The following is a 69,047-nucleotide window of genomic DNA, read 5'->3' as shown; positions in this document are numbered from 1 at the left end:
ATGGACTCAGGGAAGAGCAGGGGCGCAGCATCCGGGGCCTGTGGAGGGTCAGCACACAGATAGGCTGCCAGTGGTGACGGGCTGCACTTCCCCGCCCGCTGCTTAGCCCTCAGGAGTGACACCTGCGGACTCCCGGGGCAGGCGGATTGCCTGGGATTGTTGAGTTGTGTGGCAGTCAAGTGTGCTGGGGCTTCTGGACGGTCATCAAAGCACTGGTGATAATGGGAAACAGGCCCAGGAGGAGACTCTGCATCTCAGCCTGTGTGTGTGTGAGTGTGAGTGTGCATGTGAGAGTGTGTGTGCAGGTGCATATGTGAGATGTGTGTGAGTGAATGTATGTATGAGTGTGAGTGTGCATGTGTGAGGGTATATGTATGTGAGAGTGCATGTATGTGTGTGAGCATGAGTGCCTGTGAGCATACGTGCATACGTGACAGTGTGTGTACATATATGTGTGTATAGACGGTGAGTGTTGTGTGAGTGTATATGTGAGTGTGAGGGTGAGTGTGAGTGTGAGAGTGTTATGTGTGTGTCTGTGTATGTGTGTGGGTGTCATATGTGTATGTACATAAGAGTGTGTGAGGGTGTCATGTGTGAGTGTATGTGAGTGTATCCATGTATGTGTGTGTGAGGGTGTATTGTGTGTATGAGGGTTGGGATGTACGTGTGTGGGTGTCTATGTGTGAGTGTGTGAAGGGGAGTATGCACGTGTGTGTCTATGTACGTGTGTGTGAGGGTGAGTGTTGTGTGTGTGTGTGTGAGGGGAGTCTCCATGCACGTGTGTGTCTATGTACATGTGTGTGAGGTTGAGTGGTTGTGTGTGTGTGTGTGAGTGCGTGAGGGGAGTCTCCATGCATGTGTGTGTCTACGTACGTGTGTGAGGGCGAGTGTGTGTGTGTGTGTGTGAGTGCGTGAGGGGAGTCTCCATGTACATGTGTGTCTATGTACGTGTGTGTGAGGGTGAGTGTTGTGTGTGTGTGTGAGGGTGAGTGTTGTGTGTGTGTGAGGGTGAGTGTTGTGTGTGTGTGAGGGTGAGTGTGTGTGTGTGTGTGTGAGTGCGTGAGGGGAGTCTCCATGTACATGTGTGTCTATGTACGAGTGTGAGGGCGAGTGTGTGTGTGTGTGTGTGTGAGTGCGTGAGGGGAGTCTCCATGCACGTGTGTGTCTATGTACGTGTGTGAGGGTGAGTGTTGTGTGTGTGTGTGTGTGAGTGTGTGAGGGGAGTCTCCATGTACATGTGTGTCTATGTACGTGTGTGTGAGGGTGAGTGTTGTGTGTGTGTGTGAGGGTGAGTGTTGTGTGTGTGTGTGAGGGTGAGTGTTGTGTGTGTGTGAGGGTGAGTGTTGTGTGTGTGTGTGAGTGTGTGAGGGGAGTCTCCATGCACGTGTGTGTCTACGTACGTGTGAGGGTGGGTGTTGTGTGTGTGTGTGTGTGAGTGTGAGGGGAGTCTCCATGCACGTGTGTGTCTACGTACATGTGAGCGTGTGTGGGGGCGTGCGTGTGTCCGCGCGGTGTGAGGGAGTGTCGTGGGCGTGTCGTGGGCGTGTCCTGGGGGCGGGGACTGGAAGCCCGCGGTTCGCTCCGACCGGGCCGCGTTAGGGGAACGGGGTTTCCGGGACGGCGAGCGGGGCGGGGCTGCGTCCAGAACGCCGGGCGCAGGGCTAGGTCCGGCCGGCAGCCCCGGACGCGCCCCCCTCGCCCCCGGGCAGCGAGCGGCCATGCCGGGCACGAGTCGACGGCGCCCGCGGCCCGCGTCGACGCGCTTGGGGCAGAGTCCGAGTCCGGGCTCCCGCGGCCGCGCGGCGCCTGCCCCGCCTCCCTGGGGCGCTCCGCCGCCGCCTCCGGGCAGCCCTCCGCCCTCCACCCCTCCCGCTGCGTCTTCGCCGGGCAGGACCGCAACCTGCTGGCTCATCCTCTCATCCCTGGAATGTGCCCAAGGCCAGGACACACCCCCTTCCTTCATGGAGACGGCCAGGAAACTCGCCCTGTCTTCTGGTCCCCCAGGGTGGACCGCGATGACGCGATCACAGCTCACTGCAGCCTGGAGCTCCTGGGCTCGAGCGACCCTCCTGCCTCAGCCTCCCGAGTAGCTGGGACTGCAGGTGCGCGCCACGCCCGGCTAATTTTTAAACAAATTTTGTGTAGAGCCGAGATCTCGCCACGTTGCCCAGACTTTTCTCCACCTCCTGGGCTCCCGGTACCCTCCAGCCCCGCCTCCCTGAGTGCCGGGATTATGGGCGCGAGCCGCCGCACCCGGCCTATGCTCTTCACTGCTGTGACTGCAGCCAGCTTTGGCGGATTCCTGGAGCCCGAGAGCAGGGGGCTCTTCCTCTATGAAGGATCCCACCTGTCAGGGCCTGTTTCCAAAGTCTGCTCATTTCCATTTGTGGGCAGTAGAGCAGATTATTAATTCAAGGTATTCTCATCTCTGGAGACTAAAGCAGAAAATTCTCCCCTTGAAAACTGCTGTAGTAGTGAATAAAACGTTAAGATAAAGATCTGTTTAAATGCATTGCTGAGCGGGTGGGGGAAGTACGGACTCCTTAGAGGCCAAAAATGAAAAAGAAAAAGCAGGTATTCCAAGGATGTGTGCACTCAAGACAGCCTTTGCTCTGGAGGTGTCTACAAACCTTGGTGAACTTGAGCAAGGGACAGTCTAGAGCTTCATAAAGTTGGCAGTTGTGGAGGACACATGGCTCAGATTGCCCTTCAGGAATAAAGGTCTTATTGTCCCAGCTGCTGAGTTAGCCCCAAGCTGGCAGTCGCCTTCAGAGATCTTCCTCCCTGAGGCACCTGCATTCAAGGACTGATCCACGCAGAGATAAAGCCCGTCCTCTCACCGCACTAGGGGAGAGCTCTGAAGAGCCATTGAACCTGTCTTAGGTATCTATTGCTGCATAGTAAATTTCCACAAAACTTAGAAGCTTAAAACAGCAAACATTTATTATCTTACAGTTTCTGTGGGCCAGGGAGCTGCGCACGGCTCAGCCAGGTGCCTCTGGCTCAAGGTCTCTCATGAGATTGCTGTCCGGCTGTTGGCTGAGCTACTGCAGTCTCATCTGAGGATTCAGCTGGGACGGTGAGGGGAGATCTCTTTCCCAAAACCACTCCTGTGGTTGTTGCCAGGCAGGGCTCAGTCCCTCACCACATAGGCCTTTACACAGGATTGCTCTACAGCGTGGGGTCAGCTTCCCCTGGGGTGGGCAATCCTGAGAGGCAGAGAGGGTACCCAACATGGGAGCCACAACACCCCATCGCTTCTGCAGAATTCTGGTCAGCAGGTGGTAGGGATTGCTGAGGCCATCTTACAGGATGCCTCCACCTGGTCTTCAGCACTCCCTGGAGAGTCGACTAAGGCTTCCACCGATTCTCCACCACGGCTGGACGGCTTCCTCACCCCATCCTGCTTCTTTCCCTCCCTCCCACAGGTGTGGCCCCACAGCACTCACTAACAACTCTCCTGCTAGCTAAGTGACATCTCAGAGGATGCCTTGCTGTGACAGAAGTCTATCTAGGGATCAGCAGACCGTGGCCCACCCCATGGACCAAATCCATTCATCTCCTGTTATCGTGCAGTTTTATTGAAAATGCAGCCAGGCCCATTTTTAAATGTAACATCTATGGCTGATTTCAAGCTATTAAATACAATGGTAGAGTTATGGCAGAGACCATATGGTCCAAAGGCCTAAGACATTTGTCATCTGGCCCTTTACAGAAAAAGTTTGCTCACCCCTGATCTAATAGAAGACAATCCCATAAAGCTGCTACCCCAAAGGCTACATAAATGTGAATATATTATTTCCCTGATCGAAGCCCTTCCATTGATCCTACTTTCCGTGCTCATATAACTTTTTATCAAAGAATTTTAAGGACAAAGGAAGTGGAAACAAGCATTCTGGGGAACAGGCACAGGAGTAGCCATTACAAATAAGTGTAATTTCATGGCTTATGATCCAACCTGCTAGACTCATGCCCACTGCAGAAACTCACACACCAACTCTGAACCCCCGGCCTTTTCTCATGCTGTTCCCCATGCCTAGAATACCCTTCCCAGTCTTCTCTGCCTTGTGTGATCATGTGCATCCTTCAAGAACCCATGTCAAGAAACATCTGTCCTGAAAAGCCTTCCAGATGTCTGCACCCCCTGCACAGTTCACACCCTCCTCACCCTTCATGTTTCCAAACAACGCAACATATACAGTTTCGAAGGCTAAAAACCTTAAAGTCATTGGTGGGTCTTTTTTCTCACATTCTATTTCCAGTAACAAATTGTACTTAAATTGCACTTACTGATCCAGCAATCCCACTACTGGGTATCTACCCAAAGGAAAATAAGTCATTTTATCAAAAAAGACATCTACACTCAAATGTTTATTGCAACACAATTCACAATTGCAATGATGTGGAATCAACCCAAGTGCCCATCAGTTCATGAGTGGATTTACAAAATGTGGGGTGTGTGTGGAGTACTACTAAGCCATAAAAAGGAATGAATTAGTGTCTTTTGCAGCAATCTGGATGGAACTGGAAACCATTATCCTAAGTGAAGTATCTCAAGTATGGAAAAATAAATACCACATGTACTCTCTAATAATTTGGAACTAATTGATGGGCACAGAAAGAAGTAAAAATCGTTAGAAATTGGCCAGGCTGGTAGCTCAGACCTGTAATCATAGCACTCTGGGAGGCCGAGGTAGGAGGATCCCTTGAGCTCAGGAGTTAGAGATTAGCTTGAGCAAGAGTGAGACCCCCATTTCTACTAAAAACAGAAAAAATTAGCTGGGTGGAGGCTGAGGCAGGAGGATGGCTTGAGCCCAGGAGTTTGAAGTTGCAGTGAGCTATGATGACAACACTGCACTCTACCTGGGGCGACAGAGTGAGACTCTCTCAAAAAAAAAAAAAAAAAAAAAAAAAAAAAACCGCTGGAAATCAAGAATGGGGTCAGGGAGGGGTAAGAATCTACATAACAGGTACAGTGAACAATATTCAGGTGATGGGCGAACTTATAGCCCTGACTAAAGCATTATAGAGCTATCCATGTAACAAAAACATTTTACTCCCTTAATATTTTGAAATAAAAAAATTAAAACCAAAGATAAATACACTGCAGTGTATCAGGCACTGTTGTAAGAGCTTCACATAGTATCAACCCATTTAATTCTCATCATATCCCTATGAAGTAGGTACTCTAAGCATACATATTTTATAGATGGGATCAAGTGAGGTGAAGAGACTTGCTAAAGATTACACAGTCAGTAGTGGATCTCAGATTCAGTCGCAGCCTGGGCCACAGCAACCTCACCTCCCCCAGCATCCTGCATCTTCTGTGCCTACCAGCACTGTGCATTTTATTACCCACAGAATATGTCACCATATGACATATTTGTACATGTTTTCTGAAAGTTCTCCCCTTTACTATTTTATTTCAGAGCAACACCTGGCATGTAGAACACCCTCGATAGAGTTAGTGCTACCTGCATGTGTGACACTGGGCACGCTTCCAATTATTTTCTCTCTTCGCCTCTAGGTCTGGTGCCTGTATTCCCCCTCCAGGGCTGGGGCACACTGTGCAGCCAATGCTCGTGATGGCATGTGCTAACAGCCTGAACCATGCCCACATATTCCTCAGCCTAACCTCTTTCAGTACCTGGGGATCCCCTGTCCTTCCCAATTTCAGCCACAGTTTACCACATTTGATGACAATGACAATGAGGCAGAAACTACAATCCTGAGAAACATGCTTTATTGTCTTTTTCCCGGCAAAGTTTAAGGGCTTTGGTTTATCCGGATAAACATATGTAATACATGGGTTTTTAGGTCTTACAATTATCAAGCAACAATTACAGATGATGTTTTAACCTCGGGTCTCTGTCAGGTCTGCCATTACAGTGAGTGTAACCAGGTACCCCGTGGCCTGGGAAGAAGGCCACAGCAGCCAGCTCCACGATTCCTTCCCCAGGCATCCAGGCCCTTTGCGGACTTCTCTCCTCTTATGCCCAGAAGGGTCCGAAAGAGATTGTCATGATGCTGAGCCCTAAATCAAACCACAAACAAGATATACGAAGTCAACCATATTTAGGTTTCAAGTCAAATTAGACCCAGTTAGGCTGTCCAAACTCACCTGGGAAATTACACAATGTGCATCAAATAATACTTAGTTTCAGTGGAAAAATCTCATTTGTTCTCACCGAAAAATGAAAGTTCCAAACTGCATACAAAACCATATTCCAGCCCCGTTTCCCAGGGGCATCTTTCAATGGAACAGGTGGAGCTCCTTCAACGAACTACTCTTTGAAGACTGACACAGTGTCTTGCTTGTCCCAAAGTTTCCAGCAGTGTTTAGGTTCCACATGACACAGCAAAATGCACAGAAGCAGCAAAATGTAAAAACACTGAGAAATCCCAGGAATTTAAAGTATGACCATCTTGTCAATTTATAATCTAGACTCCAATTTCCTTCAGAGTCTTTCACAAACAAAAATTCTTTCCAGAACTGGATATAATGGCAATCCATATCCACACAAAAGGGACTTTTTTTTTTTTTTTTGAGACAGAGTCTCACTCGGTTGCCTGGGCTAGAGTGCCCTGGCATCAGCCTAGCTCATGGCAACCTCAAACTCCTGGGCTCAAGCAATCCTCCTGCCTCAGCCTCCCAAGTAGCTGGGACTACAGGCATGCACCACCATGCCCAGCTAATTTTTTGTTTCTATTTTTAGTTGCTCAGCTAATTTTTTCTATTTTTAGTAGAGATGGGGTACTCGCTGTTGCTCAGGCTGGTCTGGATCTCCTGACCTCAAGCAATCCTCTCGCCTCGGCCCCCCAGAGTGCTAGGATTACAGGCATGAGCCACTGTGCCTGGCTCATTAGGGACTTAGTGTTATGCATGGAAAGACATGTACAGAAAAATAGAAAGGTGAAAACAAAAGATTTTCAGTTTTCACCTTTTCCAGGATGTCAGTTGGTGGAAGTCTGCTGGTGAACGTCATGGACAGCTGGAAGGAATTTATAATCAAGAGGTTGCTTGTGAGAACCACAATGAATGCTCAGCATATAGGACTTGGTCCCAACTCTGGCATGGCTTCTAGCGGCTTGAGGCTGCCTTCCCAGGAAAACCCCAGCCCCACTTGAAGTGCCTGCCTAGGAAAGCTCAGCCTTCCAGGAAAATCTACTGCTTGTTCCAGCTAAAATGAACCTGATGATAGGGAGATAGGCCCCTGGGCCCTCTTTAAGAGCAGTTACTTTAGAAAACTTGCAATTACAAGTCCTTTCTCTGCCCTTTGACATGTACATCTCCCATAGTGCCTCCTTACAGATCTGAGAGCTGGCTCCTTGAAACACAAACATGCAAAGAGATAACTGTCATTCTTGCTCCCAGTTCCTGTGGGAGAGTAAGGGCCTACTTGCTCCAACTTGCACCACTTCTGTAATAAAGATAGGAGAGGTTTATTTCTCCTCTGGATAAGCACTAACTAGCAAGTCCAGATGGCCTAGACAGGTGGATCAAACCCCACTTTTCCCCTTCAGCACCTTTCCCCAGCATACCCCAACCTTGAAAAAGTCTCCTGCCTTTTGCTTTGACACAGCTGAGTTCAGTTCACACTGGGTTCTCTTCCCTATTGCGGTAGTCATTACTGAATTAAATCTATTGTGAACTAGTGTCCAGTTTTCTTTATCTTTGACACCTGCAAATCAGAAGCCACCATCCTGGGGTGAAAACCACAATTCCACAAGCAGAATGTCACCTCTAACAGAAAGGTTCAAGTGAAATGCTCCAAACTCCTAGTAAAATTTAGAAATATTCAGCCAACCTGGGTAACACAGCACAATCCGCTCTCTAAAAAAAAAAAAAAAAAAAAATTAGAAATACTCAATAACTCTGTTTCACATTTAAATTTTACTCCTTTCCTGGTATTTGGCTTTACGGCCTACAGTTTTCTTTGGTTTAACCCCCTTAATGACATGGAACTCTACACCCTTTACTGTTATACTACTAATGGCTTCTAATTTTTTTTTTAAGAAATAAAAGTTTTCTCTAATTACCAATGTAAAAAGGGCAAAATTAAGTGACAACCCCAAATAAGTGACTGGGGCAAAGATCTCAGTTAATGGAGGTTTATTAAGCCCAAATTTGAGGATATGCCCCGGGAAAAACTCAAGCCACAGAGGCATCTGTGACTTTTTTCCAAAGAGGAATTTGGGAACTCAGTGTTTAAAAGGGAAAGAGCATAAGAAAAAGGAGGGTGGGCAGTGAGGCAAATGGTTACATCTTGCAAGGCCCAGGAGATCGACATTTTACATAACGTCAATGTTTGAAGAGAAAAAGGGAGTAAAAGAGGAATCAATTTGAAACTGCCCTTACAAGTTAATAAAGGGGTGCAAGGCAAGAACTGTGGTGAGAGCCTGGCTAAAAATAAGGCACACGCCCAGCTAAAAGTAATAACTATCCACTGTCCCCATCTGCTACTCTGGAGCCACACAGCTGGTGGTCATAAAGATTCTTAGCTTTCTCCATAGATAACATCTCCCTTTCCAAACCTAGGGGTAGTTTCTGAGATATCTTGCAGGTCCCACATTCCAGTGGATTGGCTGACTCAGACCTGTGGCCCATACCAAGGAAATCACTCAACTGGTCTTGTGACCCCTCACCAAGAACCTGGTTCTGCATGCCACTGGATTGGTTGACCAACCCAGGCACCCAAGGGACTGATGGTTCCGCCTGAACCCATCCAGTTAGCAAACCTAATGCCTAATCATTTGCCTGCCAAACCATCCTTAAAAATCCTGTCTTCCAAATTCTCTGGGAGGCGGATTTGAAAAATTCCTCCCATCTCCCCGCTTAACGCTATGGGGAATTAAACTTTTTCTACTGTAAACCCTGCTGTTTCAGCGTATTGGCTTCCTCCTGGGGAGCAGGCAAATGAACCTGGTTGGGCAGCAACAAATTATGCCCCTATACGTGGAGGGGTGGAGGAATGACAGATCTCACTTGTCCCTATTCTGTACCTGGGAAGATAAGCTTGCAATCAACATTATCAGTGTGGAACTGAACAGATGTTAGCTTTAGGAGCTAAACTTAGACTGCGGACCTAAAACTATGATTGGCATGTCCTTGCTTATTGGAGGCGGGCAAAGAATTTAAGTATCAATGATCAGTGGAGACAGTCCTTGCAGATTCCCGAGGCCTTTTACTTTTCCACGTGGGTCTGGCAAATGCGTGTTAGTAACAGCTTTTCTTCAGAAGGGGGTGCTGCATGACAGCCTCTTGGCATAGCATAAGGAGTTGGGGTGGTCCCAGATTTTCATAAGCCAGCCATGGTGGCGTGCACCTGTAATCTCAGCTGCTCAGGAGGCTGAGGACTCTCCAGAAGTTGGAGACCAGCCTGGGCAACATAGCGAGACTCCGTCTCAAAAAAGAAAAATAAAAAAGACAAAAAAAGGAGCATTACTGACTGCTCTCGGCCATCCAGCCCCGGGGAGGCCCGCCGGCTCCCGCCGCTCAGTAACACTCGCAGCCGTCGATCTGCCGGTGCAGCTCCACGATCCTCCTGCCCACGCGCGCCGCCTCCATGGCTTTCTTCTCCGCCTCGGCGCACAGCTTCACCACTCTCTCCTCCGCCCGCGCAGCGCGCGCGGCATCCACGGCGCTCTCCTCCGAGGCCGCCACCTCGCTCCCGATCTCGTCCAGCAGGCTCTCGATCTCCATCAGCTTCCTGCGGGCCCTGCCGCGCGCCCGCACGTGCTCGCGCTCGAGGGCGGCGAGGTCCTCGCGGCCCAAGCGGAGCGCGGGGCTCCGGAGACCGCCCAGGTCCTCCTCGGGCTCCCGCGCCTCGCCCGCGTCCAGGGGCTGCATCGCGCCGCCTCTCCCGCCCTGGATGCCCGCGTCGGGGCGGCGACCAGCAGCGCGTGCCTGGGCGGGGCTGAGCTCGGCGGGGCCCGGGCTGCCACTAGCGATAGGTTCCTGAGGCTTGGTTTTTTTGTCTTAATAAAACTTTACGCTCTAAAACTTCTCTCCCTGAAACCGAGAAGGCCACACCCAAAATGGCCGCCCAGCCGTCAACCAGCGCTCGGCTTCTTTGCAGCCCCTTTCGCGACAGACCCGGACCCCTTTTCGGCCTCGCCCCTCTACGGCCACGCGCGCGCCCCGGGCAGGGTCTCAGGAGAGCTCCCGGACCGCGCAGGCGCAGTCGCAGGCGCAGTCGCAGGCGCGCGCTCCTGCCCATTTGCCTGGCGCCTTGGTCGCCTGGGCTCTGAGGCCGGGTCTTCAGGCGGGGCGGACGCACGGAGGGGTGTCCGGAGCCTGGGTTTTAACATCGAGTTGCAAGTGATTTTTCCACAGCAGAAGCGGACGGTGCCACCGAAGGCTGGCTGCCCCTCACCCCCTCTCCGCCTCGCCGGGGACCCTCGGGCTGCGTCGGCCGGCCCGGCGCTGGGCGGACGGGCAGCTGTGCGGAGGCACCGCCGCTACCAGACGGCGGCCTTCCGGGGACAGCTGTTGGGGGGTCGGGCCTGTGTCCCCACATCCCGCGGGCCGGCCCCCCAGCAGGGGCTCGGTGCGGTCGGGGCGGGGACAGCGGACACGTTCACGTTCCTCGCGAGGGCCCGCAGACTCGCCCGCGGCAAAGCTCGGGGGACCCTGCCCGCGAAGGGCCGCAGGTTTAAGACTCAGTTTTCCAGCGGTCGAAGGGAGCTGGCGGTCCGGTTCTGAAGACCTGTCACTGTCATCGAGAGGATTCGGTACTTGCTAAAGCCCCGGGCAGGTGTGAGCGGTACTGCCACAACTATCAGTAGACTGTCCTGTGCGGCCGGGGACGGCAAAGTGTCGGAGCATTTGAACATTAGCTGCCCAGGCTGCTGGCGCGGAGACTTTGGACAGATCAGATAACAGCCCGAGATGGCTCTCTCAGCCTCGGCGTCACCGCCTGTGCTTAGTGGTGTCGGGTGCCCTTACCTCTTGGGAGGTGTGGTGGGCAGAATGGCCCCCACAGGTGTCTGCGTCCTAATCTCTGGGACCTAGGATTATGTCATAAATGACATAGCACGTTTTGTAATAAGGAATGCGTCACATTATGTGGCAAAAGGGACTTTTGCTGAGGTAATTAAAGTTAAGGGTCTTAGAGTACGGAGATTAGCCTGGATTATCCAGGTGGGCTCAGTCTAATCACTGAACCCTTAAAAGTGAAGAACGAAATACCAGAACCAGCAGGTGGCTGCGTGCAAGAACAGAGAGAGGCCTCTGGGAGCCAAAGGTGGCTCCCAGCCGACCGCCAGCAAGGGAACAGCGCTTCAGTCCTGCAGCCACAAGGCCCTGGGTTCTGCCAGGCTAAGACCAGACAGTTAACCCCTTGATTTTGGCCTTGTGAGACCCAGAGCAGAGAAACCTGCTAAGCCAGCCTGGACTTCGGACCTTCAGAATTGTAATTTGTTGTTTTGAGGCGCTAAGTTTATGGTAACTTGTTACAGCAGCGGTAGAAAACTTGGAGCTTAGTCTGCAGAACATTTACATAGTGTTAAGGGAAAGTCGGTGGTGAGCCCCCGGGGTGGGTGAAAGTGGATCAAGACCCTCAAAGCTTTCCCCTGCCTTGTTCTCCTCAGGGCTTTCTTTTTATACATTTTGGATTCTCTCTCTCTTTTTTTTTTTCCCCCTCCAGGGTGTTTGTTGCAAATATCTTCTCCCAATTGAGGCTTGACTGTTTTCTAAAAAATGGACTTTATTTTTTAGAACAATTTTAGGTTTATAGAAAAATTGAGAGGGTAGTACATTGTGTGGTTCAACTTTTCATTTTGATTATGGTTCCTTTGATAAACAATATTTTAGCTTAAAAATTTATTGTGGTAAAATATGCATAAAATCAACTTACCATTTTAGCCATTTAAATGTCCAGTTCAGTGCACAGTCACATTGTTGTGCAGCCATCACCACCCTCCAACTCCAGAATTTTTCCATCTTCCCAGACTGAAGCTCTGTCCCCATTAAACACTAACTCCCTACCCCGCCCCCCACCCCGGGCAATTACTATTCCACTTTCTATCTTTATGAATTTGACTGTTCTAGCTTTTATAAAAATGAGGTAAAATTCATGTAACATACAATTAACCACTTTAAAGTATACAATTAAGTGATATTTAGTGTATTCGCAATGTTGTGCAACCACTAGCTCTCTCTAGTTTCAAAACATTTTTGTCATCCCATAAAAAAGTCCATATGTCGGGGGAGAAAGAATTCTCAGACAGTGATTAGGATATGCAGAAGTAAAAGTTTATTCATTTTCCAGAGAGAGATGGGGGGGCACGACACACAGAGTGAGGAAAGAAATGTTGGGTGGAGAGGAAAGTTGCTTGGTACTTTTAAAGGGCGAAAATGGCTTTTTACCCCTCTGCTTCAGCAGACTGATAACAAAAGCAGCTGTGAGATGTCAGGGAGTTCTTTATTTATTTTTCTTTTTCTATGAGGCTGGGTTATCTGAGTTCTTGAAATCTGTGTTTTTTTCGGCCAGAACTGAGGCAGAGGGCTGGAGCAGGGAGGTTGCGCCCCTACTGTCTGCTCAGGAACTTTTTCAAGGCTTTTCAAACAATACTCAAAAACACCTTTTTACAGGCAGTGAATTTTTGATGACTATATTAAATAGTCCACCCTTTCCTGCCCTCTCCCAGAAACTTTTTCCCTTTTGGAGTGTGAATTGAGCAGCTCTGGCAAATATTAATGAGGATTTATACTTTCTTTAGTTTTGCTCAGCTTCTTTTAATTGCTAAGTAAACATCTCTGTAGGAGAGATATTCATGTTACTAACCTTAGAGGCAGGGTTTATACTACTCTAAGTGGCTACCAGTTAGAAATTTATTTTCTTGTTAGCCCATCAGCAAGACTGTTCTTTCAGTACTCATTTAGTAATCACTGCGTATCTCACCTTTTCTTAGCCCTCGGCAACTGCTAATCTACTTTCTGTCTGTATGCATTTACCTATCTGGGTATATCATATGTGCTAGTCCGGTAGGCTGCCATAACAGGATACCACAGACTGGATGTTTTAACAACAAAAATTTATTTTCTTACAGTTATGGAGCCTAGAAGTCCAAGATGAAGGTGCAGAGTTGGTTTCTCTTGAGGTCTCTTCCCTTGGCTTGAAGATGGCCTTTTCTCTATGCATGTACATCCCTGGTGTCTCTTCCTCTTCTTATAAGAACACCAGTCATATTGGATTGGGACCCCACCCCTATGACCTCACTTAACCTCAATTACCTCTTTAAAGGCCCTGTCTACAAATACAGTCACATTGGGGGTTAGGGCTTCAACATATGAATTTTGGGATGTATACATTTCTGTCTGTAACATAATAATAAAAGAATCCTACAGTATGTTTTCATTGGCATTATATTTTGGGGGTTCATCCAAGTTGTAGCATATATCAGCACCTCATTCTTTTCAATGGTTGAATAATATTTTATTGTATATATATTCCATAATTTGTTATCCATTCATCCATTGATAGCCATTATTTGGGTTGTTTCCACCTTCTCGATATCATGAATAGAGCTGCTATAAACATTCACGTTAAGATTTTAGTTTTGATGAAAACAAAATATCAAGTTTTATTTTATGTTTTGTTTCTTTTTTATCTTGTTTTAAGAAATCCTTTCCTACCCTGAAGTTACAAATATTTTCGTTTATAGTCTCTAAAATATTTAGTGTTTAGTTTTTCATATTTGTGGGTTAATTCATCTGGAAATGATCTTTGTGATGTTTGAGGCAAGTATCTAACTGCAGTTTTTCCCTTATATATAGCCAGTTGTCCTAGCCCTACATACTGAGTATTTTATCTATTCCTTCAGGTCTGCAATGTAACATCTGTCATGTGTTGAGTCTGTATTTGCTCGTGTCTGGATCTGGGCTGTCTACTTTGTTCCATTGGTCTCTGTGTATCTCTGGGCCATGACTATATTGAACTGATTACTACTGGCTTTATAATAAGAATAGATATTTGGTAAAGAATGGCAAGTCTCCCCACCTGGTCCTTCAGGAATGTCCCAGCTCTTCTGCTTGTCTATCTAAATTTTGAATTAGTTTCTTTTTTAACTTCAACCAAAACAATCAAAACAGACCCACCTGATAAGATTTTTATTGGGATTGCATTGACTCACTCGACCACTTTGGAGAAGTAAAATACTAATTCTGTCAATCTATTTAGTTGTACTTTAATGAATTTCAATCTAGTTTTATAATTTTATGCATAAAGGTTTTACATATATTAAAATTTTGAACATATGTTAAAATTTTCCAAGTCACCATTTGTACTGGATTGACTAGCATCCCTCCAAAATTCATGTCCACCCAGAAGGTCACAGTGTGACCTGATTGAAAATAGGGTCTTTGCAGATGTAATTAGTTAAGATGAAGTTACACTGGGTTAGAGCAGGCCCTAAATGCAATGACTGGTGTCCTCATGGGAAGGCCATGTGAAGACATGGACGAGGAAGAAAGCCACGTGACAATGGAGGCAGATTGGACTGATGCAGCCACAAGCCAAGGAATGCCACGGATTGCCAGCAATCATCAGGATCTAGGAAGAGGCCAGGAAATATTCTTCCCTAGATCTCTCAGAGAGTGTGTGGCCCTGCTGACACCTTGACTTCACACTTCTGGACTCCAGAACTGGACTTCAGAGTAAATTTCTGTTGTTTTAAGTCACTTAGTTTGTAGCAGTTTGTTACAGCATCCCTAGGAAACAAATACCCATTAAATTTTTATTTTTACTATAAATGGTACCTTTTAGAAAATATATTTCCTCTTTGTTCCTGGTAAAGAGAAACACTACTGACTTTTATGAATTGATTCTTTGTCTAGAAACCTTGAAACTCTAGAAGCTCTATTTTTAAAATTATTTTTATTTTTGTACTTTTTTAAATCTCTAGAATTCAGATGTTAGGATAGAAACTCTATTATTAATGCTAGCAATTTAGGTTCCTTTGAATCTGTGATGTCTCAAAAACATCATATTGCTGGAATGTAATGACAATAGTTGTGGTTTTTCAAAAAAATATGTCCACAAATTCTTTGCTACTCCTCTCTTCCATAGATGGAGCTTAATTCTCCCTTCCTGGAGTGAGGGCTAGATTTGCTCCTAACAAATAGAATACAGCAGAAGTGAGGGTGTTATAAAAAGACTGTGGCTTTCACGTGGGCATTCCCTCTCTGGATCATGCCCTCTGTAGGAAGCAGTTGCCATGTTGTGAGCTTCCCTAAGGAGAAGTCCAAACAGGAAGGAGTTCATGTTGGACAACTGTATCAAACTTCCATTCAGGCCGGGCGCTGTGGCTCAGGCCTGTAATCTCAGAGCTTTGGGAGGCCAAGGCGGAAGGATTGCTTAAGGCCAGGAGTTTGAGACTAGCCTGGGCAACATAAGGAGACTCTGTCTCTACAAAAACTTAAAAAAATTAGCTGGGTGTGGTAACATGCACCTGTAGTCCCAGCTACTTGGGAGGCTGAGGCAGGAGGATCGTTTGAGCCCAGGAGTTGAAGGCTGCGGTGAGCTGATGATGCCACTGCCCCCCAGCCTGAGCAACAGAGTGAGACCCTTTCTCTACAAAACTAAAAAACCCAACACAACTTGCATTTGGAAAAGGGAAGAATGGGAAACACTTGATATCTCTAGGCTATGGGTGTTATCAAAAGCTACCAGGCAGACCAGCCTGGGCAATATAGCAATACCCCATCTCTATAAAAAATTAAAAAAAAAAAAAACCAGCCAGGTGTGGTGGCTCCTGCCTACATTTCTAGCTACTCAGGAACCTGAGGTGGGACGGTTGCTTGAGCCCAGGATTTCAAGGCTACAGTGAGCTGTAATCATGCCACCTGACTCCAGCCTGGGTGACAGAGTGAGACCCTGTCTCAAAAAAAAAGGCCACCAAGCAGAAAGTGCAAACACTCTCAGGTGAGCACATTTAGCATCTGGTTTTCTTTCTAGAAGGAACTACTTTGCTCCTTTCCTCTGGGTCCCTAGCTTTTGACTCAGGGAGGCTCTTCCTTACCATCTTCCCAGGCCACATATGAAACATACCTTGGAAAGTGCCCCCTGCTGGGGGCTGTGCAGCGCCTGAAGCCTGCTTCCTGCTGGGGCAGGTGACCCAGCTCAGGACTCCCTCAGGGGCTGAACAACCCCGGGTTTTAGCAGACACTGCTTGGAATCTCTTTGGCAATATAATTTCTTGAAAACCTGAGGATGCTACCTGTTTACTTTTAGTCAGTCCCAAAGTGCAGGTGATCACAGCCCAAAATCTTGTGAAGTCTCTAGTTTTTTATTTACTGGACTCTGGGCTCCGTCCTTCCCCTACTCATCCATGTGGAACAGGTGGCTTTCAAGGAAGGTGACAGTTGTAATCTGGTCTTTGCCCACTTGGATAGTGCCCACTATCTGGAAGAAAACTTTTAATGGAAATGCTTGAGAAAGGCTCGGGCCTCAATCCTGGCTCCCTCTCGGATGGCTTTTTCTGGAGTCATCTCTTTTAACTGTTTCAGTGTGGGACGCAGAACCCTTGCTGTTGTCAACCCTGTGAGGCCCCAAATGACCAGTAATGGTGGCTTCTCAGATTGCTTTCAAAAAAGCCACTGCAGGAAGCATAGTGGAATGACAACCTCCAGCAGCCACATCTTTGGCTCTTCATGGTGGTCATGCCAAAGCCATGCCCATCCCGCCTCATACTAAATTCAGGACTAAATTTACCAAGCCTGTCACTGCTGTTTCTCCCATTGATGAACCAAGTCAAGCTCAGCCTAGGGTGCTGTTCTTACTAGTTTCCAACAATGCTGTCCAGGCCTCTGCACCCCCACACCCATTCCTGGCCGGGCCTGTAGGATCTGGTGAGCCATTGCCTGAATGTACCTGACTTCTTGGAGAAGCCCCATCCTACCTGACCTTGTCCCTTGATGGTTCCCAGAGAATAGTGCCATTTTGTCCTCAGGCCTGTGAAGGGAAAGCCACTTAAGTGTCAGGAGTTGGGTCAGTGTTCTCCCCTGGCCATGCCCACATCATTCCTTGCCTTCCCTCTAACCCAAAGTGGCATTCCTTTGGAGCACTCAGTGGCCATCTGCCTGTTCCCCCTCTTCACCTTTGTCATCCTCCAGGGGACTCTCCTATTGGGGTCCCCCATTGTTCACTGCAGACGTTGGCACCTGGCTCCTGGCCTTGCCCTGGACCCCACGTCCTGCCATCATCCTGGGCAAGTTCCATGCTTACACAGCCACCAGTCCCACTCCTGGGCTTCCCCGTGTCCAAGGAGCTCCTCCACATCCCTGGCCACTCATCCCAGGGTGACTTGGGGCTTGTTGTCACCTCAAAACTGCCCTACCTCTACAATACTGGAAAGCCCTCCTATTTTCTGCCACATCCCCATCCTTGCAGGTGACACTTCCAGTACAGCTGCTAACACAGTTTTTTTAACTTCACTGGGGCCTCAATTCACTTTACCAGCTACTTTCTCCTGTTGCTATCCTGCTCACCACTCATCTGTTCAAAGTACACAGTCCATTGTTGCAATAATGTCTTTGTCAAAACCCTAACCCACCTTTTTTTCCTTGGGAAAAATGCAGCCCTAATGAACCCAGTTGTCCCCTTCATCTATGTCTGCAGCAGTTTAGTGCTATGAGGGACCATCACCAACAAGACTGCAGAAAAGTTCAGGCTTGGGGGAAGTCTAGTCGCAGCTGTTAACAGTTAGCAAAGAGTAATATGAATTATTAGGTCACTAAATATGAAATTTCCGATTTCAAATCAAAAGTTTAGTTCATTATATCTCAAACAAGAACCAGTACAATTAATCAAAGTATGCACATAAATCATCAACACAGTTTTGCCATCTTAACAGTAGCTTGTTCATGCCTGCAGCGAAGAAGCCTGGAGAGCAAGTGGCAATAAAATCGTGAAAGGCATTTTCCCTAGCCTGTTGAGAATTGAATATTTTTCCTTGCAAGAAGTGGTCCAAAGCCTGGAAGAAGGGGTAGTCAGTTGGTGCAATGTCTAGTGAATATGGTGGATGACAGAGAGTTTCCAGGTCCAGCCTCTGTAGTTTCAGCAGAGTTGTTTTTTTGCAACATGTGGTTTTGCAAGAGGATTGGCCTGTCCCTATTGACCAATCTTGGCTGCTTAATCATAAGCACCCTCATCATTTCATGAGTTGCAGTAGACATCCACTGTAATCAATTGACCAGGTTTCATGATGCTGTGGTGGATAATACCAGCACTGGACCACCAAACAGACACCATTAGCTTTTTTTTTTTTTTGATGAATATTCGCTTTTGGACTGTGTTTCAGCACTTCATCTTTATCCAACCATTGTGCTGAACACTTGCAATTGTCAAAAAGAATCCATTTTTCATCACACATCACACATCACAATACAGTGAGGAAATGGCTTGCCTTTATGTTGTGACAGCAAAGAAAAGCAAGATTAGAGACAATTTCTCTGCTGACACTTGTTTAATTCATGCAGTACCCATCTGTCCAGCTTCTTTACCTTGCCGATTTGTTTCAAATCGTCCAATATTGTTGGAATAGTAACGTCAAACCTTGCTGCTAATTCACGTGTAGGTTGAGATGGATTCGCTTCCACTACAGCTTTCAGCTCATCATTATCCACTTCGGTCTCCCACATGGCTCATTTTCAAAATTAAAATCACCGGAATTGAACTTCTGGAACCATTGACGTATTGTGCATTCATTAGCCACATCCTTCCCAAACACTTCACCGATATTTCGAGCTGTCTGTGAAGCATGGGTTCCATGATGGAACTCATATTAAAAAATGACATGAATTTTTTTTCAGCTTATTGTGAGGGTACAAAAGTTCAGGTTATATATATTGCCCATCCCCCCATCCCTCCCCCCCCAGTCAGAACATTCAAGCGTGTCCATTCCCCAGATAGTGCGCATCGCACTCATCATGTAGGTATACACCCATCCTCTCCTCCCACCCGCCACCTCTGTCCAATACCCAATTGATGTTATTCCCAAATGATGACACAAATTTTTGACTTACCCATGGTTTCACAAAAGTTGCTCTAAAAAAAATTTGAAAGATAATCCCAAGTCAATAACCGAGCATTTGAAATAATGAGGATGTACCTTCAGAATAAAAATAAAATAAGAAGTGTCAAAGTGAAAGTATCAGACTTAGCACTTAAGGAATCGGACATTTTATACTTAATGAACTAATAGTTTGGGAATGATAGAATGGAGGATTTTGTGAACCATGGAGTAGAGAGTTTGAAGGCAGGAGGAAGGGATGGGGATTTAAATCAGGAAATAGGTACCATAGAGCATCATGGGGAGCAGAGGAGGAGAAGAAAATGTAGTTGACGAGGGTAGCGTCTAACATATTTTGGGCAGTGACTGAAGCAAGCCCTGGATGGGTTTAGATTTATCTGGCCACAAACCCCCATTTATCTCTGGAAATGGTGAAAACTCAACCCACTGCATGTTTATCTGCTGCCTGGAAGGGGAGGGGGGCCAGGGCCAGGGATCTGAAGGTGGGCTTTCTTTCACCTTGAAGTCATCAGAGGGCAGAGGAAAGTGAAGAGCTACAGGTGAAAAAGTGAGACAGGAGATCATCTGCTGGACAATGCCCCTGGGCATCGGGAGGGATGTGATCACAAATGAGGATACAGGCCTTAGACAGAGGGATAACCCTTTCATCAAAACCCCAGGAAAGGAAGAAAGAATGAAAGTCACTGTATCAGTCTTCTTAGTCTGGGCTATGTCATAACAAACAATCCTCAAATTTCAGTGGCTTAAAACAAACCAAGGTTCTTTGTTTGTGCTACATGCTCATTGTGGATTGGCAGGGGAACCACGTCATCAAAGCAACACAGGGGATGATCAACCACTGTCTTGAATGTTGCTGGTCTCTGTGCCACAGGGAAGAGAGCTCAGAGGGTATCACTTTGGAGGTTCTGGCATGGATGTGACAGGTATTGCTCTTCTTCGAAACTCATTGGCCAGAATTAGTCTCATGGCCCACCCAATCACAAGGGGCCAGGAAGGCAAAACTACCACGTGCCTAGAAGGCAGAGAATTGGAATTTACTTGGTGAACAGCATGAATGACCCTCACAGCATTTCATCCTGAAAAGCTTTATTGCCAGAAGTCATACAGAATTCCAGGGCTGGAAAGAACCTTGGAGACAGCCAGTGTAGGCCCAGGTCACTGAGAACAGCAGCAAGATGACTGGACACTGTCTCCGGGCCCCCTGCCCCTGAGCTCCATGGCAGCCTGGCAGTGCTCTGAGGTTTGTCTTCCCCAGGATTAGGAATTCTGGAGTGTCCTCCCTCCCCCAGGGTCAGACATTTGTTAATGCTTTTTGCACCCCCCCGAGTGTTGATTCTGTCCTCAGCTGTTGCCAGTTCTACCATGATGTCCATCAGACTTTAAATTTGCTTTCTTCCATGGGGTCATCTCAGCTGATGAAACACCCAGATGCAGAAGCCTCTGTAGTACTTTGTGGTCTCTTCAGCCCAGTTCTGACCCAGTGTGGGCCCAGCAGCTTTTGAACATTCTCCATTCTTCACCTGCACCTCTCATGGGCACTTCTGTTACGTACCTTGTCTATCTCCTCCTGGATACCTTTCCTCACCTCCCAGGTTAGGTTAAATGACACCTCAGTGCTCCCACAATCGCCTTGCTTCCTTGTGTAATAGCACTTTGGTGAGGACACTTGTCATACCTGAAATACCATAATACTGAACAAAGATAGGTCCCAGCTTGAGGTGGCCTCTGCAGTGTCAGGAACCCATCTGAGAACCCCACCAGGGCTTTCTGCACAGTGTTCTGTGACCTCTGGAGGACACCCAGGAAAGGGACAGAGTGCCTGAGGCTTGTGAGAGAGATATGGAACATTAATAAAAAATTATGGAGACTCCAGCCAATTAATGAGTGTGTAGCCATGTAAGACTCTCAGAATGGATCCTTATCACATTCTTCGCTTAGAAGATGCAAGATTCCATTGCTCCTCCAATTGCTGGCAAGCCAGGAAGAACTTCAGGAGCTGGGGCAGTTGGGAATTGGTGGCTGCACTGCAAGTGATGAAAATCACAAGAAAGAGGAACTAAGGAATTAATGGAAAGAATTTAAGTCAACAATTAACACTATGCAGCCTTAAAAAAAAAACAACAAAAAACGCAGATTTAGATGTTTAGATAGGGAAGGGCTTCCAAGCTATATTTTTCAGGTAAACAAGTAAAGACATTAACAGATTATATGGTGTACTACACCGTTTATGTAAAAAAAAAAAAAAAAAAAGATGGGGAAAATTTTATATGTATGCTCAAACATAGTTAATATCTGTAAGGAAATACAAGAAACTTGTAAAGGTTATCTCTTGGGAGGGGAACTGGGTAGCTGGGGAGAGAGGAAGGATCACTTTTGTATCTTTTGAATTTTGTGTCATTTATATTGCCCATTTGAAAAATCAACTACCCGATAAAATGCATATGTTATCCTGCAACAGAAAAAGGGTATTGGTGGAGAATTGGTGAAATCGGAATGAAGTCTGTAGTCTAGTTAGTAATACTGTACCAATGTTAAATTTCTTAGTTTTCGCAAACGTACCAAATGTTATCTTTTTTGGTGGTTGCTGTTTTCTGGCTCTTAATTCCATTCTACTCATTTCTCCCCACTCTGTGTGAAATTCACACTGAAAACTCTGACCCTCTAGCACTTTCTACACTGTTTCCTGTGCCTATCATGCCTCTTGTTCTCTTCTTGACTTTGGAAGCTATACTCATCTTTCAAGGGCAAGTTCACTACTTACTTGTTCTGGGAACTTTCCTAGGCCACCTTCCCCTCAGTGCTCTTCTAAGCCATGGTATCCATTCTATGTGCTTGAGACGTGACTTTTTTTTTTTTTTTTTTGGACAGGGTCTTGCTCTGCCACCCAGACTAGAGTGCAGTGGAATCATCATAGCTCACTGCAACCTCAAACTCCTGGGCTCGAGTAATCCTCCTGCCTCAGCCTCCCAAATAGCTGGGACTACAGCTGCAAGCCACCACACCCAGCTAACTTTCCTGCTTTTTGTGGAGAGGGGGTCTCGCTCTTGTTCAGGGTGATCTTGAATTCCTGACCTCAACCGATCCTCCTGCCTCAGCCCCTCAAAGTGCTAGGATTACAGGCATGAGCCACCGTGCCCAGCTGACACATGGTTTTCTGTTTTAGATTTCTGTCTACCAACTAGATTCCCCAGGATGCAGACTCTTAAAACTAGATATGCATGTACTTTTTTTTAAAGGGATTAATGCTTATAGAAGGGAAGGCAAGCAAGATCAGGCAGAAGCAGCAGGGCAGAGATGCAGTCCTAACAAAAGCTTCAGATCCCGTAGGGAGCTCTGAAGCCCAGATGCCCTTCGAAGGTGTCCCAAATTATAGTAAGAAGGATAAGGACCCTAGCCCTCCAGTCCATGAGTCACTGGATATGGGCCACTCAAGAAAGGGGGCATAACTTTGGCTAAGGCAGCTCTCTTTTGCAGAGGCACTTCCCAAAGAGGGCCAACCGAGTCATCGGTCAGCCACACTTCTATCAGCTAGGGGGAGTTAAGTGCTTCATTCCTGGAAGGGGGGTGGTTCCTCACCCCACTATAATTTTATTTTATCGCATTATTCCCAGTGCAAGGACTAGAATGTAACATTCTAACTTGAAAGACTGAAGGTACTCTGGCTCTTGGAGGGCAGGGGCCTGGATCACAGGATTACATGCAGTTCCTTCCTACACTAAGAACCAAGTCCGTTCTTCCTCACCTCGTTCCCATGACAGCATACAGAAATAACGCTCCCCTTTGATTAGAAGCATACCGAGAGCCTGAGAAACTGTAAGTTGTTCATCCCCTATTTGGCAATGAGAACAATCTAGTGGAAAGTAGATTTCATTCTTAAAGTAATAACATTTCTTAATAACTTTTTAGATCTTTTGTCTTTTCAAGCAAATGAATACCTTTATTAACATGGTAAGTTTTTTTTTTTTTTAAACATGGTAGGGTTTTGACCTCAAATACTTGTCAGGTCTGCTACTCAAATGAACTTATAGCTGGACAACGTATGAACCTTGAAGATGCCTCTTCCCAGTCCAGTTTAGGGTCCAATGCAGACGATTCCATGCTTTCCGCCCCTATCCCCTCAAGGGCTTTTGCAAACATCTCTTCCATTTTATGCCCAGAATCCCTTGAAATGAATCAGGGTATTACATCAACTTGTACAGAATATCAAGATCTCATCCTCTATTCTAGGTTCCATGTCAGATAAAGATGAGTTAGGTTGTCCAAATAAACTCATCAGACAGGTTACATCAGATAGTGTACCACACAGAATCTAAATTTTGAACAAAATACATCTCTCCTCCTTTGGTCTCACATAGAAATTAAAGTCCCCAAATACAGACACACTATCTTCCACCCCGTCTCCAGATTCATTAGGCCTCGCCAGAGCAGCCCCATCCACATTTCCAGTTGAAGTCTGGTCCTTTCTTCAGCAGCTGCTGCATGGAGTTGTCTTCTAGAATCAATGCAGCTCCTTCAGCACCTCCAGAGCTGGAGAACTCCAACTCTTGAGTCTCGTGTCGCACACAGACCCAAAGTTCCAGGGAGCTATCAGGTCACACAAGAAAGAGCAAAGCACCTCAAAATTTAGAAATAACAACCAAAGCCCAAGAACAAATGTGACTGCTACAAGAGCTTACAATCTAGGCTCTAATTCCTGTATGTGAGAGCATTATTCCAAACAAAAGTTACTTCTCCAAACAAAAACATTTAACAATCAAAACTCATATTGAGGTCATCAACCACAGACCATAGCAGAAACGTAGTGTAAGTGAGGACAGAATATAGACAGAGGAAAAAAGAGAAAACAAAAGGCTCTCTGGTTTCAGCTTCTCCAGGGTGTCAGCCAATCTCCATCAGTCGACCAAAATCCATTGGCTGTAAACCTAAAGCACAATTGGGAGAATTTCATCATCCAGAGGTTAATACTGAGAGAACAACCCAGAACCCTCATCAACTCAACCATGCAGGATGCCACCGGACTCATTTCAGTCTTCCAGCAAAATCCGGAACTGTCCATGGGCCTTCCCTCCGGAAACCCTCTATCTCTGTCCCTCCTTGCCGGAGGGCAGGGGTTGCCTGACTTTGTTCCCTTAGCGACCTTTAGGTTTACTGTCCTGTAACTATTCTATAGATTGTCCCCTTCGGTTACAACCAAACACGTTACCAAGCAAAAACCAAAACAACCTCATTTTTCCAAATTACCAACGTAAAAACCATTTAAACGGCACCCACCGATACCTTCCAAGTTAAAAACTTAGCGCGCTCCCTCGCTCCCTCCCCCACCTTCGACCCCGCGTGGATTTTTATGCATCGCTTTTCTCAGCGGGCACGTTTGCGGCAGCCACCGAGCCTCCCCGCCCGCCCGCGCGGGCCCGCTTACCGCCGACGCCGCCTCAGGACGACTCGCTTCTCTCTATCCGCCGGACCAGCTCGACCAGCATCTCTGCCATCTTCGCGATCTCCTTCGCCTTCTCCTCGGCCTTCTCGCACCTCTTGGCCACCCTGCCCTCGACCCCCTCGCTGGGGTTCTGAAGATGATTCAGGGCGCTCTCCTCCGAGGCCTCCACCTGCGTCTTGATCTGGATGAGCATATTGTCCATCTCCCACAGCTTGCTCCGATTCCGCAGGTGCGCGCGCCCGCGCTCGCGGGTGAGCGACGCGATGTCCTCGCGCATCTCGCTGATGACGGGCAGCAGGAACTGCTCGAAGTCCTCCTCGGGCTCCAGCACCTCCACCTCCTCGGGCTCCGCCAGCTCGACGATGTCCAGGGGCCGCATCTTCTGCTGCTGCTTCGGAAGCGCGGGCGCTGCGTCTGCTGGAGAGACAAAATGGACACTCGCCACGTTTAGCAACACAACTCCAGAATATTCTTTAAAACTTTTACCCTTTTTAAACTTTTCTCCTCGGAGAAGCCACGGAAAGAAACGACTTACGAGCTCAGAAGCGGCGAACAAAATGGAGTCGCGGCCGTCAACCAGCGCTCTGCGCGTTGCGGCTCCTTTCACGACACAGCCGGGCGCTTTACGGTCGGGCTGCGAGGCGCGGGCGCGCGCACGACAGTAAAGGGCGGTGCGACGCGCTCACGCAGCAGTCACGAGCACGAGCGCGCACGTTCTCTCTCATTCTCGCTCTCCCCGCACTGGGTGCGCGTCACGTCTGTTCTACCCTGGTTTCGCGGGGTGATCTCTTCCGGGTGTCCCCCACATAGACGGCTTCTCGTGTCCGGGAGTTGACATTGTTAACAAGGTCCTCCTGCACCAGGACAGGAGGGTCCTAAGTAATGGTGTAGCAAAGGCTGTGACATCCCTGGGGTGACTTTCAGCCCTTTCCTCTCACGTGGGGCCACCGACCCCTCTCGCCGTCCTGAAGTGTAATGCTCTTGCTTGGATTACAGTCAGAAGTGTCCGCGTGTCTTTCCACCAACCGATCTCCCCAAGGGTCAAAGCCTGGTCGGATTCACCCTGAGGCCCCAGCAGACCCAGAGTCCAGTTTGTGGAAAAGGCATTGTCAACTGTCAGCCTTCAGCTCTGTGTCCCTAACGCCCTGGGCGGCCCTAGGGATGCATTAGTAAATTTGCTTTAACATTCACTCAACACACAATTTAAGGAAAAATTAATTTCCTAGCCTATTGACCAGTCCCAAAATAGCATTGAACATTGCAGGAATCCAGCTTGCCTAAGTGCCAAAGATTGGCTTCTGTTTTCCAGTCAAAGGGACACACGTCACAGATTTGAATACGGCAGAGTTAAAGATGAAGAGAAACAAAAGCATATCTTTTTGGAAGACCTTTCTCAGGTTCTTTACATCATTTGCTCTTGTAAAAATGCAACTTTTGGGCTTTCTTGACATATCAGAGGCAGCTAGCTCATCATTTTTTTGGGTATGAATAAAAATACATGGCTCAAACAACGAGACACCACTGTTGGAATATTCACAATCCAGAAAACTGCAAACACCAAATGCTGGTGAGGTTGCGGATCAACAGGAACTCGCATTCCTTGCTAAGGGCAATGCAAAATTATACAGCCATTCAAAAGACCATTTGGTGGTTTCTTACAAAACTAAATCATGCTCTTACAATATGATCCAGCAATCACACTCCTTGGTATTTACCCAAATGAACTGAAAACAAATCATTTATGTGAGAGAAAACTATCATTTATGTGAGAGAAGAGGAAAGGGCTGGCTCCAATGCAGGAGGGGAAGAACCTGGATCTTAAAATGTACATTTTATTTAAAAAAATAAGAAAGAAAGCCCCAAATGTGATCATTTCCTGCCATTAGCCTGCTGGATTAGCAGTTTACTCCCCATCCCGGGTCCCTCGCACTACTCTTCCACGTCCTGGGGCTGTTCTGTTCCGCAGAGTCCCTGGGGCAGCCTTGGGGCCAGCAGCCTCCGCTGAGGGCTCACTGCTGTCGGAAGTGAACGAAGAACGTCCGGATTTCCTTTGGGTGGATGGTGATGGTGGGGCCTTCTGGTGACCTCCAGGGAAAGGTGGAGCAGCCTGGGGGCAGAGGTGGTCTGTCCAGCACTGCACCTTGGAGCTTCCTCCCAGCCTCCCCATCACAACACCTTGCCTGTCTACAGTCTGCTGTGGCTCCCACCGTGACCATGGCCCTTGGCTGCCCCCACCTGCTAGGACTCCTGCTGCAAGTGGGCCTTTTGCGTTTCTGCCCTACCCCCTGGGCCCGGCCCCACTGGCCTCATTTTCTCATGGGGTTTTGGACTCAAGGCCTAAGAGCTTTCTTACTGAGGCACCTGGTGAACCCTGGCCTTTGCCTCACTGGGCTCCACTGAGGTCATGCCCTGGGGTTGGGCTCCACTCTTGGGAGGGAAGCCTGTTCACTCATCCCTCACCCATCCATCTTCCTTCCTTTCCCTCCATCCCTTTGCAACCATCCATCATCCATCCTTCCTTCCTTTCCCCTTCTTTCCTTCTTTCTTTCCTCCTTCCCTCCCTCCCTCCTTCCTTCCTTCCTTCCATCCACCATCCATCCATCACAGAGCAAGCATCCACCATGTACCGGGCACTATGCCATGTGGAGTGGGCAAAAAGGAGGTACACAGGACAGAGGAAACACTTGGGCAGGGCAGCAGAGGAGGCACTTGACCTGGCCAGGGACTCAGGGGAAGCCTCCAGGGAAGCGTGGGCAGCAGCTGGCCAGAATGAACAGGACAAGGGCATTCCAGCAGAGGTGACAGCACAGGCAAGGACTGGGAGGCATGAGGCTGCCTGTGGTGCGCAGGAGCTAACAGTGGTGTGTGCAGTGTGAGGCTTGGAACGGCTGACGTCAGCAGGGCCAAGTCAGGCAGAGGGCCCCAGGGCCCCCTCAAGAACATGGGGCTCTCACCCAGGGCACTGGCAGGGCATGTGGTCTATGTGTGCATGTGTGCACGAGGCTGTGTGGAGCTCTGGCAAGTGGAGACTGAGCCAAAGCCTTTCTTAGCCCACCGGCAGATCTGGGAGGGCTGCAGATTCAGAGAGGGAAGGCAGCACTCAAGGTCATACAGGTGTAAGGGGCAGATGGCTGGATTTGAACCAGGTCTGTCCGGCTCCTAGGCCTGGCTGGGATCCAGGGCCGGGGAATAAAGCAGGGGCTCCCAAACCTCTGCAGTGGCCAGTCTGCGTCCCCCAGCTCCAGCGGCGCAGTGTGCTCACGTCCCAGGTTCCTGTAAGCGAGCGCTCCTCCACTGCCACCACGGGCCCCAGCCCGCGCAGTACTGCCTGCAGGAATGGAGCAGAGGTGGGAAGCTGCACCAGCGAAGCCCCAGATCTGAGCAGAGAACCACAACAGCAGCCACGCCATGGACTGTGTGTCTTCAGGGCTCCAGACCCTGCCCTGGTGCCTCACACACCTCCTTCACCTACTTCTCACAGCACAGCAGCAAGGGCAGGACTGGCTGCCAATTTTACAGATGAGCAAACTGAGGCTGGGGAAGCGTGTGCTTTGCCAGCAGGCCCAGGAGGCCTTTGAGCTGCTGGCCCACGCTGCGTCCCTCCCCCACAAAGCACAGGTGGTGCCGTGCCCTGCCCAGGATGAAGCCAGTCAGAGTCATCCCATCCCCCCTTTCCCAGTAAGCTTTGTCCCGGCATCCCTTGCAGCTAGGGGAGGCAGAGGCCCATACAGTCCTGGAGAAGTCTGCAGACTGGGAGGGTGAGGATGGTTCTTGGAGAAGCTTCTGTGCGCTGAAACGAGGAAAGAGCCGCTCCAGGGCAAGGCCCTTCTGCTGCTACCCCCGGCCCCTCCTGCCTTTACATTTGCTCATACGGGAGGCCTGTGCCATCTAGTGACCACAAACAAGGACATGGGACAAAGAGCCAGCATGCTGATGACAGCTGGGTGGGAAGACGGACACTCTCGTCAGGTGAGAAAACACAGCACTTCTGTTAGGTGTCTTACGACTGGCGGCCACACACACTCTGGGCTGCCGTGCGTCTCCGCCCCACCACCCCGCCACCGCCCACGTGGAGAAGAAACCCGTGACGTCCACCCTGACCATCCCCTCCTCTCGAGGCCTCAGCGCTTCTTCCTTTAAAACAGGCAGCACCGATGACCAACGTGCAGATTCGACACTGTGTTCTCTGCTCCTGCTGGCAGGCCGGGGACTGGTGGGGAGAGAGGCGGCCCCTCCATGGCGGAGGCCGTGAAGGAGGGGCAGGGGCCGTGGTGCGGTGGGCGGTCACCGGCCTCTCTCCATCCTCTGAGGGCACATGTTGAAGAAGGCCCAAGGCGGAAACGCAGAGACTTACAGACACTGTGTGTGAGCAGGAAATGAAATAAGGAGCTCCTAGCCCCCAGAAAGAACGCGAATTGAGGAAGAAATGAGGCGCCTCAAGGCGGGATCTGCTGGGGAGAGACTGGGGGGCCTCTGAGGACAAGGTGGGGCACTGACACTTGATGAGCCCCCAGGCACCCTTGCACAGGGCCTCTCAACAGCCCTTGGGGCAAAGAACTCTCATCTCCCCCCACTGTACAGGTGAGGAAACTGAGGCTCAGAGGCATGAGGCACTCGAGGTGCCCAGAGGAGGTGACTGGAGGCGGACCCTGGACTGTCTGACTCTAAGTCACCCTCAAAGGCGTTTGTTTTGTTATTACACAGATGATATCTGTGTTGTTTAAAAAGTTTTCAATAAGAATAAATAATAAATAAACACAGGCTTGTCGTAATACTCGACACACGCAGGAGACATGAAAAGGCAGGGTGGGCGGTGGGAGGTATGTCCCCCTGAGCCCACCAGAGCCCACCCGGCATCCGTTTGCGAACACGCCCTGACGGGTCTCTTTGCCGAGGCCATTTCTCAGGCAGGGCCCTGCAGGGGAGGCCTGATTTGGGGGTCTGGGGGCGGCACTGGCACGGGGGTTGGCAGCTTACCTCCAGGTCCACCGTCACCGGCTGAGACAGGACCGGGTCCTCACCGGCCTCATACAGGTGGTGGAGCCGCAGCAGGACACGGTGGAGGTCGGCCTGGGCCTCCCCTCGGTGGCCTTTGGGGGCAGAAGGAAGGTGGCATTAACCAACCCGAATGTCCCCACTCTATACCTGGTGACTTACCACTTGACTCCTCTACCTCCCTGTGACAGACAAGGAAACCAAGGCTCAGAGAGGGGCAGTCACCTGCCCAAGGCCACACAGGTGGGGCACTGCAGAGGGAGGATTCCCACCCAGGTCTAGCGGACTTTAAGGCCCCCTAACATGATGCCATCAGTCTCGTCATAAGTCTCAGGCATGATTGAACCTGTCCTGAAATACTCCAGGTCTCTCCTTCCCTGCCCCCTTTGAAGTCACCTGTGGCCAATGCAAAGTGAGCAGAAGTGATGTGTCACTTCCCGACAGAAGCTTTTCCCACTCTGGTGACTGAGGAAGCACGGTTGCAATATAGCCTCCGTTGGGGGCGCCTGGCAGCCACGGGGATAAAAAGCCTTCCTGACAACCCCCGTGGGACACTAGCATAGGGGAAAACGAATTCACACTGTTAGGACAGGGAGGCTTGGGGCTCTTTTTCACTGCAGCATAACCCCCGATGGACACAATGGTCTCGTTCACCATGTGGTATACGTGACCTTGTGTCCGTCTCACCTTCCTGCACAGAAAGGCTCATTGCTGTGCTCCCATTTCACAGATGAGAAGACCAAAGCTCAGAGGAAAGTACGGAGTTCAAGGTCCCAGAAAGGTCAAGGCCTGGTTGACATCAGTGTTTCCCAAACCCCAGCTATGCCCCAAAGCAACTGAATCAGACTGTCTGGGGGGTAGAACTGAGGCACCAGTATTTTTTTAAGAGCTCATCACAGGGCCATGAGGTTGCTGGTTTTCAGACTGGCACACAGGAATGGCTGCCCAAGACCACAAAAGCTAAGAGGTTTGTAAAGTGGCTTCTACATGCTCCTAGTGCATGGTCAAGGGTTCGAGTTCCAGAGGCAGGGAAGGCCCCATCTCCTGGCCTGTACGGCAGGGTGATGAGGGATCGGCTTCCCAAGGCAGTTGCGAGTGTGCAGGGAAGTGGGCTCCTGACTCTCCTAACAGGGCGTCTGGGAGGCCTGCTCAGCCCAGCCCCCTCTTCCCGCCCCCATTTGGAAGCAGGCCGCCTACGGAAACGTCCTCAATGGCGCTGGGCCACGCTCACAAGCTGGAAGGAAAGGCTCTGCAGCTGCGGGGGGCTGCCCCACCCTGTGTCTCTGGGATGGGGGAGGTGGTGACGCTGGGGCTCAGCTCTGGGAAGCCACCCTGGCTGCAGGACTAGGCCGCAGCCTCCAAGACCATCTTTGTCAGGATAAGGGTGTTGCTTGGCCTTTCGGGCTGATCCTGTCTTGCTTCTGCACTGGCTCAGGACTTGGGGGTTAATGTGTCTTCTTTCTCCTCCTTGTTCTTAACTCTGCAGATTCTTACTAAGCCGTCTTTCAGGTGTGCCAGCCCCTGGGGACGGGAGGATGGCCGAGGCATGGTCAGACCCTGCTTCGAGCTGCTCACAGTATAAAGGGGCAGTAAGGTGCAGCTGCGGCTGTGGCCCCAGGACAAGTCGGCTCCTGGCAGGTGTCACCTCCTCCGGAAGTCCTCTCTGATGCCCTGCGGGGCTTTGTTTTATCACGGTCACCACAGTCTGGTGACTTGGATGTTTCCGCCTCTACTGACAGCTCACAGAGCCCAGGGACCTTGCCTACCTTGGCCACCGCTCACTCCCTAGTGCCCAGCACAGGAAACACTGGTGGAGTGAATGACTGGGAGCTCCCAGCAGTCAGGCTGCCTGAGCTCAGAGGACAAGCAGGAACTCGGGGGTTGGGGGCTCCAGGAGGTCTCCCTAGAGGAGGCAGGATGGGAGTGCAGCCCTGAGGGTTGGGCAGGATGTGGACAGCAGTCTGGAGTTGGGGGTGGGGTGGATCCATTCAGAGACTGGTGTGGGCTGGTCCTGGGCTGGGGTCCAGGCCCACCTTGTCCCTGGCTTGCAGAACAACTCTGGTCACTCACCAACTCTCTGTGGGCCTCGCTGTCCCCGTTTGCCAGATGGGGTCTGGGTGACCTTGCAGAGCCATGACAACTCTAAGGTGAGCCCCCTTTGGTGGTGGCCCAGGGGCCTGGCTGAGGGAGGAGTGAATCTGGGCCCCTTGCACACCTGCCTCACCTTTCTGAAGATTCTGCACGTGCTCGGTGTGGTTCGAGCTATAGTTCCAGCCCGGGATGCTCAGGATCTGCAGGTGAAGATTCGGGGGCAGTGTCACAGCCTCTTGCTTCTGGGATCCTGGGCGGTTCGGGGCAGTCCCTGCAAGGCAGATGGACAGAGTGAGGACAGGGTTTGGGGGCTCCACTCCTCCTCCTGGCACACAGAGCTTCCACATTACCTGCCCCTGCCCCTTCCAGTCTCCCCCACCCACCCCCGCGTGCAGCCTACACCGCGTCAGCCTGAAGCACCTGCTGGTGCCAGTGCCCCAGGCTGCCACCTCCTCGCCTCTGCTCATGTGCTTCACCTGAAAGCCTTTCCCCCTGCGTGTCCAACTGCTGAGATCATGGAGTTTCAGGGCCGGAGGGACCCTGAAGCTCCTCTAGCCACTTCAAACTAGAGAGCAGGAGAATAAGGCCCAGGGAGGGGCAGAGCTTGTTCAAGGTCACAGCAAGTCCACGATGCAGAACCCTATCTCCACTGGAGGTCTGGGGGGCCAGCTCCCCCTTGTGTTGTCATCTACCAGTCTCTTTGCTCAGAAGGCACCTCGGTGCCCTCTCCTTCCTACTCTGGACTTTCAGCGGGAGCTACCATCTTCTCACAATATCTCAGGTCACACCGATGCATCCAGGCACAGGCCACCTGATCCCAGTGTGACAAATCAGAACCCTTCCCTGGGACTTCTGTACTCAAGACTGAAAGTCCGAGTATCAGTTCCTTTTGGGTGGGGGAGACAGAACTGTTCTTTGAGAGCAGCCCCAGAGCTGCTCACAGCCACATGCCAGGTAGGGGGAGAAGGATGGCAGCAGAGAGCAGCACAGGGGAGAGATGGAGAGGGACAGTCTCAAGAGGGTTCCCGTCCTCGAGGCCAAATGACACCCTTGCCCTCTGCTCGGTGATGTGGGCCTCACGGTACACTCTCCTTGGGGTGCAGCGAGTTCGAGCTGGTTTCTCTCACTTGCAACCAACAGAGACCAGAGTGAGGGCGGGTGGGACGGCGCTGACAATAGCCGTGGCACTTGCTCAGACATGCTGACATCTAGCTCTGCAGGAAAGGCGCCGAGCTGCCAGGAAGAAACCACTGACCAATCCAGGAGCAGATCCCGACCCTGCCAGGCCAATCAGATGGCCCCTCCCGGGAATCTGACGCGGGGAACTGAGGTGCCCGGCAGGTAGCTCAGTGGTAGTCCTGAGAGACATGGCCGTGAATGTCTGTCCCCAGGATACCTGGAGCTGCCTGCCTCCCACCCAGGCCTCTTGTCCAGCTCCTCCTTAGATTCCAGAGCTTCCCCAGGCCCTGCCCAACTAGCAGTCCCTCCTGTTTCTGCTACTTCCACACAAAGATCCTGCACTGACGCCCTGGACCTGATCGCTGCTCTCCCCCTGGCCTGTGGTCTCACACTCCTCCAAACCCACAGAGCACCAGGCCGTTGCCATGGCACGGCTCCCTCTCTACCCTGAATCCTGGCTCTGTGTGACTGTGTCCTCCCCATCCGAAAGCCCATGCGAGCTCCTGTAGGACAGGGGCTGCCTCTCATGCACTGCAGCTGGGGCGCACTGCAGGCGCACAGCAAACGTTTGCTGCCTGAGTGAGTGACAGCCTGCCTGCTTGCTAATGACCTGGGCAGGTCCTGGCTCTAAGACCAAAGCAGGCAGAACCTTAAAAACACATTCTAATCAAAACCTCTGCAAGTGAGTAGAAAAAGAAGAGTTCATGGATTAGTGAGAATGGCACCAAATTTTACCTAGATCTTTAATTCTTTAAAGGTTGCTCCAAAATACCTTTAAATGTAATCACTGTTTAATGTTTCTCATGGTCCACTATTTTAATAAAGATATAGGACTACATGGTTGTTCATCTATAGAAACCTCAGTGGAGGCAAAGCATTAACCTTGCAGATTAGACTATGGACTGGAAGCACCTTCACCTGATGACAGCATACCTAGATTCAGACAAAACCAGTTTTTTAAATGCTGAGCCTTCAGACCTGAAGTAACATAGCGAATAATGTCATATTAAGAAAGTAAACGGTGTATCAGGGAAGCAAATAGAGAAGATGCAGGGAAGAGGAGCGAGGAGTGGGTGTAAGTCTTGGCTCTGTGCTTGGATTAGCTGCATAATAACCTCGAGGGAGCCACTGCTTCCCTCAGTTTGCCCATCTATTAAATGAGGGGCTTGGACCAGAGATCTCTGAGGTGCCTTCCTGCCCCAAAGCTGCCCAGATTCCTGAGGGCACGAGCCCCTCCCAAGACCCACCGGGGCCAGGCTGGCTTGCTCTGGGGCAGTGGTGACGTGTATTCTGAAAGGGTGCCCCTTTACCGGCCAGCTCTCCGAACAGCACCACGGGCCTGTGCTGCAGTGCCAGCCCACTCCTCTGGCGCAGAGCAGTGGTGACCGACCAGGGCCCCAGCAGAAGCCAGAGTACCGGGTGGACAACTGAGGTGTCGTTCAGCGTGAGGTTGTAGCCCAGGTCCCAGTCGAAGTTGTTCCACAGCCGCCGATGGAGCATGACCTACAGGAAAGTGCTCCTGAGAGGCCCGTCACACCTGAGCATGCACATAGGTGGGGCCACAGGGGGCTGCGGCAGGACAGACTGTGCCTTCTCCTACCTCCACCTGCCCGTTGCCCTGGCTGGAGATGCCGTGCGCCCGCTCTGACAGCAGCAGGAGCCTGCTGCTGCCATCCTCCACGAAGGCCGACTGGACCATGGGGTAGTAATTCTGCAGACATAAGCGTCACCAGGCCGGTGGTTGGACCAAAGGGTGAAGTAGGCAGGCCACTTGGTCAGGGGTCACCCTCTGCCCCCCCAGCTAGGCCTCCCCACAGGCACAGCTGCAGCATGGGGTGGGGACCAGCACGGGGCTCACATCCCAGCTTGACTGCTCCCCTGCCGTGTAACCCAACTGCCATGCGGCTAGGCCCCAGCTAAGCTCTTGACCTCCATCATCTCATGAACCCTCAGTCTGACCCTTTGATGAAGCAGTCATCTTACAGATGAGGAAACCGAGGTACAAACCAAGGTCTCTCGTATGTGGCAGCACCAGAATTCAGACACCAGTCTGACCCAGAGCCTGAGCTCTCGACCCCTGAAAGGGCAGACACATGGGCAAGGGGGCTTTAAAAGAATTCTCTCCAGAGGCCTCTACCGCTCCAAGCTGGTGCTCAAAGGGTTGGGCAGAGCCCATTGGGGCGCGCTGTGGTCATCGCAGGGCATACCCGAGCAATGCTGTTGTTCGAGTAGGCCAGGTACGGCCTCCGCTGCATCTGGTAGCCGTTGTTGTCCGAGTAGAGGACCTGCCGGCTATTCAGATCAGTGCTGGTCCTCAGGACAGCCTCTCGGTTCAGCTCCAAGGGGCCCACGTGGTACTGCTGCTCTATCCGATGGCAGAGCAGCTCCCTGTCATGGCCCTGTGGCACGTGGGTGAGCCGGGAGTAGATTGCGTACGTGTAATCCCGGGTGGTCACATTCCTGGAGGAGAAGAGGGCACCGGTAAGTAAAGCTCTAGGAGCCTTCTGGATGCTTCCTTCCCTCTGTCCTTCCTTCCTGAATGCAGGGTGGGCAGGCAGGAAGCCTTCTTGGGCCACGTGGACAGTGGCCCCACCCGGGACACTGAGGGGTACAATGCGGGTGGCCTGGTTCCCCAATAGCACAGAGCTAGCTGCCCTGCCAGGCCGATGGCTCACGACTGCTCTGCTGGTGGAAGCACAAGGACTCCTCTCGTGCGGGTGAGACCCTGGGTCTCTGCCCCTGCTCTGACTGGCTCCTGGCAGACGCGGCGCGGCACAGGCAATCGCAGCCAGCACACAGACCCCGGGCGACTCGTCCTCTCCTGGCACTTCCCTTGCACAACAAGCGCGTGCTGAGCACGGCCCAGGAGTGAGGAAGGACCTTCATTCCCGCATTCTCCTGCCCACGCGCGCCGGCTGTGCCTGGCTGTCAGGGTCACCCCAGACGAGGCACCTGTAGAAGTACTGCCGGATCTCAGTCACCAGCTTTCCCGCCACGATCTCCATTTCCACGGCCTCCCAGGCAGGCGCCGCGGCGTCCTTGGGTGTGAACATGTAGTTATCGGAAATGGGGCCCTGTTTCAGATCGCCGTTGACGTGGTACTCCAGGAACTCCTGGGTCATGCGCACCGTTCGGTTACTCTGTCTGCAGAGGCAGGAAAGAGCACATGTCACTGTCATCATAGACAGCGTCTTGTGATCTGGAACCGGGCTAGCAACCTCTGCAGATCCTGAGCAGCATCACGAGTCTGCACAACCAGGCTCACAGACAAACTTGAGACCCCACCCAGAGCCAGTGTGGCTTAGAGTCATCCCGCCCCAGAGCGGATCACAAACAAGAGCGGGGCAGGGACAGCTGCTGCACCAGGCAGCTCCTGCCGCCAGCATAGGCGACGGCTGCTCACCCTGGTGGCCAGCCTGGTCTGCCAGGAAGACCTGCCCAAGAATGGGTTTTTGTCACGCTGACCCGAGCTGCCCAGCAAGACACCAGAATTTCCTGACCCTGTGCACCCAGTTAAATTCTCCAACCCCCTAGCCTGAGCAACACAGCATCTCTACAAAAAAACTTAAAAATTAGCTGGGTGTGGTGGCAAGCGCCTGTAGTCCCAGCTTCTCAGGAGGCTGAGGTGGGAGGATCGCTTGAGCCCAGGAGTTCGAGGCTGCAGTGAGCTATGATGATGCCACTGCCTTCTATCCTGAGTGACAGAACGAGATCTTGTCTCAGAAAAAAATTCTCTGACCCCCACAGGTGGGGACTATTAATCCAGCCCAAGACTGAGGCACACCAGGCTGGGAGAGGCGATGTCACTGGCCCAGGATCAGAGACACCTAGGAAGTGTGCACATCAACACCCAGATTCAGCCCCTACTCCAAACTCTGCCCACGCCCTTATAGTAGGATGTTTGAGTTACGACAGAGGATGGGGGAAAGAGTGGGAACGGCCAGAGCCTTGTAGATAGATGAGTATTTTAATTTTAAATATGCAATTTTTGGCCCAACCAAGTGCGCAGTGATGAATTATTTATTTGGGGGGCAGGGTCTCACTCTGTTGCCCAGGCTGGAGTACAGTGGCTTGATCATAGTTCACGGTAGCCTGCAACTCCTGGGCTCAAGTGATCTTCCAGCCTCAGCCTTTCCAGTAGCTGGGACCGCAGGTGTGCACCACCACGCCAGCTAATTTTAAAATTTTTTGTGGAGATGGGGTCTCACCATGTTGCCCAGGCTGGTCTCAGACTCCTGGCTTCATGCAATCCTCCCACCTCCCAAAGTGCTGGGATTACAGGCGTGAGCCACAGCACCTGGCCACAAGTGATGTATTGGTATGTGGGCCTGGCCTTGCCATGGCGGAAGATGAAGAAGTGGACAGGCTCTGCACCCACTTGGGGAATTTCCATGGGATTGGAGCTGGGGCAGGGAAGGAAGTGCCCTGCTCACAGAAAAAAGGATCACTTTCATTAATCTGGCAGGAAAGGCCTTTACCTCTGGCCTCAGACTCCCTGCCCCCAGCTTCCTGTTACATAGCTTCGCCAAGGCCATGAAGAGAGTGGAAAGAAAGCCCCAGAATGGGAAGCAGGACTTGCATATTGTATACGTGATAAGGGACTTGTATCTGGAATATGCATAAAGAACTCTTATGATGCAATAATAAAAAGACAACCCAGTTTAAAAACGGGCAAAGGATCTGAATACACATTCCACCAAAGATGCTCAGGTGGCCAGGGACTGCATGAAGAGATGCTCCACGTCACTAGTTAGCAGAGAAACGCAAACCAAAGCCGCCGTGAGACACCACTTCGCACCCACAAGAATGGCTGTCACAGAAAAGACAGAAAGCGACACGCAAGTGAGGATGTGAAGACATCGGAACACGTGTAACCTGCTGTTGGGGACATGAAACGGTGCAGCCGGTTCCTCAAACGGTTAAACAGAGTTAACTTGAGACCTAGTTGAAGTCCACTGCCCGCTGTATACCCAGGAGAAATGAAAACGTGTGTTTACATAAACACTCGCCCACAGGTGTTCACACCAGCACCGCTGACGGGAGCTCCCCAGCATCCACCGACTAAAGAATGTATGAACAAAGAGCGGCACAGCCACGCAATGGAGTGCCGCCCAGCCACGGAAAGGCACGAAGTCCTGACACCGGCTACCAGGCAGATGTGTGCTAAGTGAAAGAAGGGAGTCCCCAGAGGACCACACAGTGTGTGATTTTGTTTACACGAAATGTCCAGGAACAGGCAAATCCACGGAAACGGAAATAGATGAAGACTGCCGGGGGCTGTGGGGGAGGGGAAAATGAAGTTCCCTTTGAGAGTAATGAAAATGTTCTGAAACTGATTGTGGTGATGGTCATACAACTCTGTGACTACACTAAAAACCACTCAACTGCACACTTTAAATGGGTGCACCATGTGGTATGTGAATTGTATCTCAATAAAGCTGCTACATAAGGAAGAATGAACTCCCCTCAAGGTGAACTGCGCTGGGTTGGTGTCCATGCACAACAGCCATGAGGGCCTCAGCCCTCCCTGCTGCTCCCCTGCCCAACTCCCCCCTTGGCAGCCGCCCCCTTCCCCACTGTCCCCAGGAGCCACTGGTGGGATGCTGAGGACAGACCCGACCGGGGTCCCATTTGGAGGGAAGCCCTGGGGCTCTGTGGCAGAGAGCTGCTGACCATGACCTTGGGCTGAGCACTGGGAACACCCCCTGCCTCCCTTGCCCTCTCTCTCCTCTTGTTCTGCTGCTGTCCTCTCCCTGTCTGCCACATGCTCCTCTCGGGTTGGACGTCACAGTGGGTGCTCTGACACAGGCAGCTGGGCTTGATGAAAACTGCCCTGGATGTGGCCTGAGGAAGGACAGGGTTGGCCCCACGCCAGCTGGGAGGACCTTCCTGGGAGGTCAGCTGCCCTCTCTGCACACACAGCTGCCAAATGAATACGGGGATGAACGGATGACTTGCCAGATGGACAGGTGGGAGGGTGGGCCTAGATGATTTCGAGGGTCCCTTCCTATTCTAAAGATAGTATGACTATTCACCAAATAGAGATTTTATGTTTGTTTAAATTAAAGAAGTAGACAACACAGAATATATTTCTTCCCAGGGTGAGTCCCTCATTGCCCCCTTTTCCAGGGATCAGTAGCCCTGGAGTGGAAAAGCATAAGACAACCTTTCCCGCACGGGCTACACTCACACTCCAAATATCAAAGATCACGATGGCAGGAGGATCACGGTGGCTTCGCCAGCCTCTGGTCCTTCCCCAGGGCAGGCAAGCAACTGAGACCCCTGGGCCTGGGTGCCAGGCTGCGCCTCACCTCTCCCGGATGCTGTGCATCAGGTTAGTGTCCTGGTCGAGCAGCACAGTGTAGCAGTCGTTCACCACGGGCACTAGGCGGCTGGCCCCATGGCTGGCATGTCTCCTCAGCCTGCGGCCAAATCGCAGGGTGCTGGCCACGGTGGCGGCCGGCTCCTGGGTGCCCTCCTGGGCCCCTGCCGTGGGCCTGATGCCATAGTGCCGGTAACTGAGGCCCGGGATCGCGGCCAGGATATGCAGGACGTACGCCGATGGGGTCTCTGTCGAGTTCTGGATCTGCAAGGTCAGCAGGATGGGAGCCAAGGGTGGGTTTCAGGGCTCGATGACCTCAGTCTCCTCAGTGCCCTGGCTCGCACACCTCCTGGGATGGGGTGCTCACTACTCCCCGAGGCAGCCAAGTTCTGCTCCCTGCATCCTTTCCCCAGTTGTGGCTTTGCCCTCTGGGACCCCCACAAGACACATCCATCCTGGGAGAGCCCTTTGGCCACCTGACGATGGCTGGCTCTGGGGGCCCAAGGCTTCTCTCACTCGGGCTGAATACCCCCAGCTCCTTCAGTCATCCCTCCCCAGCCAAAAGTAATGCCTCCCAATTCCCAATCCCAAGTCCTCTGACCTATTCTGGAACCTGGGGCCCACGAACACAGCTCCCTGCTCGACGCCTCCACCTGGCTGTCCACAGCTGACCTCACCAGCTACCCTCCCTCCCACACCTGCTCCCCTGCAGCCACCCCACCCCCACCGAGGCCACCCATGGTCATCTCTAGGACTCTCAGAGCCTCTCACTCTCCCCTCCCTGGACAACTGCCCAGCGTCCTCACAGGTGTCCCTGTGTCCACTCCCATCTCCCTGATCCATCCATCGCAGCAACCAGAGTGAGCTTTTCAAGAGTCTCATCTGCTCCAACGGGTGACATTGGCCTGTGGGGACCCAGCCTCCCCTCCCACCACCACTGCTTCAGCTCCTCAGGCTTCAGCATCACCACTGCCTCCTTCCCCACACTCCTGCCTTCCTGCCTGCCAGCCCTTGCTCACACGGTCCCTGCCCCCTGGAGTGTCTTCTCTTAGGAGGAGCAATCCCCTAATCCTCCAGTTTCCACGTAAAAGGACTTTCTCAGGTTAACCCTCCTGGCTTCTGCCCACCTCTGCGGTATCTGATTTGGGGAGGGGAGGTCGGGAGGGGTCACTGGGCGCGCTCAGTGAGCCCCACCACGCCCTCCAGCTACGGCGTGCAGCTTCCATGCCCTGTGGGAGGCCTTTTGGGGGCCCCAGTAGCAAGTCCATGACTGCTGCACACGCCCCCCAACCTAGGCCATCCCCGAAATACAGCAGACACTTGCTCCTCGCCTGCCTGGCCCTGTATCGATGCCACTGGCCCACCTGTTTAGAACGTGTCCCCGCCCCGTCAACTTGCTCTATTGGTGCCCCCGCATCCCGATCACATCGTCTACCACTGTCTGTGCTGTTCCATTTTGGTTCTGGCCTGTCTCCCCACCGAGTACAGGCCCCTGATGGCAGGGATTCTGTCCCCAGCACCCAGCACAGGGCCGGACACACAGTGGGAGCCCCAGAGCAGGCGCATTGCATCTAGGTGGGAAGGGGGCTCCATGCTGGGTCTGCCCAAGCCCACTCCCCACCCCTTGCAGACAAGCTCCTCCTCATTCTTAGCCTCCAAAGGGGCCCCACCCTGGCTCCCAAGTCATTAGTACACACCACAGCTGTCCACACTTGTGTCCTAGGATGAGGCCTGGGCCTCTCATGTCCAGGGACCCAGCACCCAGCCCAGGGCTGGGCCAGACTGGGTATCTGGGAGTGTTTGCTGAGTGACTGAGTAATGTCAGCCCATCCTCCACCACCCCAAGGAAGGGTGGGCTGGGTGACATGTAGGGTGCCTTCTGGAGCTGGTGCTGGCTCCAGGGATGTCTGGGTGGTACAGACACGGCCGGTCTGGGCACCACTCCCTGACATCAGCACCTCCATTAAAGCACCTCTTTTAGACACTTGAAGGCCTTGCCACATGCCAAAGTGGAGATTTATATTAGACTATAAACATTCGCAGAGGAAGGGGCATAAGGAAAGCTTCCCATGTAGGAGAGCTTTGAAGGGAGGTGACAGCAGTAGGAGGCCCCAGGAGCAGGGAACAGGGGCATAACGCCACTTTGCTAACTCCCATTTGGCTTGAACAATGCAGTGGACTCAATGTCTGTGTCCCCTCTCAAAATGCTGAAATCCTAATCCCAAGTGTCATCGCTTAGGAGGTGGGGCTTTGGGAGGTGATTAGGTCATGAGGGTGGAGCCCTCAAGAATGGGATTAGTGCCCTTATAAAAGGGACCCCAGAGAGCTCTCTCACCCTCTTTCCTCCATGTAAGGGCACAACGGGACGACAGCAACCTGCAAGAGGCCCTCACTGGAACTTGACCGTGCTGGCACGTGATCTTGGACTTCCAGCCTCTGGAATTGGGAGCAATACGTGTCTGTTGTTTCAGCCACCTGGCCTGGTGCTTTGTTATAGCAGCCCAAGCAGAGAAGACGGGTGAGGGCCTTAGCGCCCACAGGGTCAGCACGTCAGTGCGCAGGCAAGGTGCCCGCCTGTGTGCGGCAGGGAAGCGTCAGGCTCACAGTCGGGGCAGCCTCTCACTTGCTGGGGACTTCAGACCAGTCCCTTAGTCTCAGCAGGCCTCCACGCCCTCAGGGTGATGGCAAGGACGATGGCAGAGATGCCCCTCCGCTTCTGGCCACACTGGATGCCCCAAGCCCAGTGTCAGTCCCCTGGGCAGACCTGACTGGCCCTTAGTGGACACATGTCTCTCGGAGAGGTCTCCCTGGCAAGGTATTGTCACACTTTCATTCTAACTATGGCCTTGACAGATCAGTGGTGGCTGGGAAGGTGGGAGTTTGCTCCCGCCCAGCTGTGGAACCTCAGGGATTTTGTGGGGGACCATAAGAAAACACATATTTGGTCTTTGTCTCTGGTGCCTGGCACAGAGCCCCTGAGACCACAGGAACCCCCTGAGTGAGAGGGGCGTCTCCTATGCACAGGGAGCCCCTGTCAAGCCCACCTGAGTTTATGATGAGGTGACTTTTGGTGGGGCACTAGGTAGCTTCAGGGTGGGGCTGAGCCCGAGAGTGACCCAGCAGGGATTAGAGGGTTGGGATGCTTCCATGTGGCTGTTCCTGAGTTGTCCCCTTTACAAGAAAACTGTCACTGTAAGTACAGTGTTTCCCTGAGTTCTGTGAGTCATTCTGGTGAATTATCAAATCTGGGGGGATTGTGGGAACCCTTGAATTTGTGGTCACCTGGACAGAAGTGTGATAGCCTGGGAACCCCATCTGTGGCTGGCATCTGAAGTGTGAGGTCTTATGGAACTGAGCCCCTAACTTGTGGGGTTTGTGCTCAAGCCAGGTAGTTTAGTGCAGAGTTGAATTGGACTTTGCGACACCCAGTTGGTGCCAGAGAAGTGGAGAATTGGTTGGCGGTGGGAAAAAAAACCACTTTGCCTCTCTGAGCCTTGGCTTCCTCACCTGTAGAACGGGGGTGACAAGGCTTCCCTCACAGGGCCAGGAGAGCCCACGTGTGTACAGCGCCCCGCCCACAGCAGGTGTCAGCACATAGCAAGTGCCCCTCTAGCCGGACCTGGCGTCCATACCTGTGCAGGCACGGGGTGGCCCAACTCATCTGTGACGCTGACTCCAGGGAAGCCAATGGTCAGGGTGATGATGGTGGTAACCGTCCAGGCCAGCGGGTTGTAGGCTGTGACAAAGTGTCCTGCGGGCCCTGCACCTGCACACGGAGAACAGGCTTTGCTCGCTGCCACTGGGCTCACTGAACACCCCTGGGCATCCCTCAGTACAAGGGAAACTGAGGCAGTAAGACCCGGCCTTCCAGAGCTCCCTCTGGAAAGTCAAGGTTCCATCAGTTCCTCACACATCTCTCCCTATCAGCCCACTTCACCAATGAGGAAGCTGAGGTCCAGGAAAGTAGAGTCACCTGCCCAAGGTGACCCAGCTTCTAAGGCCTGCCTCCAAAGCTTTGAGAGCTTGGTACCATGAGCCACTAGAGAATTCTCTGGAACCTGTAGGGCCAAGTCCAATTCCTAGCCCGGCATTTGAGGCCCCAGCAATGTGGACCTGGCCATGTCTGACAACTCCCGTGTCCCTCAACACGGCACACGCTTCCAGCCTCCCTGCCTCTGCGCAGGCTGTTGCCTCGCTGGAACGCCTTCCCTCGCCTTCTCTCCCTGCCCCCTGCTCAGGGGCCGCCCTTGTGTGCTCACTGGAAGACACAGGCCGGGTGAGTGTCTCGTCAAAATGACATGAGCATCTCACGGGAATGACAGCTCTTCAACTGCCCCGCTCGGCAGTGAAGTTGCAGCTCTTTCTACAACTGTCTCTCTCACCAGACTGGTGTCCCTGAGGGCAGGTCCCCACCCAGGGGCCCTTGCAGAGTCTGCAGGTCGGATGGGATTACACACAGACAGGGGGGAGGGACGGCAGGCCAGGTGGAAGGCACAGCCCAGACACTGTTAGGGCAGCAGGCAGGCCAGAGCGGGGACATTCAGAAGTTGGGGAGCTGGGGGCCCTGTGCACAGGAAAATCTCATGGACGTGTGGGGAGAACAAATTGTCCCCATCTGCCCAGGATTTCCCCGGTTTTGAAACCCCTCAGTGCCAGGCACACTGGTATGATCGGTCACTCTACACACGGGAGACCTCACATCAGAGGCCGTTCCCACGGCCGCCCTGACGTGCGTGAGCTGGGCAGGGCGGAGCTCGGGAGCGGGTGCGGGAGGCCAGGGCGGGGCCGGGCCCCTGAGGACACCCACACTCCCTCCGCAAGGCAGGGCAGCGCAGGACCAGGGTCCAAGCCCCGCTCCGTGTCTTCCCACCCGTGTGACCCTGAGCTCGTCTACAACCTCTCAGTGTGTTTCCTCAGCTGTGCGACGAGGACAGTGACAGTTCCTGTCATGTGGAGCCTGGTGAGGCATTGTATCAAATGCCGCGTGGGTATTTGCGCTCAGTAAATGTCCAAAACATGTTGGCAGTTATTTCTGCTCTAATGGCCCTTCTTCATTTCACGGCTGAGGGGACAGAGGCTCAGAGGACCGAAGCCACTTGCCTGAGCTGTTGCCATGCCCCGGAAGCCCAGGTTGTCGAGGCCCCCGCCCCTGCCCCTGTCTCAGAAAGAACCCACAGCCTCCCCGCAGGGGCCCGGCTTACCCGGGTCAGCGGCCGGGGCTGCGCGCCCTGCCCCTGGCTGGGGCCCGTCCAGGACGATGGAGGCCATGAGCTTGCGCACACCCAGCATCCCCGAGGTCAGGTGCTCCTCGTACATGTCTCTCACCTTGGGGGACTCGGTCCCGGTGATGGCGTCGTGGTGCTGGACCTGCGGCACCCCCAGAGTGGAGGAAGAACAAGATCAGGACCCGACCCCGCAAGGCAGCTGGGAGGCACCTGCACCTGCTGCGTGCTGGCTCTCGGTCCCTGTCACCTGGGGCCAGGGGAGAAGGTGGGGGTCCCTCCCCCAGCTGCTGAAGCTAAGAGAGGCTGATGAACTGGCCCAGCTTTTCTTGACCTTGTGGAAACCCTGCCCTTGTCCTCCTCTCGGGCAGAAAACAGACTCTTGGGAAGGCCCAGCTGCATCTCTGAGACCGAACCTCCCCACAGGTGCCACTGGCACGTTGCAGGTACATTCTGGGCAGGTTCTGGGCACGCTCCACTCCACTCAAGACATTTATACTCTGCCCTGAGGCAGAGGTGGAACTGTCTCCTCTCCACAGAAGGGGAAACTGAGGCTCCACAGGTGAAGCCACTTGGCCCGTCCTGGTCTGATGGAATTTAAAGTCACCCATTTCTCCTATACCACAGTGACGTGTTCTACCAGCAATTCCCTTGAGATGACTGTAAAGATGTCACAGCTGGCGAGGCCCTGTTTTGCATGGGTGACTGAGGACAAGTTATAGGACTTCTTGGGTCTCAGTTTCCCCTTTTGTACAGTGGGGTCAAGTGGAGATGGAGACTTAACTTGCTTTGTGGCGGCTGCCGTGCCAAGCAGGTTATTACCACATTTAATTGTGGGAGTGTCATTGTCATTGTCTGGGGAGGGAATCAGGGTTCAGAGAGGGAAGGTCATGTGCCTGAGGTCACACAGCTGAGCTGAGCTGTGAATCCCGGCAGACCTGCCAGAGTGACTGCCATTTCACTTTGGCCTTCATCCCTCTTGGTAAATCTGCTCCAGAGCCTAATAAGGCCACCAGCTAAAGGCCACCAGACCTTGGCCTTGGCCCAGTTTCACCATGCATTGGCCTTGTGACCAAAGAGGACCTCGGTTTTCCCCTCAGTAAAGTGGGGCTTCTAGGGTCCCAGGGCTGGGAGGATTTGCTAGGACAAGGGTGGGGAAGTGCACCGCTGGGGAGGAGCCAACCCTGCTGCTGTGGCTGAGAAGTGTGGCGTTACCTCGGAGACCGCCCAGCGGAGCTGCTGGAGCTGCTGCAGGGCCCAGGCTGGGTCCAGAGGCCCTCGAGGGGCTGGCCACATGTAGCGCGTGAACATGGACTCCCCGGCATACAACAAGGCACTGGCTCGCCGTGCCAGCCCTTTGAGTGCACTGCGGGATGTGTAGAAGCCCGTCCAGGCCTGGAACGGTTCTGGGAGAAAACGGCAGACGGTGACCTTGAGATGTCCTCCACGGAGCCCACTAAGCCCAGCCCTGGCAGAGCAGAGAAGCTAGGGCCACAGAGGCAGGAGGTGAGAAGCTCCAGGTAGCCGCTGTCCTGACCCAAGACACAGAGGATGACGATGGGACCAGGGCCTCTCAATGAGCGGCTTCCCGTGGCTCAGAAGCTGGTTCACGGTTTCCCACTGTTTCTGCCTTCCCGCTCCTCCCAGGTCTGGGCTGTGCCTCGATTTACCTTGATTCCCTGTTCTTTCCCAGTAGGACCTGGGCCAGACCAGGAGGGGTGGTCCTGTGGCCCTGGGGAAAGGCCACAGGCTGTGGGGTCAGAGCGACGGGGTCCTCCATGGCTGCACGGCCAAGCTGAGTGGCCAGGCAGGGGGACCCCACAGCCTGCGCTGCAACCACACCACGCCCACCTCAACTTCCGTGTACCGCCCCCACTAGGTGTAGCCACGCCCACCTCAACTTCCGTGTACCACCCCCACTAGGTGTAGCCACGCCCACCTCAACTTCCGTGTACCGCCCCCACTAGGTGTAGCCACGCCCACCTCAACTTCCGTGTACCGCCCCCACTAGGTGTAGCCACGCCCACCTCAACCACAACCACGCCCACATGGGTGTCCACCCCACACCTCTACTGGGTAGGGTCCTGAGTGCTATGCAGCCCCATTCGTCACCACTCAGACGCAGAGACCCCAGAAGGGCAGGACTGACCCAGGTCGCCGGCAAGTCTGGGCTGTGCCGGGCTGGAAGGAGCCCTACGGCTGGAGTCCGTCTGCGCTGTCTCTTTGGAAGGGGGGTGCTGTGGTTTGAATGTCCCCTCCAAGACTTATGTTCAGATTTAATTGCCGTTGTGACGGTACTAAGGGGTGGCGTAGTTACGAGGTGCCCAGGTCACGAGGGCCGTAACCTCGCAAACGGACTAGTGTTGTCACACGGAGGGGGCTGCTCTGCCAGCGGCGCGTTACGAGAGCACGTTCGGCCCGCTCTTGCTCGCTTGTTTTTTTGCACTTCTGCCCTCAGCCGCAGGACGACACAGAAAGAAAGCCTCACCAGATGTGGGCCTTCGACCTTGGACTTCCCAGCCTCCATGGCTGTGAGCCAAATAAACTTCTTTTCTTTATAAATGGCCCAGCCCGTGGGGCTCTGCTGTGGCAACACAAAAAGGATTAAGATGCCGCCTGGTCTGCAGGCCTCTGCGCTGGGCAGCAGCTGAGAGCTTCTCTTGGCTCATCTAATTTGCACAGCAGCCCCGTGGATGAAGCACCGGCACTGTCCCCATTTTGAGGCAGGGCAGTTTGGTTACCTACGCAGTGCCAGGGTGCAGAGGCTCACTCCACGGCTGGCCCTTTTAACCCTCAGGCAGTGCAGCCAGCCCAGCTCTGGCCCGAGGACACAGGTGCTCCTTGGTAATGACTGCGCAGTAAGAGGGAGCCTGGGGCCGTCAGGACACAGGGAGGCACCTGGCCCAGCCTTAGTGTTGTTGGGAAGGGCTTCCTGGAGGAGGAGTATGTGTGACTTGTGTAGGAAGAGAAGGCGGGGGGAGGGTGCTCCCAGAGGGAGCTCAGCACACGCGAAGGCGTGGAGGCAGGACATTGAGCGCGTGGGCACTGGGGAGAGGCTGTGCTGTGGCAGCCAGGACGTCTAGGTGGGGCAAGCCTGGCACCCTCTTGGGCTCACCGAGCAGCGCTGAGCTGACACTGAGGTGGGCAGAAGGTCTGCACCCTCCCTGGCACCCCCAGACCCCAGAGGCTTGTACCTGTGGAATAGGGCAGGAAGTCGTGGTAGTCTCGGGTACGCCAGGTGACATTGAGAGCGTGCAGGGCGCGGAAGTAGTCGCCCAGCGTGGCATACTGCACAGAGACGCCGAGCTTGGCAGTGCGGCTGTTGATGTGGTCCAGCAGCGGGTCCATGTTGGCAAACTGCACCGAAGCGTTGAAGAACTGCTTGTCACACCCCTGCGGGCCGGACACGGAGCAATGCCTGTACTCCCGGAGCAGAGCCCTGGCCTCCCCCCAGCCACCCTCCCACTCTCCAGGGTGGCCAACAAGGGCCCCAAACTGGCTCCTATAGCTGAAGCCCCTGGGCACCTCTTAAAGCCCATCGTGTTGCTACTTATCCAAACCATAATAATATATTTATTAATAACAATGCTAACAGCCACGACTCACCTTCAAAGAAGGCAGTCACGGGTTAAGAAGACAGCTGTGAGGCCCTCCTGACAGGGTCGGACACAACTTTTACCCCTTCCTAGCCACTCTGCTTAGTAGCTGTGTGGTCTCAGGAAAGTTCCTTAACCTCTCTGGGCCCCAGTTCCCTCAACTGCAAAATGAGATACCAGCAGTGCCTGTCTCCTAGGCCCCGAGGTGCAAATTAGATTGATGAGACAAATATATCCCATAACAGTGCCAGGCACGCAGCGGGTAATCGCTAAAGTATAGCCATGATGATGACACGTCAGGCACTGGCCTCTGGGAACACTGTCCCTCAATTAACTTCTCACCAAACCTGTGAGGCAGGTACTGTCATCGCCCTGCCGCACAGCTGAGGAACTGGAGCTCGGAAGGTGCTAAGGTACGCGGTGACTGAGCTGGGGGCCAGGCTCTGGCTGGGCCTCGGCCACAAAGGCCGTGATGGGAAAGAGGGGGGCTGGCCGGAGCTGCAGAGGCGGGCATGGGGCGACGCTCCCTCGGGCGGGAGGGGCCGTGTGCGTCCCGGGTCGGGAGGGGCTGAGTGGGCCAGGCCCGGGGCTCTGCAGGAAGGGAGGGCAGAGCTGCCGGACTGAGGATGGCCGCCTCGCCTGGCCTGGCTCGGGTGGTCCCGGGTGCAGGGGCGGACTGCACAGCGGTCCCGGGCTGTGCTGAGGGCACCGGGCCTGGGACCCGCCTTACCCAGGGCCAGAGCACGTGCGGTGTCCGGAACCAGGCTGCCCGCTGCTTCACGTTCGCCACCAGGGCCTCAGCATAGAGGTCGATGTTGGCTGGGGTGACGGGCTCACTCATGTTGGGGTACACCCCATCCGCAGGTGGCTCTGGGAAGACGGCCACACCATTCCAGTAGAACCCTGACCTGAGGGCGGGCAGAAGGTCACTGGGAGAAGACAGGAGCTTTGCGGACAGGCAGGCTCAGGCCCGGCACCAGCACTCACTGGCCCGGGGCCTCCGCACACCATCTCACCCGAGCCTGAACTCTCCTCTCCCACGATGACCCCGCAGTGGACCAGATGAGACTCATTTGCTCGTTCGTGCGGGCCACCTCCGTGTCCATTAGATCCATGATCTCAGGACCCCAGGCAGGCTGGGGACAGGGTGAGGCAAGTGGGGCCCCCGCCTAGGGCACAGAATTTAAGGAGGTCCCCAAAATCTCAGTAGTCAAGGTATATGATATTTTAGTGCAATACTTTAAAAAGTCAAAGTTAATGCAAAAAACCCACGATGAACAAAATGTCAGAGTTTTAAGCAAAGACAGGATCAACAGGAATGGATTTCTCCCTTTGCTGTGGGTCCCGCGTGGCCTGGCATGGCGCTGATCCCAGGGGTGAGCCGAGGGGCCGAGAGAGCCCCAGTGAAATGCTGTCACGCTCACACTCTGCAGCCTCGGTGACACCCATGGGAACGTCACCTGGAGCCTGTGGTCCTGGGCAGCTGCCCAGCTCTGCCACTGCGGACACACTGGCCTCAGTCCCCTTGTTGGGAAGACGTGTGGCTGGTTGTTATGAGGATGGGATGAAAACAGTTCACGGACAGAAGCTGGACGGTGCCTGGCGCACAGAGGCCGCGACTGTCAACGAAGCCCTCTGAGGTTCTCCCCAGCTGCCCCTGCCGCTTCCTTTCCTACCCCAAGAGGGGCCAAGCACCTCACCCAAGGCCCCACAGGCACAAACGGCAGAGCCGGGATTTGAACCCAGAGCTCTCCGGCTGCAGAGAGATTGCAGGTGGCTGTTGCCATGACACAGAGGCTTGGAAGCCAGAGACCTGAACCAAACTCTGGCTCTGCCACATTTGCCAGCCGTGGGATGGGGGTGGGTTACTGTGCCTCAGTTTCTCCTTCTGGAAGGTGGGGCACTAAGAGTGTCTCCCTCATGGCGCTACTGTGAGGGAGGGTTCTGAGGTGCTTGGAGCTGGCTGCCCGTGCTCTGAAAAGCAGCTAGGAACGTGCACTTGGGCCCGAGTCTCACCCTGTCCCGGGGGCTCTGCCAGTCCCCACCGTGTCTTCACCAACCCTCCCTGGGAGGCGGAGTGTGGTGAGGCTACTGCCAGCACACAGGCTGCTTGCCCGCGTGTTCCCCCGGCAGCCGGACCAGCACCCCCCTGGCCCTCAGCCTGGCGGCCTTCGCCTCCCTGCTGGCCGGTGACATTATTCCAACAGGCCAGTCACATACTTCCACAGGAGCCAGAAGGCACTGCCCTCTCGTCACTGCGCGGCCTGCCCTGCCTGCCCACCCTGACCCCGGGCAGCCCCCACGGGCACATGCAACACAGGGCACCGTCCTCCTCGGGGCTGTGCGTGTACGAGAGGCACAGACTGCTGCCGGTCTCACCCGTCCCGTGTCAGGTGGTGTGTTCACCTACCTCGCGCTGTTCAGGGCGAGGACCCTCCCTCACCGTCGGGGTAGACACGAGGTGGTGGGGACAGGTGATTCCATGAGACAATGACGAGCAGATTCATCCCATGCCCTCTCCCCCCACTCCTCCTGCCTTCTTCATTGTGATCCCTGATAAGGACAAGGACCCAGAGAGGACAGGGAGGGTGGGGACAAACCCTTGTGCCAGCTCCCCAACAAAGCCAGGCCACAGCAGGGGCCGGTGGGGCAGCATCCGTGTCGGCGGCCTTCCGCCCGCATCCAGGGCACCCCAGACGCGGCACCCTCTCCAAGCCCAGTGGCAGGTGGGGGGTGGAGGCGGGGAGCCAGGTGGCCACCACCATTGAGGGAAAATCAAACTAGAAGGGTTGGAGGGCGTCAGAGGGAAGCTTGACAGCGCCCCGGGGACGCCATGGCCGACGTGTGGCTGCAGGGCTCCAGGGAACCAGCAGGCTCACTTTCCTTGCCTTGCAGACGGGGGCAGCAGAGGCCAGAGCAGAAAGGGACCTGCCAGGGCCAGGGTGGGAGGTTCCTGGGAATGCTGACATAAAGGCCTCATCCTCTAAATCCTCCTGCCTCAGGACAGGGACCCATGACAAGGAGCACTTTGCTGTTACCTGGAACTGGGGTTAAATCCTGCCTCCCCTACTCACAGGCTGGGTGACCTTAAGCTGATCACTTACCCTCTCTGAGCCTCAGATTCCCCATCTATAAAATCGGGTTAATAACCCCACCCACTCTGTCAGAGAGGCTTAAAAATGTGAAACTCTATGTGGAAATTCTCAGCGAGCCATTGTCAAAACACTGCATAAGAGCGGCATGGGCTGGGCAAACCCTGCTGTGCTCAGAGCCCCAGGGCCGTGCAGGGCCGAGCAGGCGACAGGCGGCGGCAGGAGGACGCACCTGTTGGAGAAGGGGATGTGGGACGGGGTGCAGTAGCTGTACTGGTCCATGATGTGTGTGAAGATCTGCTGCTGCACAGACAGGGACGGGGACCCCTGCCACACGAACTGCAGCTCCTGCAAACCCAGAGGGAGCAGAGTGAGGGCTGAGGGGCAGTGTGGCCACCCCGGCTCTGCCTCCCCCAGCCCCACCTTGCCTCTTCTCAGTGTTCAAGGATAGGGTCTCCCTCTGCTGCTTCCTCTCATGTGCCCAAAGCCACATGTGGTGGCATCTGCCTTCCAGAAGGAGCTGCTGATCCACCCTACCTGTTTCTCAGTGCAGGCTTCTCTCCGCCAGGGCCTCTAAGAGAAGCTCATTTTAACTCTGCTTGAATACCCCCAGGCACAGGGAACTCATCACCTCCCACCAAGTGTGCAGTCTATTTTAAAAAAATTATTCTGATGTTTAGAAAGTGCTCAGGGATACAAAGCAGGGATAGAATCCTAGTTCACTGGCTCTGGGACCATACACAAGTGCCTAAGGCCTCTGTGATTTGGTTTCTGCATGAAAATGGGGACAGCCTTGCCCAGGTCATAGGGCCATCTGCAGGCGAGATGGAGCTGGCAAAGCAAGTGTGCTCAGTGTTCAGTGCGGGCTACTGAGCTCCTAATGACAATGCAAATGACACCACTCTTGCCCTCCTAGGGCCTAAATACACTTTGTGCAACTCCCTCTAGCCAGGTCTACAGCTACTCTCCAGAACCTTCTTCCTAGAATGATCCGGGACAGAGTTGTTACCTTTTTTGGCCTTACTTTCCTCACCTGTAAAATGGGGATAATTATGACTCCACCCACCTCTTATGGGTTGAATCGTGGCCCCCACAAAAGCTATGTGGAAGTGCTAACCCCTGGTACCACAGATGTGACCTTATTTGGAAGCACGGCCCTTACAGAGGTAAAGGTACAGGTTAATCAAGTTGAAATGAGGTCATTAAGGTGGGCTCTGATGCAGCAGGACCAGCGTCCTTGTGAAAAGGGAAACTCTGGGCACAGACACGCACAGAGGGCAGACGGTGTGAAGACTCAGGGGGAAGACAGACATCTTGGGCCGAGGAGAGAGGCCTGGGGCAGATCCCTCCCTCACACTTTCCGAGGGGATGTGGCCCTCCCAACATTTTGATTCCGGACTTCCAGCCCCAAGAACAGTGAGCCAGTAATAAATTTCTGTTGTTTGAGCCGCCCAGTGTGGGGTGCGTTGCCACGGCAGCCCCAGCAGACGAATACGGCAGCAAGTGAAACGAGAGATGGGCACCATCTGGCGCCAGGCAGATCTCAAAATAGCTGCCACACACCTGAAGAGTCATTACGTCTCTGCTAACCATTCTCCCGGCTGAACGCGCCCTGCGGTTTCCGGGTCGGTCCGCCACTGCCCGCCCAGTGCGGCTGAGCTCTAGTAGCCCGGCCGCAGGCCTGGCAGAAGGGGGAAGGGGCCTTGAAGCTGGAGGCGTCCACGCTGGGCCTGCAGCTCTGCGGGAAGCCAGGCGCAGGGGACAGGGCACTCCTGGGGAGGAAGCAGCAAGAACAAAGGCTGGGGGTGCAGCCCAGTGAGCCAGGGAGCTGCCCAGGGCTCCCGAACGCCCGGCACAGAGCCGCGGCCTCCTGAGACGTGCTGCAGCAAGGAGGGGTGGGGTGGCGAGCGGGCGGCAAACACGGAGCCCGACTCACCTGGGCCGCCTGCCGGGCCTCCTTCAGGTTGTAGTCGATCCGGGAGACGAGGTGGGCATTGAAGCCCGCCAGCGCAAAGAGGGTGGGCGTCGTGGCAGATGCACCAAACGGGTCGACGTGCCAGGAGAACTGGGGCCGGATCCCAAATGTTTCGTAGAGAAACCCGTGACCTTCTGCAAAGACAGCATCGCCCTGCTGGTGCCTGGCAGGGGCCCGTGCCTCCCCGCTCACGCTCACCAGGCTGCCCAATCTGGCAGGCCACACTGCCGCTACCGGGCCAAGCAGGGCCACATGGGTTGGCAGAGGCGAAGATTTCAATTTTTAATGTTTAATTGTGGAAAAGTACATATAATACACAATTTACCATCTTAGTCATCTCTAAGTATACACATCACATATTAATACAGTAGTGTTAATATATTCACAGTGTTGTACAGCCATCACCACCATCCATCTCCAGAACTTTCTCAACTTCCCAAACTGAAGCTCTGTCCCTGTGGAACAGTAACTCCCCCAGCCCCTGCACCCACCTTTCTCCTCCCTGTCTCTATGGATTCGACTCCTCTAGGGACCTCACATAAGTGCAACCACATGTCTTTGTGTCTGGCTTACTTCACTGAGCATAACGCCCCGGGGCCATCTGCTCCACAGCCCGTGTACAGGTGCAGGGTTGGTGTGAACTTGGAAAAGACGCTGATTCTGACGCCGCAGCAGAGCTCTCAGGCATCACGACATTAAAAGGCTAAGTGTGAACTTCAAATCTGAGGGTGTGGTGGCTCAGAAATGCATCCAGAAACTACTGCTGCTTCTCCAAGAGGTGAGGCTTAGGGCCCAGAGGGCGGCTAGACTCAGGGCCTCACTTCTGACAAACACGGCAGGGCATGGCGCCCGTGTGTACCTCTGGGACGAGGCGACAAAGGACACCGAAGCTTTGTCCCTGGGCTGCGCCCTTGGGAAGCTGCCCAAGCAGCCATGCAGCGAGGACCCGCCCTCCTCTCACAGCCAGTGACGAGCAGGGAAGCAGGGCCGCTAGCCCTGGTCTAGCCTTGAGGTGACGTGGCCCCACCGACACCCTGATGGCAACTTCCCGAGAGACTCTGTGCCAGAACCACCCAGCTGAGCCCTTCCTGAGCTCACCCACAGAGACTGCAGATGTGAACTGTTTGTTGTTGGAAGCCACTAAGTTCGGGGGCAACCTGTTACGTGGCAGTAGACAACCAATGTGAAGGGCTCTATGCCAAAACCACCCGGCCAGTCATTAGTTAAGCGGCACCACAATGAGCCAGACCTTCGGCTTGGTGCTGCAATGGAATGACATCCCAGACTTATATAGGTCCTTGATTGACATTCCCCAAGTCCTTCCCCAAAATATTACTTTCTTAACATCCTAAGAGACAGGTGTTATAATCTGCATTTTAAGGATGGAAAACAAGACTCAGGGAACTCTAGTAACTGGTCTAGAGGCAAACTGCCTTCGTTGATGAACTCCCCCATCCTGCAGACCCTGGCTGAGGCCAGGACAACACTGGCATTCTGGCACAGGGCAGCCATCAGACCCCAAAGCAAGGGCAAGACAGGGAGGGGGGAGCTGCTGGGAGGCGCTGGTGGGGCCGAGGAAGATCTGGGGTCAGACGCACAGGGGAGGTAACTGACGGTCCCCCAGGGAGCCTGGCTGGGAGTGGCACCCGAGTCCTCAGGAACACTGGCCCGGCAGGCAGAGGAGGTGGAGCAGGAGCAGCCTGGAGGACAGGGGCGTGCTGGGGCCAGGGTGTGTTAGGGACAGAAAAACAAGTGAGAGGTAATGGAAACCAGAAAAACAGAAAGGAGAAAACATTTATAGAAAAACAATAAGGAGGAAACGGTTGCAGAAAAATATAAAGAGGGAAGAGTTATCTCAGTCTTAGAAAATGGGGTAATTAGGCCACGCCACACTGACCACCAGTCAGAGAACGGAAAACTCCACAAACAACCAGGTCACGGCACTCACCCCGCCACACACGTATTAGAAAGAACGACTGAAACACGACCTTTAAGCCATGTCCACACCTGGAAAGAGTTCAGTCCCCAAAGCACGGAGCTGTAGTTGTGAATAATTATAACTAACCTTTACCTAAACACAAAGCACATAAAAAGAGAAACCTAGAAGCAGACAGTGTCTCCTCCACTCGGAGAGACAGACCCGTTTCCCCTTAGGAAACGTACTTTCACTTTGTGCCCTTAAACTTTGCTTACAATAAATTCTTTATGCGTACTGGCTGGGTGTCTGTCATCTCTCTCGTCACACAGGCCAAGGCTTGTGATCCCTCCAAGCCCAGAGCCCAAGAATTGGGGCAACACTTTGGAGCCTGTATGTCTGGCCATGGTCAGCCGTGACCAGCACTGACAGGTGCAGGAGGGAGTGGTCGACAGACAGCACCACGCCGAGGGGCAGGTGAGCTCCGAGGGCGCCGCCTCTCGCCAGATGGGGCAGCCGAGGGGGGCAGGCCCACGGCTGCCAACCCAGCATGGCACACAGACCTTTCCTCGCTCGCAGAATTCTCGCTTTGTCCGGGGGACGTCATGCCCGGCCACGAGGGGTGAATCACAGCCCACCTAAGCCAGACCTGGCAGGCTCACTCCCTTCTGCCAGATGTTTGCTGTCTTGGTCTGCCTGGCAGCTAGAGGCAGTGTTAACTAATCAGGGGGGCGACCACTGGGCTGAGACAGCAAACTGAAATCCAGCTCAGCAAACAGGAAAACAACACATAGCTCAACCAATCAGAAACCGTCACCCAGCCGCTAACTAGGGACTTTTCACTGTAACCAACGAAACACTTGCTTCATGCTTCCCGAGTCCCTGATGAAAGTTTCCCCCATATGCCCCTTGGTGGAGCTCTAGTGCTTCCCGATTCATGAATCGCTGTTTGCTCAAATAAACTCTTTAAAATTTTAGTGTGCCTAAGTTTATCTGTTAACAGAATGGACTATGGATATAACCGAAAACAAGTGTGGGTTAAGCCTGCCAGTTTCAGGGAAAGATTTCCCACCTTAATTAAAGAGAGAAATAGGAAGAAAGCTCATTTCCCCTTTTCTCCTGCCTTGAATGTGGCTGTATGGCAATACGATGCCTGGAGCTATGGCAGCCACATTACGACCACAAGGGTAAGGCCATGAGAATCACAGATATCAAGGTGCTGCCAAACCAGTCCCCAAACTATCCCCAGCTTGTTAAGTAAGCAGTAAATGTCCTCAAGACTCAAGTCACTTTACTCAGGTGTTCTGGCCCTCCTACAAAAAGCTCTCCTGAGAGTTACAGGTGACTAACGAATGAAACTGCTAATTGGCCCCCAGTAGACACCCTCTCCTTTCTTTTGTTATAGTAATAGAACCACACTTTCCCTCTTGGTTTTAGCAGGGCACATGGCCTCCCAGCCAGACACTACATTGCCCCAGCTTCCTTTGCAGCTAGTACAGGGCACATGACTCTACTTTGGCCAATGGGCTGTGAGTGAAATATTGGACTACATTCCCCAGCCTCCCAGCAGTTAGAGGGGACCATGTGACCCAGGTTCTGGCCAGTGGGAATGTGAGCAGAAGTGATGTGGGCAGGTTCTGGGTCACCCTTCACAAGGAGGCCGCCTGCCTCTCTCTCCCATCCCCTCTCCCCCTACCCTGCCAGCAACGAAGACAGGCAACACGGAGGGGGATGGCAGAGCATCACGACAGAAGCAACCTGGATCCCTGGGTCACCGTGTGGAGCGGAGCCACCCAGTCGCCAGAGTGGCTACAGCTGCAGATTTCCACAAGAGAGAAAAAACCTTCCCTCTTGTGGGAGCCACTGTCACGTGGTCTCTGTTAAAGCCGCTGAGCCAGCGTCCCAACCGGTGCAGTGACCAGGCCAAGACGTAGCTCGCCAGTGTGTGCAGGGCAGAGGCCGGGCTGCAGGGGCTGAGGGAAGCAGAGGAAGCCGGGAAATAAGAGGTGCGGCTGCAGCCCAGGCTGGAGAGAGCTGCTTTCCTCCTGCAGGATGATGTTAAGTGCGCCTTAAACACTGCTGGGGAGGGGTCGGAGGCACGGAGGAGGGTTGAAGAGAGTCTGACGACACAGGCGAGAGGGGTCACTGGCAGGGTGGGAGGAGAGGGGGCCGGGGGGATGGCCCAGAGCTTGAGTTTGAATAACCAGGACAGCAGTGGGCCCCCAGGACAGGCACAGGTGTCCCCTTCGCTCCACCTGGACACTTCCCTTCCTCCACTAGGGCCGATAGAGCCCCAGTACTTCCGAGGCCCAAGCTGGGCTCTCTCCCCCTCAGGAAGGGGATGAGGGGGTCTTTCCCTCTGGTACCGGCCACTCTTCCAGGCCTCTGCTGCGAATCCCAGTGGGGAATCTGCCGCCCCTGGGCTGCTGCCCACACCCAGCTTTTCCCAGTCACTGAGGTGCTGGGAACAAATGCTTTTCCCCTCACTGGAAATGTCATGTCTAAAATTAAGGTGGCTGTTGGCGTGACTGCCAGGAATGGGAGCTGGAGGAGGGAAAGACAAGAGCAGCGAGCTCCCTGACAGGCTTGGTGCTCCCCGGGCCTCCGGGGCAGCCAGCAGGGTCTTGCTAGAGAGGTGCCCCAGAACCCCAGGACAAGGTCAGAGGCCTAGTGGCCCCGACCCAAAGACCTTGCCCAGGAAGCCACCTTGGGCTGAGCCCGGAGACCGTGCCCGACTGCAGGCCTCTTCCTTTGCTGCCCAGGGCCTGCCTTGCCGCAGGGCTCCACAGAGGCAAGACGGAGGACAAAGGGACACAGCAAGGGGTCTAGCACCCTCACCTGAGAAACCCCAGCCCCTGGGCACTGTTCACAGCCAGAATCCCTGGGGACACCTGGGATGTGTGGTTTGAAAACGCCACCCAGAGAGTCTGACATGTACCCTCTTCCCCTGCCCGAGGGACTACAAGTTAGAGAGAGAGCCCCAATGTCGTCTGATCTCGGAAGCTAAGCAGGGTCGGGCCTGGTTGGCACTTGGATGGGAGAGAGAGCAGGGGCCAGGCAGACCTGGTTTGAGCTCCAGCTCTGCTACTTACTGCACACAAATCCTTGCACACCTCTGTGCCTCAGTTTCCTCACCTATAAAGTCAGGCAGTTAACGGGACCACTTGCTACCAGGCTGTCCTGAGCAACCAGGAGGCAACAGAAGGGAAAGGGGCTTAGCTAACAAGGAACCTGCCGACCAGGTCAGGCTCAGGGCACATCCGGGACGCAGCACGTAGCTGGTGGTGTGACTCAGGCACATTTTGACAGCATTTGAACCTCAAATTTCTCCCCTGCAAATGGGCATTTGGAAGGTCATCCATCCACAGGATTGCCCTGGGGGCTGAGGAAAATCAGTTCACGTCTTATACCTAGAGCAAGGCGGTCATCACGCAAGGAACCCAAGGTCTGTCCCCTGAGGGCCCCATGCATTGGGGCGGTTTTGGAAACGGAGCCTCACAGACTCCGCTCACCCCACAGTGTCTCCAGGGGCTCCTCTGCCCCAGAGCAACGAACCCCAACTTCCTGGGGCTTCCAGCTGCTGCAGGTCAGGCTTGCAGGGGCAGCACTTGGGCGTTCAGGCAGGGCACAGCAGGCTGAGAGCAGAGGCGAGGGAGCCCCAGCTGTGGGCACCCTGAAGCAGGACAGTTCAGCGCTCTCCCCCCTGCCCTGCCTCGCCCACCGAGCACTTGTCTGGCCAGGCCCCGTGCCGAGCCCTGGGGACCCCGATAGGGGTTGGACAGGGGTCCCTGCCAGGGGTGAAGCGGGGAGGCCATAAGGAACTGTGGGGACCCCAAAGGACATTTCCTGGAGGGGGGACTCAGCTGCAGCTTGAGGATGCGGGCGGAGAACAAGAGGGAACACCAGGAACGAAAGCACAGGCGTGAGGAACGGCACAGGGGCTGCCGCTGCGGGCGCAGGGCGGCGGGCCCGCGAGGGGGGCCGGGCTGCGAGGCCTGTGGAAACGCGCACTCAGGGTTGAAACGCGATGAGAAGAGCACAGGCTTCGCAGTCGGGGAACCTCAGCACGGCTGCGGGCAAAGCAGCTCCTCTCTGAGCTTTGGCTCCTTCACCTGTCACCTGCGGCAACAGACCCCGCCTGCGGTGTGGGGACGCAGGGAGGGGGCACAGTGGGGGCTGTGCACAGAAGACAGGGATGTGAGGGCCAGAGGAGAAAGGGGTGTGTCTGTAATGCTGCCTCCTTCGTGGCCGCAAAATGCAGGGACTGAGCAGGGACTGCGTGAGCACAGAGCAGCGAGCAGCGGAGATAGGGGAGACTCCAGACCACAGACAAGGAGAGGAGAGAGTACTAGAAACACCCTTAGACAGCATCACACCCGCCTCGATGGCTTACAAATAGGGAAACTGGGGCCCACGCTGTCGCAAAGTGACTGTGGGACTTGGAGCTTCAGTCACCAGGCCTGGACTCAAGTTCCGGTTATTTGTCCTTGAGAGAGTCACTTCATTTCTTTGGGTCTCAGTTTCTACATCTGCAAAATGGGACTGAGAATCACAGTGTCTCCTCATCAGCCTGCCATTAGGATGGGGTGGGGTGTTGTCCATGAAAAGCATTTGGTAAACAGCAAGTAGAGTGCCCACTGTCACTGGGGGTGCGGGTGGTGAGGATGGTGGGGACGGTGGTGAGGGAGGTGGTGGTGGTGGAGGTGGTGATGGTGACGATGGTGGTGACAATGGTGATGGTCATTGTGGTGTGGGTGGTGGTGGTGGCAGTGGTAAGGGCAGCTAACATTTACTGAGCATTTACTAGAGAACCACACACCCTACTAAAGGGATTATTCAAATTATTCCAATTGAATCCTCACAACAACCCCCTGTGGTAGGCATTACCATCAGACCCATTTTACTGATGAGGAAACTGAGGTTACCTTCCTTGCCCAGGGACACAGGGGTGGGAACTGGCACAGCCAGGCCATGGCCAGGCCATGTGACTCTAGAGTCGATGCTCTCGACCCCTGTGTTCACCTCCCTCGGCCAGGCGTGCAGATGGTGCCAGCACGTCTCTGTTTTCACTGGCCACGGTCCCTGCTGATAGTCTGGGTGCTTGTCCCCTCTAAATCTCAGGGTGGAATTCCATCCCCAGGGTTGGAGGTGGGGCCTGGTGGAAGGTGTTGGGTCACGGGGGCAGGTCCCCTCATGAACGGCTTGGTGCCCTCCCGCAATACTGGGTGCGTTCTTGCTCTGTGAGTTCAGGGGCAGCTGGTTGTTTAAACCAGCCTCGCACCACCTCCTCCCTCCCTCACTCCCTCTCTCGCCGTGTGACACCTGCTCCCCTTGACCTTCTGCCTTGACTGGAAGCTCCCCAACACCCTCACAAGCAGCAGATGCTGGTGTCATGCTTCTTGTACAGCCTGCAGAACTGTGAGCCAAAATACCTCTTTTCTTTATAAATTCTCCAGTCTCAGGCATTCCTTTACAGCTGCACAAAATGGTCTCTTTTTTTTTTTTTTTTTTTTTTGAGAGAGAGAGTGTGGTTTCTCACTTTGTTGACTGGGCTAGAGTGAGTGCTGTGGCGTCAGCCTAGCTCACAGCAACCTCAGACTCCTGGGCTCAAGCGATCCTCCTGCCTCAGCCTCCCGACATCTGGGACTGCAGGAGCTTGCCATCACACCCAGCTAATTTTTTGTTTCTATTTTTTACAGCAACACAAAATGGACTAACAGGTCTGCTGGGGGGTGTAGCCAGAGCTCAGACCTTGAGGGCTCAGACACCCAGTCCCAGTCCCACTGGAGGTCCTGAGGGACCCTGAGTGCAGGGCAGGGTGGCCAAACCTGTGAGCTGCAGGATCTGGTCATCAAAGTGAGTCACAGCCTCATCATGCATGACTTGACCTCCGAGGACAAACTCCAGGCGTCCTTCGTCCAGGAGCTGGCGGACCTTGGCACGGGTGGGCAGAGAGAAGAGAGCCAGGCTGCAAGTCATGCCTACTGTGCCCCACGTGCCCTCCGCCGAAACTCCTCACCCTGTTTACCCTGCAGAGGCAGGACGCTGTCTGTTCTGGTCCACACTGTGTCCCCACCACCTAGAAAGCATGTGGCCCACGCCTGATATTTGAAATATATATGTGTGTGTGTGTGTGTGCGCGCACGTATATATTTGCTTTTGAAATAATTTCAAACTTATAAATAAGTTGCAGGAAATAGCACAAAGATCTCCTATATATCCTTTCTGTGGATTCACCCATCATTAACATTTTTGACCTATTTGCCTTAACATTTTCCTTTTCTCTTTGCACTTACTGTATTTTTTCTAAAGCACTTGAAGTAAGTTAGCAATATTGTACCCTGACTGTCAATTTCAGTATGTGTATACAAATAGCTCTGTATAGACTGTGCTTTTGGTTTACTTTCTAAAGGTACTGTATTTGTAGGTCATTCACGCAACAATGTTAAATGAACACCTGTTACACACTGGGTGCTGTCTGGGCACTGGGGATTCAGCAGTGAACAAAGACAAAAATCCTTGTGTCCAGGGAACTGGGTTGATCACAAACCCTGATCTAAACTAGTCCTGTGAACAGCCCAGTGGGGTTTCGGCCTCATGGGGTACGCTGGCAGGGCCCTGGCCAGACCACCCAGTTGAGTTTGCTGCCAGGATCTTCACTGGGCCACCCTGGCCAGCTGTGTCACCTGGTGACTATGTTACCTGGTGTTTCTGCTGGTCTGAGGCGACGCCGTCCCACCACAGGCGGAAGAACTCCTGCTCCACTGCGATGAACCGGCGTTGCTGACCGCGGGAAAGCTCCTCTACCACGGAGGTGTAGACGTTGGCTGCATACGCCCGCATGCTTTCCTGGGGAGGGGACACTGTCACACCAGCCCCAGTGCGGGCTCTGAGAGGGCTTGGTCCCAAGGGGAAGACTCTACGGAGCCCAGATGTCCCTGCGGCCCCTGCCACTCGCTGAGCACACCTGCACAGGGTGGAGGGCCCTTCCCTTAGCATCCCACCGCTCACCTACAAAATGGCTATGGGGTGCCCGTTCTGCACCAGATGTATGGTGAGGGCTGGAACTACGAGGACAGCATGGGCTCTCCCTGCTTGGACGAGATTGTGCTTTCAGACGATGACACCCTGCGTGGGCAGAGGGATGCGCCAGGCCAGGGCTTAGGGACAGTTTCCCAGAAGGGGTGAGCAGGCCGGGCCCTGATGGGGCAATGTGGGGGCAGCACAGGAAAGCCCCAGGGGTGAGAGGGGGTGTGTTCCAGGGACCCCAAAGGGGCCTGCTTGGGCTGAAATGAATGGGGCAGCGGACGCTGAGAGGAGGAGCTCCCTGGGCCGTCTCCGGAGTCCGGCCACCTGCCTTCCCCAGGCCAGGAGCTCTGCGGGCCAGAGTGCAGCAGCTTCCACTGGAGACTCAGGGCCCAGCACACAGTGGTGCCCAGACAGTGCTCATTAAGTATATGGTTAAGAGCACTGGGCAGGGAGTCAGGAGGTGTGGGGGTTATTCCTTGGTGACCTTGGGCAAGGCACTGACCCTTTCTGTGCCTCAGTTTTCTCTTCTAGAGACTGGTTGTGGCTGGCATACTTCGCCATGCCCTTATTCTATCTTCATCCTTGGATGGTCCCCCCACACCCTCCCACAGCCTGCCAGAGACACCCCAGGACTGGACTTAACACCTGACATCAAACCCTCTTCCTGCCTCTTTCTCTTCTTTAAAATGTCACTACTCATTCAGTAATGTCCTTTGTAAGGTCATTATATCCATACTCACAGAGGGGTTTTTGCTCATTTATTCAGGTATTTCCTTCCTCATTTCAAAAAAGAGCTCAAAGAGGCTGTTTCTGCTCCGGAAACCAGAGGAAATTGAGGCTTTTCCCTCATTCTCCTTTTGCACTCTTATCATTCATTCAACAAACATCCAGGGACACCTACTCATCAGGCATGGCGAGGACAAGTCAGTGAACAACATGGATGAAGCCCCTGCCCTGTGGAGTTTACGTTCTAGTGGGGAAACATGATCAACAAGCCAACAAGTAAATATAGGGACCCTTAGATGCTGACAAGTGCTATGGACAAAACCCTAAAGGGAGGGGAGGCAATGTGGGTTAGATAGGGTTGCTGGGAAGGCCTCGCCAAGAAAGTGACTTTGAAGTAACAACAGAAGGAAAGGAGGAACTGAGCCCTGCAGATACCTAGGAGGAAAGCATTTTGGGCAGGGCACAGCCAGTGCAAAGGCCCTGTGGCAGGAGTGGTCTTGGAGGTGTTGGTGGAAAAGCAGGAAGACCAGCATGGCTGGGGAGGGGTGAGGCCAGGTGGGGGCAATGCTGTGTCCTTCTGAGTTGTAGGAATCAACTGCCCAGTGTGTGCCTTGGCCAGTGTGGGGTACATGCCTGATGGCAACTGAGCATCTACAGAGATGACAATAATTTGAGTCCCTCCATCCCCTCACATTCAAGCGGCAGGAGAGGGCTCAGAATGCAGCCTTGGAGCTCACCTTCTGGCCATCTGGGGAGCTCCAGGGCTGCCCTGAGGCCCGGCCCACCACTGAACCCACCCTTTACACAAATCGATAATGGGGTGCAAGGCAAGAACTGTGGTAAGGGCCTGGCTAAAAATAAGGCCCAGGCCCAGCTAAAAATAATGATAATAATTAGCCACTGTCCCCCTGTTTGCTTCTCTGTAATCGCCACTCTGGAGCCACAGAGCTGGTGGTCATAAAGATTCTTAGCTTTCTCCATAGATAACATCTCCTTTCGAAACCTAGGGGTAGTTTCCGAGATATCTTCCAGGCCCCGAATTCCAGCCGCCCGTACCAAGGAACTGACTGAATTGGTCCTGCGACCCCAGCCCAAAAACCTGGTCAGCAAAGAAGACAATTTCTACAGCGCTATGGTTCCACACCGAACCCAGCCAATTAGCAGACTCAACTGCCTACAACAAACTGTCTTTAAAAACTCTGTCTCCCAAATTCTCAGAGAGGCGAATTTGAGAAATTTCTCCTGTCTCCTTGCTTAGCACTACGCAGAATAAACTTTCTCTGCCGCCAACCCTGCTGTCTCGGCGTATTGGCTTCCTCTTGGGCAGCGGGCAAATGAGCCTGGTTGGGCGGCAACACCACCCCAGATCAGACCAATTCTCAGGACCCCAGCAGCCCCAGGCTGTGGTAGGAATCTGACGTCTACCATCCTGGAGTGCCAGGCACCCAGGATATATGGTAAGGATTACTGTCCTCACTTTAGAGATGGGGAAACTGAGGCTCAGGGAACGAAGCCCCTTGCCCAAGGTCCTGAGCAGAACCACAAGGTGATCACAGGATCAACCCCAAATCCTGTCCTCGGGGTTATGAAGGATCCTGAACTGGCCTCCAACATCCTGCCCTGCAGGGGACCCGCCCCAGCCTGCTTCCCATCTGGCACCTGACGTCCCACTGCTTTGATGCCAGCCCACCCCTCCTGCTCTAGGCTTACCCTGGCAATGTCAGCCCCCACACTGGAGTCCCCACTTCTCTCCAGCCTGGAATGCAGGGGCCCATCCAATCAGTGCACTGCTACAGAAGGGGAAACTGAGGTTCAGAGTCAGGAAGTGAGCAGCCCAAAGTCAGAGACTCAACCAGTCCTCAACAGAGTCCGGTCTTGAATCCAGGCTGAACCTTCCTCCTCTGTGCTGGCATCCGACCCGGGAGGCAAAGCCACACTCGGATCCGCAGGGAGAAGGAAGCTGCAGCTTCAGAGGGTGCGCGCGGAGCGTCGCCGGCCACCCACCTGCACCGTGTAGACCCAGCCCACGTCCATGTGGCTATGGGGCACCACGAAGGCTCGAATGGGGCCCTCGGGCCGGGCCCCGGGCGGTCGCAGCAGAAGCAGACGCAGGAGCAGCGGCAGCCAGCGCAGCGGCCCCATCCCTGCGGCCGGCGGGGACGTAGCTCCGGGCAGGCGACAGCGGGGTCGGCCCTCCAGGCCGGCGACAGCTCCGCAGCGCCCGGGCGACTTCCGGGTCCCAGGGCGGGGGCGGGGCCCGGACGCGCCCATTGGCCGCGGTCTCGGCGCGCGCGGGCGCGGGGGGCGGGTTCTGGCTCCGCCGGTCGGCGCTCCACCCCCCAGCTTCGGGTTCCCGTCTGTCCCCGTCGGTTCCGAGCCCGGACCCGCCGGCGGGAGGGACTGCACGGCGCTCTGCCTGGGGGGCTCCGCGTCCGGGGCTGCTCCTGGGAGCCCTCCCTTACCTGGGCCCGGCCCGGGGCGCCGTGCGGGGGAAGGAGGAAGTGACTTTGGAGACAGTGTTTGCCAGAGGGCGCACAGTTGGTGGAAGAGACAAGGCTGACAGAAGCTTTCCGGGTCACCGGCCGGTGACATGGGGCAAGATAGTTCACTCTGAGCTACGCCAGATGGGGAGGATGCGGGGAGCTGTGAATTGGCTGCGGGAATGCACGGAAAGTGGAGACGAGCAGTGTCGCCGGCGGCCCATGGTGGGGCCGCGGTCACATGGGTACACCCTGGTGGGGTGAGAGTGTGGCCTGGGGCGGACCGTCCACCTCCCTGCCCCCAGACAGCAGGGTCCGTGGTTGGGGTTTACTGCCTGAGAACCAAATGGCTGGGCCCCTGACTGGCATTTTCTCTGGGGGTGGCGCTGTGGCTCTGAGCTGACCGAGCTGGTTACCTTGCCGGCCACCTCACCCACTCACTCAGCACACAGAACCTGAGAACACCGTCTCTTTCTGTCTACCCACCCCTCCGGCCAGCCCCCGGGTCGGCTGTGGATAGCGCTCACCAACACCTGTGTCCTCGCTGCCTTCCAGGGTCACAGCCGGACTACCCTCCCCAGCCCCTGCTGCATCCGGGAGTGTCAGCCAGTGGGATGTGGCAGCGCTGTGCCCACTTCTAGGCTGGCCAGAACAACCTCCCACGCGTGTGCTCCTCTCTCTTCCTCGCCCCAGTGGAGGGCACGCTGGGGACCTCACAGAGGCCAGAGCCACTGATGGAGGCCCCGCAGGACCACATGGAACCACGAGGAACTCCACAGATTTGTTAATGTTTTCTCCACATGAGAATAAGCTGGTACTGTGTTAGGCCGCTGAGTTATCTGACAGAGCAGTGTCACATTGCAGCGGCCTCCAACCTTTTTTACACCAGGGATGGGTTTTGTGGAAGACAGATTTCCACCCACGGGGGTGGGGGGGATGTCGCAGCCCCGGCCCCACCTCAGATCGTCAGGCATTAGATTCTCACAAGGCGCGCGCAGGCTGCGCCCCGGCGTGTGTAGCTTACAGCGGCTCATGCTCCTATGAGGGTCTGATGCCCCCGCTGATCTGGGGGGATGGGGCTCGGGCGGTGATGTGAGCAATGGGGAGTGGCTGTGGGTGCAGGTGGGGCCTGGCTTGCTCACTGGCCACTGGCCTCCTGCTGTGCGGCCTGGCTCCTGGCGTGCCGCTGCCCAGTGCCAGTCCACAGACCAGGGCTTAGGGACTGCAGACGTATTGTGTTTGCCAAAGATGGCCTTCACATCACCCACCCCACAAGCCCCTCCTAGGATGTGATCTTGGCACTCCTCCCATTGAGAGATGGGCTCTATATCTCCTCCGATTAAAACTGCGTGGGCTTGTGACTCACTTGTCACAAGAGAATGCAGTGAAAGCGGCACTGTGTGACTTCCATGACTTCTGAGGCTAAGTCAGAAAAGGCAAGGCAGCTTTTGCCATCACCGAGCACTCATCCATGGATCTCTGACTCTCAGCTGCCACACTGTGAGGAGGCCCAAGCAGCCCACGTGGGACAGACTACAAGGAGAAGCGTGAGTGCACGTGAAGAGAGATGCAGTCCTGGCTGTTTCAGCTCCAGTCCCCCTCTGACTACAGCCACACGTGGGACCTCAACATTTCCCCTCCAGCCCACTAGATCCTGGCCGTGTATATTTCACTTTGTACCTTCCTCAAGCCTTTTGCACGGACTCTTCTTGCTGGAGCTGGTCTCAGGGATGAAGCTGATACTCATAAGCCCCAGCACTATGACCCCATCAAGTTCCTTTCACTTGCAGCTAGTACCTGTGATGGACTAGACAGCTCACCTGGTGGGGAACCCTCAGATCCTCGGTGGGTCTGAGCCCCTGGTTACCATGTTGTTCTTGAGCTATGGCTGCTCACTTGACTATTTACTGTCCAAATCAGGCCAAAGAGTACTGAGAGACACCCATGTGGGTGCCAAACAGAGTCTTCTCTGCTTCCATTTGGTGACAGCAGCCCTACCTCCTCCGATGGTCCAGCCAATTACCCCTGCTAGATTGGTGACGCTTCTCCTTGCCTGCTGGTGTCTGGACATGAGCAGCCCAACGTGACTGGTGTTGCTTGGTGGACACATTTCCCCTTTGGAAACCAGAACCTCTGAACCTGCAGAGTCTGCAGTTGTGTGGACAGGAAGCACAAATTCCCCAAGTCAGTCACTGGAAGTGGTAGTAAATTAGGCTATTCCTTCTGCTCTCCCTTGGCTCCTAGACCTATGCGTTTTACCCACTGGGGACACCATATACTGGTCATTGACTTGGGGTATATATGCAGCCTGGAGGGGTGCTGCAGCCTCACAGGCGGCACTTCCAAGCTGGTGCTGTAGCCGAGACTGCAACAGCCGTCCCATTCCTCCTCAGGCCAGCAACCTCTGGGTGGCATGGCACAGAATAGGACCAGTAGACGCCATGGTCCTATGCCTGCCATTGCACCTCCTTTGACGTGAAGTGGGTCCCTTGGCCGGATGTGGTGTTTCACCCTCTCTTGGGGCTCTGCCTCTGGAGGAAGCCAGCAGCTGTGTCACAAGGATGCTCAAGCAGTCTGTGGAGGGGCCCACACAGAGACGAACTGAGGCCTCCAGCCAACAGCCAGCACTGCCTTGCCAGCCACAGGAGCGAGCACCTTGGAAATACATCTCTCAGGCCAGCCCCAGCCGTCTGGGCAGCTGTCTTGACTGCACCCTCATGAGGGACCATGAGCCACAAGTGCACAGATAAGCCTCTTGAGAATTCTTCCCCTGTGGACACTGAGCACTTGGGTTGTAAATGTTTATTGTTGTTTTGAGCCACACTCCTCAAAATACTTGGGTATTCTTTCCCCAGTGTCTGGTGACCTGAGTAAATGATCATTGGTCACGCCGGGGAAGCACTGGGGGAATTGCCACATGACCTTGCCATGGCGTGGCAGAGGCCTTCTTCCCAGGAGCATGGTCTCTCCTTCAAGTGATGGGTTTTGGATTTGAAAACTGGCTCAGGTCTGGAGACTGGGCAAGGGACTGGGACTCTCCTTTGGGGTGGCTGCCTCAGCCTCCTAACCCATCCATCCTTGGTTTCTTCTGAGTATCGCCCATGTCAGCTGTCTGTCTATTTTGCCCCTAGTGATAAAATATGTCTCTCCATGCCTCACCACGGAGCTTGCTGCCCTTCTGGTCTTGGAGCTCATTATGATGACTGCACTGACCTTGCTTCTGATGGCCGTGTGCAGGCTCCCAGCCTCATTGCTGACCCCTCTGATTCCCAGCGTGGCCAGGAAGTCCAGCTCTGTGATGGCGCCTCCTACCACCCGCCCTGCCTGTGGACAGCAGCTCCATCTCTGAGCTACTTGGTGATGTTGGTGCTTGTTCAATGGAATGTCCTCTGGGCTTCCTTGTGGAACATTGTCACGCAGTGGGTTTTCTGGCCACTCTAGCCCACAGCCACTTCTCTGAATTTTTTTTTTTTTTTGAGATGAGGTCTTGCTCTGTTGCCCAGGCTGGAGTGCAGTGGCATCATCATAGCTCACTGCAACCTCAAACTCCTAGGCTCAAGGGATCCTCTTCCCTCAGCCTCCCAAGTAGCTGGGACTACAGGCATGTGCTATCACACCCAGCTAAGTTTTTATAGAGACTGGGTCTTGCTCTTGCTCAGGCTGGTCTCGAACTCTTGGCCTCAAGCAATTCTCCTGCCTCGGCCTCCCAAAGTGCTGGGATTACAGGTGTGAGCCACTGCACCAGGCATCTCTGAACCTTTTGATCCCTTCTGCCATGTGCCATGGTTTCTGACATCTCTTCTTTGCTTAGCATGCATCAACAGTTTCTCCAGGCTTCAAGAGCTGTCTCGGCAGAGTGTTAGCACCGTCTCCTGGTGTTAAATCCTGCATGACTGATGTCTTAGCTTGGGCTGCCATAATAAGAAACCATAGACTGAGTGGCTTCAACAACA

General features: G+C 53.7%; 4 protein-coding genes across 6 annotated transcripts in view; all 4 read right to left on the bottom strand.

The window, feature by feature from the left end:
- The window catches only part of LOC123622198 (putative MORF4 family-associated protein 1-like protein UPP), a 15,420-nt gene extending 5,449 nt beyond the window's left edge, over nt 1-9,971 (bottom strand). Inside the window, exon 1 of the mRNA XM_045528380.1 lies at nt 9,895-9,971. The gene's annotated coding sequence lies outside the window, so the exon portion shown is untranslated. The remainder of the gene's footprint in view (nt 1-9,894) is intronic.
- LOC123622196 (putative MORF4 family-associated protein 1-like protein UPP) lies at nt 5,727-10,073 on the bottom strand. 3 transcript variants are annotated; one of them, XR_006729438.1, is made up of 3 exons: nt 9,447-10,073; nt 6,942-7,834; nt 5,727-6,034 (listed from the first exon to the last, which is right to left on the bottom strand). XR_006729438.1 is itself a non-coding variant. In XM_045528379.1 (2 exons), exon 1 carries the CDS (start codon nt 9,848-9,850, stop codon nt 9,497-9,499), a length of 354 nt encoding a protein of 117 aa, XP_045384335.1. In that variant the 5' UTR covers nt 9,851-10,073; the 3' UTR covers nt 5,727-6,034; nt 9,451-9,496. The 3 variants fall into 3 exon arrangements, 2 of the variants coding, with proteins under 2 accessions (XP_045384335.1, XP_045384334.1); XM_045528379.1 differs by lacking the exon at nt 6,942-7,834 and having other exon boundaries at nt 9,451-10,073; XM_045528378.1 differs by lacking the exon at nt 5,727-6,034 and having other exon boundaries at nt 6,793-7,834; nt 9,451-10,073.
- Nucleotides 10,074-22,951: 12,878 nt separating this feature from the next.
- MRFAP1 (Morf4 family associated protein 1) lies at nt 22,952-25,107 on the bottom strand. Its single transcript, XM_045528377.1, has 3 exons — nt 25,008-25,107; nt 24,455-24,889; nt 22,952-23,957 (listed from the first exon to the last, which is right to left on the bottom strand). The coding sequence occupies exon 2, from the start codon at nt 24,849-24,851 to the stop codon at nt 24,468-24,470; it is 384 nt and encodes a 127-aa protein (XP_045384333.1). The 5' UTR covers nt 24,852-24,889; nt 25,008-25,107; the 3' UTR covers nt 22,952-23,957; nt 24,455-24,467.
- A 1,103-nt stretch (nt 25,108-26,210) lies between these two features.
- Nucleotides 26,211-64,839, bottom strand: MAN2B2 (mannosidase alpha class 2B member 2). Its single transcript, XM_045528376.1, has 19 exons — nt 64,619-64,839; nt 61,562-61,708; nt 60,688-60,793; nt 52,906-53,078; nt 51,202-51,317; nt 48,608-48,785; nt 47,476-47,674; nt 45,497-45,687; nt 44,261-44,426; nt 42,692-42,825; nt 39,049-39,323; nt 35,690-35,881; nt 34,945-35,197; nt 34,338-34,448; nt 34,048-34,240; nt 31,692-31,829; nt 29,450-29,562; nt 27,683-27,800; nt 26,211-26,579 (listed from the first exon to the last, which is right to left on the bottom strand). The coding sequence occupies exons 1-19, from the start codon at nt 64,754-64,756 to the stop codon at nt 26,482-26,484; spliced, it is 3,039 nt and encodes a 1,012-aa protein (XP_045384332.1). The 5' UTR covers nt 64,757-64,839; the 3' UTR covers nt 26,211-26,481.
- Between the last annotated feature and the right edge of the window lie 4,208 nt (nt 64,840-69,047).

Source organism: Lemur catta, chromosome 17, assembly GCF_020740605.2.
Source record: "Lemur catta isolate mLemCat1 chromosome 17, mLemCat1.pri, whole genome shotgun sequence".
Classification (NCBI taxonomy): domain Eukaryota; kingdom Metazoa; phylum Chordata; class Mammalia; order Primates; family Lemuridae; genus Lemur; species Lemur catta.
The sequence above is the reverse complement of the archived record's forward strand: the minus strand, read 5'-3'. Positions and strand labels throughout refer to the sequence as shown.

What these genes read in the sequence shown, in the direction of transcription:
- LOC123622196 (XM_045528379.1), bottom strand. Translation starts at nt 9,850, where the DNA reads ATGCAGCCCCTGGACGCGGGCGAGGCGCGGGAGCCCGAGGAGGACCTG.
- MRFAP1 (XM_045528377.1), bottom strand. Translation starts at nt 24,851, where the DNA reads ATGCGGCCCCTGGACATCGTCGAGCTGGCGGAGCCCGAGGAGGTGGAG.
- MAN2B2 (XM_045528376.1), bottom strand. Translation starts at nt 64,756, where the DNA reads ATGGGGCCGCTGCGCTGGCTGCCGCTGCTCCTGCGTCTGCTTCTGCTG. An exon ending in CACATCCCCTTCTCCAACAG is followed by an intron (nt 48,786 to 51,201) that starts GTGCGTCCTCCT and finishes GCCCGCCCTCAG; the next exon opens with GTCAGGGTTCTACTGGAATG. An exon ending in AGCCCCGGCCGCTGACCCGG is followed by an intron (nt 42,826 to 44,260) that starts GTAAGCCGGGCC and finishes CTCCGTGTGCAG; the next exon opens with GTGCAGGGCCCGCAGGACAC.